Here is a 72,089-nt window from a genome sequence, read left to right on the forward strand (position 1 = left end):
TGGTAGAGGCTATAGGATTTTCCATGTACACTATCATGTCATCTGTGAACAATGCCAGGTTTTTTTCCTCCTTTCCAATTTGAATGCCTTTTATTTCCTTTAATTGCCTAATCACTGAGGCTAAAACTTCCAATACTATATTAAATAGAAGTGGTGAAAGTGGACAACCTTGTCTTGCTCCTGATCTTAGTGGAAAAGCTTTTAGTTTTTGCCCATTGAGTATGATGTTTGCTGTAGGTCTTTCATATATGGCCTTTATTGTATTGAGGAATGCTTCCTCTATTCCCACTTTGCTGAGTACCTTTATCATAAATGGGTGTTGTACCTTATCAAAAGCTTTTCCCGCATCTATTGATATGACCCTGTGGTTTTTGTCCTTGCTTTTGTTTATGTGGTGTATTACATTTACTGATTTGGGGATATTGAACCATCCTTACATCCCTGGGATGAATCCCACTTGGTCGTGGTGTATGATCTTTTTGATGTATTGTTGGATGCGATTTGCCAATATTTTGTTGAGGATTTTAGCGTCTATGTTCATCAGCAATATTGGCCTGAAGTTTTCTTTCTTTGTTGTGTCTCTATCTGGTTTTGGAATTAGGATGAAGCTGGCTTCATAAAAAGAGTTTGGGAGTTTCCCATATTTTGGATTTTTTGGAATAGTCTGTGAAGAATAGGGGTTAGCTCTTCCTTAAATGCTTTGTAGAATTCTCCTGTGAAACCATCTGGTCCAGGGCTTTTGTGTGATGGGAGTTTTTTGATTACTGCTTCAATTTCATCTGCTGTTATTGGTCTGTTCAGTCTGTCTTCTTGTTCTTCATTGAGTTTTGGAAGATTATATTTTTTCTAGAAATTTGTCCATTTCACCTAGGTTTTCAAATTTCTTGGCATGCACTTCTTCCTAGTAATTTCTTACAATTCCTTCTATTTCTGTGGTATCAGTTGTAATTTCTCCTCTTTCATTTCTTATTGTATTTATTTGTGTCCTCTCTCTTCTTTTCTTGATGAGCCTACTTAAAGGCTTGTCTATTGTGTTTATCTTTTCAAAAAACCAATTCTTGGATTCATTGATCCTTAGAATAGTGCTTTTAGTCTCTATGCCATTTAATTCTGCTCCGATCTTGGTTATTTCCTTTGTTCTACTTACTCTGGGCTGTCTTTGTTGTTGTTCCTCGAGTTCTTGTAGGTGTAGGATTAGGTTGTTTGCTTGAAATGTTTCTATTTTCTTTAGGTAAGCCTGTATTGCTATGAACTTCCCTCTCAGGACTGCCATCGCTGCGTCCCATAAGTTCTGGGTTATTGTGAGTTCATTTTCATTTGTTTCCAGAAACTTTTTGATTTCTTCCCTAATTTCAATCTTGAATCATTCGTTGTGTAATAGCATACCATTAAGTCTCCGTGATTTTGGGTGTTTGAGGTTTTTCATGTGGGGTTGATTTCTAATTTCAGTCCCTTGTGGTCAGAGAAAATGCTTGGGATGATTTCCATTTTCTTGAGTTTGTTGAGGCTTGTTTTGTGTCCTATCATGTGGTCTATTTTTGAAAATGTTCCATGTGCATTTGAAAAGAATGTGTATTTAACTTCTTTGGGATGAAGGGCTCTCTATATATCAGTCAAGTCCATTTCACCTAGGGCGTTGTTTAGTGCAGCTATATCTTTGTTGATATTTTGTTTGGAAGATCTGTCCATTTTTGACAGTGTGGTGTTAAAATCTCGTACTATAATTGTATTGCTGTCAATATCTTTCTTGAAGTCTTCTAGGATTTTTCTTATATATTTGGGTGCTCCTATGTTGGGTGCATATGTATTTATGATGTCAATGTCTTCTTGGTGGATTTTTCCCTTGAGTATTATGAAGTAACCTTCTGGGTCTCTCTTTATGGCCCTTTTTTTGAAGTCTATTTTGTCTGATATGAGAATTGCTACCCCAACTTTTTTTTCTCGACCATTTGCTTGGAAAATTTGTTTCCCTCCTTTCACTTTTATTCTGTGATGGTCTTTTGTCTAGAGGTGGGTGTCTTGTAGGCAGCATATGTGTGGGTCATGCTTTCTTATCCGTTCAGCTATTCTATGTCTTTTGATTGGAGCATTTAACCCACTTACATTTAAGGTTATTATTGATAGGTACTTATTCATTGCCGTTTTTGTACCACAGTTCCTCTCTGTCTCTCTCTTTTCCTTTCTTTCCTTAGAGCAGTCCTTTTAGTATTTCTTGTGGAGCTGGTTTGGTGGAGGCATATTCTTTTAGACTTCTTTTGTCTTGGACGCACTTTATTTGGCCTTCTATCTTGATTGAGATCTTTGGTGGGTAAAGTAGCCTTGGTTGTAGGCCTCTGGTTCTCATTAATTGAAATATTTCTTGCCATTCTCTTCTTGCTTGGGGTGTTTCCATTGAGAAGTCAGTATCTAACCTTATTGGGGCTCCCTTGTATGTTACTTCCTTTTTCTCCCTTGCTGCCTTTAAGATTCTCTCTTTGTCTTGGAATTTTGTCCTTTTAATGATGATGTATCTTGAAGTGGGCCTCTTTGGGTTCCTCTTGAATAGGACTGTCTGTGATTCCTGGATTCATGTAACTTTTTCTCTCATCAAATTAGGAAAATTTTCCATCGTTACTCTTTCAAATAGGTTTTCTATCCCTTGTTCTTCTTCTTCTCCTTCTGGTATTCCTATTATTCAGATATTATACGTTTCATATTATCTTGCATTTCTCTTAGTCCCTCTTCATTCTTTTTGAGCCTCTTTTCCCTTTCTTGCTCTTTCTGGGAGATTCTTTCTACAGTGTCCTCCAAGTCGCTGATCCGATCTTCTGCCTTATTGATCCTGCTCTTCATTCCTTCTACTGTGTTCTTCAGTTCCGAAATTGTATTCTTTATTTCCTCTTGGCCTTTGCCGATAGTTTCTATTTCCTTTTTCATGTTGATATAGTTTGCGGAGAGCTCATTGTAGCCACCCTGTAGTTTCTGGTAGCTCATTGTGAGCTCTTTGAATTTCCTGATAACTAGTGCTTTGAATTCAATATCTGATAGCTGACTTGCCTCTCTTTCATCTGACATTATTTCTGAGACTTCCACCTTTTCTTTCATTTGGGCATTGTTTCTTTGTCTTCCCATTGCTTATGAGACTCTTCCTATTAGCCTCAGCTTCTTAAATTGATCTGTTCTCACTCCCTAGTTTTATCGTGTGAACTTCTGTGGTAAAATACCTGTGAAATTCAGTGGTGCAGTCTCCTGCAGGTATCTTGATGTTCTCCTCTTCCATCTACTCCTTTCTTTGTGTGTGCGTGATCAGCTGGAGGGGGGGGTAAAATGGTTTATGACAGCAGGAGAGTACTTCGTGATATTTACAGTCACAGCCAGTAGAGAAGAGATAGAAAATCTTTAGGCTCTATATAGTGTTAACTGTAATCTTCAACCCAATTTGCCACTTTTAAGAAAGGATAGACCAAAGATAAATCTCTTGTTGGGGAGGGAAGCCTTGTGAGTTGTATCTAGAAAGCAGTGAGGTTGTGTGTGGTCAGATTTTGAGGTAAGGTGAGAGTAAAGAATAATAAATAGGTGTAGCGTGTGAGCAAGTAGAGTTAATCACTACAGTAATAGAATTCAGGAACCTGTAAAGTGGGATAAGACCCGAGAGATGTGTTGTGAAGTATTTACAGTGGTATAGAAAGCAACAAACAAACACACAAAAAAGGGCAAGGGAAGTGAGGAAAAAGCAATAAATTTGGGGTGAAAGGAAGAAGGACTAAAATAGGAAAAAAGAAAGGAGAGGAACAGAGTACTGAAAGATACAGCAACAATAAAATTTAAAAAATATACGATTACTGAAAAAAAAAGTTTTAAAAAAAGTAAAAAAAAAAGTTTAAAAAAAGTTAAAAAAAACCCCACAACTCCTCCCTTGTTGGTTTAAACTGTCCAATCCGGTTTTCCTGGTTTTGGCAGGACCGCTCTGTGGGCTGGGTTGTAGGCCCAGGCACACACCTGCCCGCCAGCCAGGCTACCAGACTAGTGTGCGGGCGCCCGCCCACCCGACAGGCTGCTCGTGTCCCACGGGATCTGGTACCCGTCCTTCCCAGTCCTGTGGCTGGGTGAGAAGCAAGTCAAGCTGCCTTCACAGGAGAACACCTTAGTCCACTTTCCAGTAAAAACTTGTCCAGAAAGCGTGCCTCTCAGCCCAGCCCAATGCCCAACCTGACTGGTTAAGACAATGCTCCTCTCAAATTTCCTGGGCTGGCAGGCTGGTGGGCTGGTGACCAGAGAGGTCTCAACTGAACATGGCCCCCTGTCCTTGCCACCCTCCCTGCACACCTAGGCAGACAGGTCTCTGCCACCCAGCCCCACCTAGATGGTGAGGGAGGGAGCTAGCTCCTCCAAGGACCCCGCAGCTTGCCCAATGCTCCACTGGGTGCTGGGCTCCCTATGAGTACTCCGTGGCACTGGCCGCAGATGGCCTCTATACCCCTAATGAGGTGGTAGCTGCAGCTCCGAGTTATTACGGCTTGGCCGAGGGCAGCCGGCCCTGCCGCTGCCGCTTTTGTCTTTACTCTCAAGTGCTGGGCTCCTGATGAGTCCTCTGTGACAGACGCCCCAATGCTGGCCATAGACAGAAGCCTCTGGGCCCTGGAAGCTGCGGCAGCAGCAGCTCGGAGGTCTTTACCCGCCAGCCAATGGCTGCTGGTCCTGCCGCTGCTGCTTTTGACTTTACTCTGGTGTGCCAGGCTCCCGATGAGTCCTCTGTGGCAGATGCCCCTGTCGTTGGGCGCAGGCGGAAGCCTCTGGGCCCTGACTGCTGCGGCAGCCACAGCTCCAGGGCCGTTATGTGCCAGCCGAGGGCTGCCACCGGCCAGGCCACCTCTGTCCTTACTAGCATCCCTGAGACCCCAACGACCTGTAGCTGTCTGGTTTGTCACTATCTCTGGTCTGTTATTTTCATAAATGCTGGGGAATTGTTGGTTGGGGAATTGATTGCGCTGTTCTTCAGTAAATCTGCCAGGATTTTCTCCCAGGTGTATGAGAACTGGAGTCGTTCTGTCCTACTCTGCCGGCATTTTCCTCTCTACTAAATTCCACTCTTACAATGACCAGGAGATGTGGGAAATTAGCAAAAGGCAATGAGAGTATAGAGGCTTGGCCATTCTAAGCAGCAGATAAGGGATCCATACTAGTTTTCACAGGTGAGAAGGAATGGAAATCACTGTGTTACTTAAAGACTAACCCCATGCTCCCAGCAAACATGTCCACATGCATTTTGGCTGATGCCACAAACATGGAAGAATAACATGTAAAGTCCAGTCATGGTTTGTTGTAGTTGGTCCTTGCATTCATAATAAACAGTGGTCTATCTGAGATGAGTTTCTGTCATCTGATAAACACATGAATGAGAATAAGGAAAGGTATAACTTCCCTTAGGTCCACTGTAACCTGAGCTTGGATTTGTGGTGGAGAACATGAGCACTCAGATGATGAGATAGTCATACAGGGTCAGATTGACTTGTTTACTAGATCATTACTACCTTCCTACCAGGGATAAGAGATAGCCTTTTGTTCTCCAGAGATAGCCTCCAGATCCTGTCCAACAAACTGTCAGAATGGAAGCCTGAACATAGAACTGGGAAAATTTCCTTCAGGTTAATTAGGAGGAAAAAATACAATCTAATTTCTAAACCATAGGACCATGTAGTCCTGGCTATTATGCCAGGGGGAGGGGTTCCAAAAAAGAGATTGATAATTTTACCCTTGTCTTAGTCTGCTTGGGCTACTAAAACAACATGCCATAGACTGGATGGCTTAAACAACAGAAATTTATTTCTTATATTCTGGAAGCTGGGAAGTTCAACATCAAAGTGCTAGCATATGCACAGTCTGGTAAGAGCTTATTTCCTGGTTTATAGACAGCTGTCTTCTCGTTATGACTTCATATCATGGAAGTGTCAGGGGAACTCTATGAGGTCTCTTTTCTAAGGGCACTAGTTGCATTCATGAGGGCTCTATTCTTATTACCTAATCACATCCCCAAATCTCCACCTCCAAATGCCATCACACTTGGGGGTAAAGATTTCAACATATGAGTTTCTAGGGGACATAGCTATTCAGTTCATTGCACTCATGAAGAAAACTCTATCAGACCATGAGAGAATTACAAAATTTAAAGATCCTGATTACAGCAGGGAGGGATTGGTGCCCAGCTTTGGCATCTACTGTGCACAAGTAGAATGACCAAGAGGACCTTGCTGAAGTTTTTGCTATTGAAATCAGTATTGAAACTGTTAACAGAGCAGACTGAGGCCCATTCATGTGTTGCCTTGGTGTAATACCCAACAATTAATGCTGGAAGGAGTGGGTCTTTATTTACAACATTCCAACCTTGGGAGAGTTTAGAGCACCTCATCTCAAAGCCCTCCTTTCCCACAAGACCCAGAACTTCCCATTCTGCCCGCCAGGCCACTAATCAAAAACATGCCCCAAAGTTTCCCATGTTCTTATCTGGTCTTTGGCTGAACAAACAGTTCTCCAATCCCTCTGGAAGGTACCAAAGTCACCATCCTCTCACAGCTGCTCTCTTCTTCAGGATCTGGTGTATGTTACCAGCAGTCTTCATTTAATAGTCTAGGAAAGCATGTGCTGCATTACTCTGGATCATGGTGAAACTCAGGAAAAGCACAGGTCTTAAAAGTCGAGGTAAAATTCAGGTATAGGAGGACAGGATCTTGCAAGGAAGTCCTTTGCAGCTCTAGACTCTGCTGGAGCAGGCACGGTCACAGCAGCAGCATCTCCTTTATTAGTCCAGGCTGTATGGCCTACTTCCACACTATAAACTAACTACATAGCTGCTTTTTTACTTCTCCCTTCTCATGGCTCTCTTTCAAACCACATGGAAAAAATCCCTTAGTACAGACAGCATGTCTCCTCCCTCACTACTACTCCCTGCATGGCCAAGAGCAGAGAGAGAGAAAGAGAGCAGGAGTGAGAGAGCCTCATGGCTACTACTTCACCCCTACTTCATGGCTCTTCTACTCTCTTCCAAGCCACATGGCTGAGAGCGAGAATAACTGCTGCACTTGAGTTTTAAATCCTGTCCTGCAACTTCCTCTGTAACCCCATTTCCAACTCCTCCCACAGTGGGTTACATCTACCTGTCTTCTGCTTTTCTCCAGCTGCCATTGTTAGTCTGGGGAGGCATGGCCCCTGACAGAGTGAATGATCTTCCTGGCTTCTCCTGCTGGCACTGTAACTGGTGAACTGCTTCCCAGCTTAATGCATATACTGAAAACTCCCCGATAGCTTAAAGCCATGCCCATCTCCTGTGCAGATGTAACTGGCTCAACTATTTATCATGACTATGAAGCTAACCAAGTTGCCAAAGATATGCAAAATCTCTCAACTGCTGCGCTCTGCTTCTCCCTCCTCCACGCAACAGCTGTGGAGGTTTTGGGGACTTTTTTCCAGACCCCTGCTCTACCCCATTACAATACAACACCTTCAACATTACTTCCCTATCCAGACATTTCCCTCTTCAAGACAACAAAGGACTAGGACTAAGGCTGAGGTCCCTTCTTCCCTAAGGGGGATTAAAGTCCTTGTGCACTGGTCAAGGTATGTCGGGGACTTAGTGGCAACCAAACCTTTGACAAACTAAGGTTGCTAAACCTTTTCAGCTCTTTTGGACACTGGCACACAAGCCACTGTGGTGCTGGGCAGCGCCCATTGATATGGCCAGTATGATATGCTGAACGATGCCCTCCCCAAAGATGTTCACATGCTAACGCCTAGAACCTATGAATATGGACTGAGTTCGTTGTTCTGACTGAGGGATTCTTTTTAAAAAATGAAACAAGAATATTTATTTATTTATTCATTCATTTATTCATTCATTCATTCATTTAAATTGATTGGAGTGACATTGGTTAATAAAATTATATAGGTTTCAGGTATACAATTCTGTAGTGCATTATCTGTATATTGTATTGTGTGTTTACCACCCGAAGTCAAGTCAGACTGAAGGGTTCTGATGTGCAATGTTGAACATCACTGATGCACTCTGCTGAAACTATGTGATGAAAGCTAGTTTGCCTTCATGTGTGGGTTCAATTAAAATATATGTGTAATGTGCTGCCACAAGGCAATTTAGACTGCCTTAGATAGATGAATCCATATGTGAGTAACCAGAGCTGGAGGATTAACCTTAACAAAAATCAGTGGCCAAAAACTCAAGTACTGTTTTTGGTAACTATGTGGGCTGATGCCTAGAAAACAACCCCTGAGCCTGATAAAGAAAAGCTGATGATCTTAAAAAATCCAGCAAACAAAAAGGGGGTACAACATCTGATGGACTTGCTCTGTATTTGAGGTACATCATACCTCACACGAGGACCTGCTCAGCCCATTACATAAGATCATTCAAAAGTAGCCATTTTTCCCTGGCCAGTGTGGCTCGGTGGATTGAGTGCCAGCCTGTGTGTGAACCAAAGCATCACCAGTTCAGTTCCCAGTTAGAGCACGTGCCTGAGTTGTGAGTCAGGTCCCCAGTAGGGGCGTGCAAGAAGCAAACACACATTGATGTTTCTCTCTCTCTTTCCCCCACCATTCCCCTCTCTCTAAAACTAAATAAATAAATAAAATCTTTTTAAAAATGTAGCCATCTTTGAATGTGGCCCTGACAAACAACAGGCCCTAGAAACTGCCTAGCAAGCTATGCAAACTTCCACTTGGGCCATTTGGGTCTAAGGAGCTCTTTCAGCTACAAGTGTCAGTAATTGAGAATTATACAGACCAGAGCTTGTGACAAAAATACCTGGCCACCAGGCAGCAGGTAACTACCTGGTATACCCCATTTGAATGACTATTACTGCCTTGTTATTAGGTGCTGATAGAGTCTGACAGACTAACAAAGCAACAGCAGTGTTGTGACACCCTTATACTTCTACCAGGGGATGGATCAGAAATGAGAACACCAACAAAATGAATATTACTTAACAAGTATTCATTATTAAGTGAATGTGATATGTTCAGGGAAAAAATAATCTAGGCATTAGGGAGTCTCACAGCTGTGTGAAAAACTGACTGATCACTTTCCAGATGACACAGTCTCACATATGTGGTCTGTGCTAACACCTTGGTCTTATTGGGCATTGTAGTACACTTAAGGTTTCTGAGGACACCTGACCTGGTTAACAGATCAGCCAGCTAAGTTCAAGGCCAATTAGGTTTATTGGGCCACTGCTGCTGTGCAGTCACAAAGAAAACTGTGTAGTATAACAGCACATGGAAAAAAGAACTTTGTTCAATAGTGTATTTCCATGGTGTTTTCCCTGGAAAACAATCTTCAAAATGTACCCTGTTACCTGTTCATTGACTCATGTGCAAAAGCCAGTGGGCAGGCAGGGTGGTACTTGGCAGTGGAATGACTAGATGATCAAGTCTCATCCTCTGTAAGGACAAACATTATATGGCAGCAAGTTGCACAAGACCCACAACCCCTGTCTATGTTCCACATGCATATAACTATATAACCATATAACTTCCCCATTTGGCCTATGCAGAGGACAGATGAATCTTAGAGAATGACAGTGGGTGGTTGTAAGCTGAACCAGGAGGTGACTTAAATCGCAGCTCAGTTTTTCTGGAGTGTGGCACCTGTTCATGGGTCACATGTTGTACCTCACTGTTAGGAGCCTGCTGAGACTTGATTATAGCTATAGGTCTAGAAGCAAAGAGGGAGGCTTCAGGACAATCAGAATCTTTCATGGCAACTGCCTTGGGTGAAGCCATTATAGTTTCTTTAGGCCATGTAGTCTAATCTCCTCAGTTTGGGGTGGAATGGTCAGGAACACTGGGAGTGGGAAAGCTGTTACCACTGAAGATGAGGAGTCCACTGCAGTTGTAGATGGGGAGGCTGTTTCACTGGTAAAGCAGACTTATCAGAATTTAAAGGCTTTACATCTCAATTTTATCAAGGTCTCACCACGTTTCCCTTCTGATATATAAAATCCCATTCTTTTCTATTCAATGTCCCCAGTTTAACAGTAAACACCCCAGTAGTCTGAAGTTCTATTTGTATTATGATTTACCTTAATCATTGGATGAGATTTTGTGTTTGTTTTTTAGCAATGTCAGCCCTACAGCTGCAGGAGATAAGGCTCTCCTTTGGAGAATGCCTAGAAGGTTTCAGATAATTTACCTGTTGCTTGAACTGTGAATTCAAATCCATTAGCCTACTTTTTTGCTTCACTACTTTATCCAGTGACATTAGGAACAATCAATCAACCTTATATTCATGAGTTTTCCAAAAATGCTTAAAAATATTACATAAACAGTCACCCAGCTCCTTGCTTCTTATAAGTGGTTGATTAGTAATATACAATACAGATATTTTGCACAACTGTATTGCCAGATCATGCAATGACCTATTGGTGTACTCTTTACGACTAAAAGTGGTCATTAGCATATTTAAATCCAGTAACTATAGAGAGCTAACTCCATAAACTCTGGACCAATTCAGAAAAGTTATTCTTAACACCTATTCCTCTAGAACCACTCTCAGTACCAAAATCTGCATTAGTCAGGATTCTCCAGAGAAACAGAATCAATAGGATATCAAATAATTCATTCATTCATTCATGCATTCATTCATTTATTATGAAATATTGGCTTAAGTGATAATGGAGGCTAAGGAGATCCACAATCTGCCATGTGTAAGCTAAAGTCCCAGGAAATATCTGAAGGCATGAATACCAGAGGGAGCTGATGGTACAAGTCTCAGTCTGGGGGCAAGAGAAGTCTGATGTCCCAGTTCAACCAGAAAGACACAGAGGGGATAAATTCTACCTTCTGCTTTTTTATCTATTCAGGCTCTCAACAGATTGGATGATATACACACGCATTGGGGAAGGCAATATTTTCTATTTAGTCTAAAAATTCAAAGGTTAATATCACTCAGAAATATCCTCACAGATATACCCAGAGATAGCATTTAGCCAGTCGTCTGGGTACCCTGTGATCCAGTCAAGTTGACACATAGAATTAACTATCACATTGATCAAATTTGTGGTACCATAAAGGAACACCTGGATATAGTATCCATCCAGGTATATTATCACACAGAGTACTATAAGTTATCTACAATTCAAGACTGGACCCAAAAATCAAGGCTTAGTAATCCCAGAACACAAAGGCAAGAAGCCTGGTGAATGTACCCAGACTGCCAGCTACACAGCTGAGTGGCAAAGGGAGCTTTGGGAACACAGCCAGTCCTGGCAAATAAACTATGTAGGTCCCTTCCCTTCCCCTTGAGAGTATATCTGAGCATTGACTTCATAGACACCTTTTCAGGGTATAGCATTGCCATCCCCATCCACTTAGCAAATGGGGACCATACTATTTATTGCATCTTAGATAGGTGTTACATATTTTGATTCTCTAAACACGTGATTAGACATTGCTACTGTCTTTATACTGAAAAATGACAAACAGAAGGCAAATTATATAGACATTCTCTGGAGTTTTTAAGCCCCATATCACCCCCTGGTAGTAGTGAATTGAAAGGTAAATGGATTCTCAAAGGAGAAAATAAACAAGATAACTGGACCTGGGTGGTGTGGCTCAGTGAATTGAATGCCAGCTTGCAAACAAAAGGGTCCTCAGTTCGATTCCCAGTCAGAGCACACGCCTGGGTTGCGGGTCACGTCCCAAGTAGGGGGTGCTCAAAACACAACCACATATTGATGTTTCTCTCCCTCTCTTTCTCTTTCCCTTCCCTTCTCTAAAATTAAGTTAATAAAATATTTTTTAAAAAACGATAACTGGAAAAGCAAGGCTCATATCCCAGTAAAATACACCTAAGACAGGCAGTTTGGGCTTTAAATATGGTCATTTCTCAGAAGGATGATGCCTCCCATTTAAATAAAAATGCCTAATCAGGAGGTCAGGGAGGTGAGAGAAGGCCCATACTGGCTGTAAGAAAATCCAGACCACATGTTCACTCTTCTTGCTCTGCTGTTTCCACTCCTACACCTACTCCTGGGAAATCAGGCTACTAGAATTTGCAAGAAGCAAGAAGATGTAGTGGGTGGTAGACTCTTTGTTTGTCTATGCTTGCTGGATTTAGGCAATTTTGGATATTGATAATAGCAATCATAAATATGAGGTGATAATGCCTCAGATGGTCCGGACATGGCCCACATGTCAGAGGATGGGAGATAATCTCAGATGGTACAAGAAATATAAAGAAGAAATTTTCAAAACACAGAGGTATGAGATCAGGGTTTAGGTAAGACATTGGCACAGTTAGAAAAAATGGTGCAGTAATTGTTGCAGGAAGAGCAGGAACATTATTATCTTTCAATAATGTGAAAGATAATAACAACCCTGGCTTGTGGGGAGGGAAGGTCTTTGACCCTGGGTGGTCAAGTGTGGAAGGAGAGACCATTAATTTCTCTATGCTTCTCAGTTCTTGTCCACAACACATCTGGCTAATACAGACTACCACTATCATTCATAACTTAATTGCCAACCAAGAAAGAATCTTAATCTAAGAACTCTCAGAAACCATCCCCCCAATATCTACTGAGTCCAGAAAGAACAGCCTTCACTTGAAATAAAGAACAAGAAAAACATTCAAACATTGATATGACTCCATTTAATCCTATACTGTTATTGTTGGCTCTTTTCTATGATTTTACATATTTTACTGGCAGAGGTCTCTTCTCCAGATGGGTTCAATTACCCCACTAGGAGTTTTTGTCATGATCACTCTTGTTCAACATTGTCTAAGTCAAACAGAGCAGATTTGGTATAAGCCTCTATAAGTACAATTAATTGAAATATCTTATTGGGTGGTATAATGAAGAATCTGGCCCCATTTATATTTATATATATATATATATATATTTATAAAATTTATAATTTTTAAATTTAATTCTTGTTCAAGTACAGCTTTCTGTCTTATATTTCCAACCCTGCCCGCCCCCCTGCCCCGTGCTCCCCACCTCCCTCCCATTTCCGCCCCCCACCCTTAGTTATTGTCCGTGTGTCCTTTATACTTGTTCATGTGAGTACTTCCCCTTTTCCCCTGTGATTCTCTCCCCTCTCCCCTCTGGATCCTGTCAGCCTGTTCCGTATTTGAGTGTCATTGGTCATATTTTGCTTGCTTGTTTGTTTTGTTTACGTTAACAGTGATATCATATGGTATTTGTCTTTCACCGCCTGGCTTATTTCACTCAGCATAATGCTCTCCAGTTCCATCCATGATGTGGCAAAGGGTAGGAGTTTCTTCTTCCTTTCTGCAGCATAGAATTCCATTGTATAAATGTACCATAGCTTTTTGATCCAGTCATTGACTGATGGGCATCTATCTAGGTTGCTTCCAGCTCTTGGCTATCGTGAATTGTACTGCTATGAACATCGGGGTGCATAGGTTCTTTGGGATTGGTGTTTCAGGGTTCTTAGGATATACTCCTAATAGCGGAATTGCTGGGTCAAAAAGCATGTTCATTTTTAGTTTTCTTAGAAAATTCCATACTGTTTTCCATAGTGGTTGTACCAGTCTGCAATCCCACCAACAGTGAACTAGGGTCCCCTTTTCCCCACAACCTCTCCAGCACTTGTTGTTTGTTTCTTTGTTTATGATAGCCATTCTGACTGGTGTAAAGTGGTATCTCATTGTGGTTTTAATTTGCATCTCTCTGATAGGTAGTGATATCGAGCATCTTTTCATGTGTCTCTGGATCCTCTGTATGTCCTCCTTGGAGAAATGTCTGTTCAAGTCCTTTGCCCATNCTCTCTGTTCTATTCCATTGGTTTATGTGCCTGTTTTTGTGCCAGTACCATGCTGTTTTGATTACAGTGGCTTTGTAATACAGTTTGATATCAGGTATTGTGATCCCTCCTACTTTGTTCTTCTTTCTCAACATTGCAGCTGCTATTCGGGGTCTTTTATGGTTCCATATAAATTTTTGGAGTGTTTGTTCTATGTCTGTGAAATATGCCATTGGTACTTGAATAGGTATTGCATTGAATCTGTAAATTGCTTTGGGTAGTATGGACATTTTGATGATGTTAATTCTTCCAATCCATGAACACAGTATAAGTTTCCATTTATTTGTGTCTTCCTTGACTTCTTTCTTCAGTGTTGTGTAGTTTTCTGCATACAGGTCTTTTACCTCCTTGGTTAGGTTTATTCCCAGGGTTTTTTTTTTTGCTATATCGAATGGGATTTTTTTCTTGATTTCTGCTTCTGCTGCTTCATTGTTGGTATACAAAAATGCCTTTGATTTCTGGATATTGACTTTGTATCCCGCTGTTTTGCCAAATTCATTTATTAGTTAGAGCAGTTTTTTTTGGTAGAGGCTATAGGATTTTCCATGTACACTATCATGTCATCTGCAAAGAGTGCCAGTTTTGTTTCCTCCTTTCCAATTTGGATGCCTTTTATTTCTTTTTCTTGTCTGATCACTGTGGCTAGAACTTCCAATACTATATTGAATAGAAGTGGTGAAAGTGGGCAACCTTGTCTTGTTCCTGATCTTAGTGGAAAAGATTTTAGTTTTTGCCCATTAAAAATATAGAACACTTCATGAATTTGCATGTCATCCTTGCGCAGGGGCCACGTTAATCTTCTCTGTATCATTCCAATTTTAGTATATGTGCTGTGGAAGTGAGCACCCATTTTTTATATTTATGTTTACTGGTCACAGCTGTAACACCTCATCCCTTCCTCTTCATCTGCCCACATTTAGGCAAGCTGATAAGAAACCTGAGTGCACCCTCCATTGGAGCTGGTGGCAATTTCAAATCATGTAAACTCCTGTTCATACATAGGGATTCTCACCCAGGCCCCATCCCCTAACCACAATAAAAACCCCAAGCCAATCTTCTTTCTTTGCCTTCTCAGGATATATTCAGACCTGATTGGGAAGCCTGACAGTCCTCCCTCAAAATTCTCATTATGTGAGTAATAAACTTTTGAATACTTTCTTGGTGTGTATGCAGCATCATCTAAACCTAATTTTAGGTGGGAGTTCATCCTGTGTTTCAGGGCAGGTACAATTATTGGCAATATGAGCAGGATAGTCTAGATGATGGCCAACACCACTGATGGTCTTTTTTCTTCTTCCTCAATTTGCTAACTTTCTCTGCTGTCTGTTCGAAAGTATGCAACATGAGCTGTTATTTACTGGTTGGCTTGCTTTTTGAGTTGTTCTTTGTGTTGCATTTGCTGAGTTCCAGCTAGTTTTTATTATAGATTTCACCAAACTAAGTTGGAAGTTTTGATAAGTAATTGGTATTTAGGGACTGAAATATGAGATTGACACCCTTTTTAAAGTAGCTTATCATTTGTCTTGGCTCAGACTCATCTATGTGTCTTAGAATGAACAATGTGTCTCAAGTGTAGAATGAGTTGTGATTGACACTAGGCTCAAGGGAATAACTTTTGCTCTCTGCCTAAATGGTTGTGTTTCAACCAGGCATTTGTTTCCAATTTCCTAGAGCCCTCAGAGAAAAATTATACCATGTGCAATATGCAATATATGGATCTGTCAGGGGTCACTTGTGTGGAAGAAGAGCAGTCACTATTTGAAGATCAGTTGTTTTCCAAAGATTTGAATTGTTGAGGCCCATAACCCTAAAGATGGATGGCTTACTAGGACTTCACAAAATGCTTTTGTTTCTGTTGCTGCATATGCCTATCACCAATAAAGATCCTGATCCTGGGGATAAGATGGAAAAAAAAGTCAACGACACTCCTGTAGCATACCAAGAGATTAATTCAAACCCAGCTTAAGCCCAGGGTCCTTAAACACTAAAAAGCAAATATTGCTATATGGGAGACCCTTAACCCTAATGATAACAACAGAGACTCTGCGGAAAAAGAAATTTCTAAATAAATAGGGTAGGAAGAATGCCACCAAGATATGGAAAAAGAGAAGGAAGGGAGGGGGGAGAGAGAGAGAGAACAAACCTGACATAGGTGAAGAAAAAAAAATGAGACAAAGGTCCAGAAGTTGACCCAATTGGAAATCTAACATTTACTAAATGAATTCACACAAGTAAAAGGTAAAGGGGCACTAACTGGCTATTGTGCTTCTGCAGCATAGATGCAAATTGACTTTAACAACTGTTGAACCACAAAATTGGCAATAGTTCATGGCCTTAATTGATTCTGGGGCTCAAATTGTAGTTATACTTGGGGATCTCACTAAATTTATACATGGTGTCCTGGATAATTTTATGTGTCAATTTGCAGTTTGTTTTTTAAATAAGATTAGCATATAAATCAGTAAACTTTGATTGAGCAGACTTTCCCCCATAATGTGAGTGGGGCTCATCCAACCAACTGAAGGCTTGAATGGAATAAGGAGACTCTCTTGCTATGAACAAGAGGTAATTCTCCAGAAGACTGCTGTTCAACTTCATCTGCACCATCAGCTTCCCTGGGTCTTCAGCCTACTGTCCCATACTGCAAAGTCTGGACTCTATAACCTTGTGATCAGATTCTTTAAAACAAATATCTACATCTATCTATCAATCTAAATAAATAAATAAATGAATGCATGAATAAATAAATAAACATGGTTCTGTTTGTCTGGAGAATCATTACTAATATAGATTTTGAAATTGAGTGGTTCTAGAAGAACACAGTCTCAAACATGAATCTCCTTAATTAGTTCTGAGGTTTCTGAAATTGGCTTTTTAATCTGATTATATTTAAAAGTATTAATGACTATTTCCTGGAGCAAAGAGAGCACTGATAGTCCATGACATAATCTCACAATAGAGCTAAGCAAAATATCAACAGTGGATACTTCTAATAAAACACTAATAAGAAGCAAAGGACTAGATGAACATGCATATGACACTGTCAATTTTTTTTTTATCAAACTAACAAGTATAATAATATTGGTTGGCTGCTCTAGTATTGCTGGACAAAGTAGTGAAGGAAAAGAATGAGTTTAAGAGTTAAAATTCCCAGCTCAAGCATCACATAAATGACCTGAAATCTCCTATTTCTGCTTTAAATGAGACCTTATTTCATGCAGCCACAGGGCTGAGATTACTGAAAACCAAACCCACAACATCATTCTGTAAGTGGCTGTATAACAACACAAGTTGAACTCCCAACCTCATAGGGTATGTAGTGCTAAAATGAAGGCATTAGTGGGGAAAGAATGGAATCCTGAAAGTTGGAATGGGCACGTGTCAGTAGATTCTGATGAAACTGAGAACATCGAGACCCTAAATTCTGATGAGTTTTCTTTGCCAGTAGAAGTAGCTACTATACTTCTGTCTGAGGAGATTAACTCTGCATTGCCTAAGGAAATAGTAATGGCCACTCTGGACGCAGTTATAATACAAGACATTGCTGATTCTCCTCAAGACCTTCCCTCATCACCCGTCTTTGCTTCTAGACCTATAACTAGACTCAAGTCCCAGCAGGCCCCTAAAGATGAGATACAAAGTATGACACAGGAGGAGATGTGCTGCACCCCAAAAGAACTACTTGAATTTTCTAATTTATATAAGCAGAAATCTGGGAAACATATGTGGGAGTGTATACTGAGCATGTGGGATAATGGTGGAAGGAGCCCAAAGTTAGGTCTGGCCAAATTTATTGCTATGGGCTCACTAAGCAAAGATTCTGCATTTAACGTTGCTGTTTAAGGAGTTAGAAAGGACTCTAAAAGTTTGTTTGGTTTGTTGGCTGAGACATGGACCAAAAGGTGTCCCACAGTGAATGAACTAGAAATTCTGAATCTGCCTTGGTTTAATGTAGAGGAAAGCATTCAAAGGCTTAGGGAGCCTGTAACATTAGAGTCTTTTAGTATCTACTCTCCCACATGGGAGGGTCTTGAAGCCACTTTCACCAATACTGTGAGAAATAAATTTGTGAAGGGAGCCCAAGCATCTTGGAAGAAAGAGCTCTATGATTGCTCTTCTCTATAAGCCAGACTTCACAGTAAGAACTGCGGTCACTGAATTAGGAAACCCTAATCCAGTGAGAGTAATTGGATCCAGGGGCCAACATGGTGACAATCATCTACCAAAGGTAAAATGTGTGTGGTTACTGTAATTGACAGAATCAAAAAGCAGTCAGAATAGTTTGACTCATGCAGACCTATGGGATCAGCTAGTTGAGCATTGTGTTCCTGCTAGTGAAATTGATAGGAGATCACTAAATTCTTACTTGATTTGTATAAGCAGAAAAGTTCCAACCAAGTGAACAAAAGTCTAATCTGGATCATAAAAACAGAAGGTCATGCCCCCTCAATCAATTCCTAGTTTACATGTTTAGAATCTTTTGAATGAGGGGGAGACTGAGTGCCCTTGAGAAAGTGCCTTGGTGCACTACTGAAAATTTGTGTTAATCTTTCCTCCACTCTTCCCCACATACCTACAGTCCTTTATTAGAGTAACTGTGCATTGGAGAGAAGAAAATATTCAGAGTTTTCAGGAACTACTGGACATTGGTTCTGAACTGACACTAATTTCAAGATGTCTCTGTGTCTCACCTGCCAGAGTAGGGACTTAGGGATGTTGAGTGATCAATAGAGATAAACAGATCTGATTTTTAGCTCAGATCTGTCTTACAGTGGGGTCAATGGGTCCCCAGACCCATCCTATGGTTTTTTCCCAGTTCTGGAATGAATAACTAAAATAGATATGCTCTGCAGTTAGCAGACTCCTCACATTGTTTCCCTGACCTGTGGAGAAGGCTATTATGGTGATATGGGCCAAGTGGAAGCCACTAGAACTGCCTATACCCAGGAAAATAATAAGGCAAGAACAATACCACATTCCCAGAGGGATTACAGAGATTAGTGCCACCATCAAGGACTTGTAGGATGCAGGGGTGATTCCTACAACATCCCTCTTCAATTTCCCTATTTGACCTGTACAGAAGACACACAGATGACTCTTGGAGAATGGCAGTTGGTTATCATAAACTTAATCAGGTGGTGACTGCAATAGCAGCTGTGTACCAGATGTGGTTTCATTGTCTGAGCAAAGTAACATGTATGCTACTCTTGATCTGGCCTTTTTGTTCATAGATGTGTATAAGCTTCTTCAGAAGCAGGTCACTCTATATACCTTCACTGTCCTACTTCAGGAGTATATTAACTCTTTAGCTCTATTTGTAATTTAGTTATTTTGGATCTTGTTCACCTTTCTTTTCCACAAAGTATTGTACTGGTCCATTATACTGACATTGTATTTACTGAACCTAGTGAGCAAGATGTTGCAACTACTATAGACTTAGTGGTAAGACATTTATGTGCCAAGGGGTGGGAAATAAATCTGACAAAAATTAAAGGGCTCTCTACATCAGTGAAATTTCTAGGGGTCCAGTGGTATAGGGCATGTTGAAATATGTCTTCTAAGGTGAAGGATAACATATTGCATCTGACCCAACCTATTACCAAAGAAGAGGCACCACACTTAATGGGCCTCTTTGGATTTTGGAGGCAGCATATTCCTCATTTGAACATGTTACTCTGACGCATTTTCTGAAGGACCCCCAAAGCTTCCATTTTTTAGTAGAGCCAAGAACAAGGGAAGGCTCTGCAATAGCTTATTCAATAGAAAGAAGGCTGTTGTGCAAGCTATTTTGCTACACTTGGACCATATGGTCTAAGTGGTGCTTTAAGTGTCAGTAACAGATAGGGATGCTGTTTGGAACTTTTGGCAGGACCCTCTAGATGAATCATAGCACAGGCCCTTAGAATTGAGAAATAGCTGTTGGCCTGCTATTGAGCCTTAGTAAAGAGTAAATGTTTAATCATGGGCCACCAAGTCACCATGCAACCTGAGCTACACCACACACAAAGTTCAGCATGAAGGGCAATATTCCATTATGAAGTAAAAATGGTATGTACATGACCAGGCATAAGCCGGCACTGAAGGCACAAGTAAGCTCTATAAAAAGTGGCCCAAATGCCCATGGTCCCTACTCCTGCTATACTGCCTTCTCTCTCCCAGCCTGCACCTATGCCCTAATGGGAAGTTTCTTTAATCAGTTGACTAAAAGAAGACTCAGACCTGCTTTACTGATGCTTCTGCAGGATATACAGGCACAACTGAAAATGTACAGTTGTATCACTATAGCTCCTAAATTATAGTTGTAAAGGAAAATCCTTCCAGTGGGTAGAACTTTGAACAGTGTACTTGGTTGTTCACTTTTCTTGGGAGAAAAAAATAGCTAGATATCTGATTATATACCAATTCATGGGCTATGGCCAATGGTTTGGCTGAATGGTTAAGGGACTTAGAAGAAGCATGATTGGAAAATTGGTGACAAAGAAGTTTTGGGACAGGGTATAGGCAAAAACGTTAGGATATTTATGTCTCAGGTGAATTCTTAACAAAGGGTGACATTAACAAAGGAGAATTTTAATAATCAAGTGGATAGGATGACCCTTTCTGTGGATACCAGTTAGCCTTTTCCCTTAGTCACCCTGTCATCATCCAATGGGCTTATGAACAAAGGTAGCCATGGTGGCAGGGATGGAAGTTATGTATGGGCTCCACAACATGGAGTTCCATTTACCAAGGCTAACCTGGCTATGGTCACTGCTGAGTGTCCCATCTGGCAACAACAAAAACTGATAATGAGTTCCTGGTATGACACCATTCCCCATGGTGATCATTCTGCTACTTCATGGGAGGTTAATTCCACTGGACAGCTTCCATTATGGTTTAATTCTTATTGGTATAGATACTTAACTCTGGATACAGACTTGCTTTCTCTGCATGCAGCATTTCTTCCAAAACCCCCATCCATGGACCTTATCACCATCAGGGTATTCCATATAATATTTCTTCTGATCAAGGAACTCAAGTGTAGCAATGGATCCATGATTGTGAAATTCACTGGTTTATCATGGTCCCCACCATCTTAAAGCAGCTGGCTTGATAGAACTGTGGAATGGCATTTTTGAAGACTCAGTTACAGTGCCAATGAGGTGGCAATAAGTTGCAGGGCTAGTTAAGATTCTCCAGGAGGCTGTGTATTTTCTACATCAGAATTCACTATATGGTGCTGTTTCTCCCATAACCAGGACTCATGGATTTAGAAGTCAAGGGGTGGAAATAACGCCAGCACTGCCATTACTCCTAAAATCCACTAGCAGTATTTTTGCTTCCTGTTCCCACAATCCTTTGTTCTGCTTGCCTACAGGTCTTAGTTCCAAAGGGAGGATTGCTTCTTAGTTCCAAAGGAAGGATTGCTTCTTCCTCCAAGAGACACAAGAATAATTCCATTGAACTGGAGTTAACACTGCAACCTGTCCATTTTGGACTTCTTATTCCTCTGACTCAATAGGCAAAGAAGGGAGTTACTGTACTGGTGGGGGTGATTAATCCTGACTACCAAGGGGAATTTGGACTGGTTACTCCACAGTGGACAGAGGAAAAAGCATATCTGGAATACAGGAGATCCCTTAGGGCATCTCTTAGTATTATAATGCCCTTGATCGAAGTCAATGGAAAACTACAGCCTAATTCAGGCAGGACTACTAATGGTCCAGACCCTTTAGGAATGAAGGTTTAGATCACCCCAACAGTTAAAGAACAACAATCAGCTGAGACACTTATTAAAGGCAAAGAGAATGTGAAATAGGCAGAGAAAGAAGGTATTTATGAATACCAGCTGTGACCATGTGATCAGTAATAGAAATGAGGACTATAGTTATAATGAATGTTTATGTATATATCTATATCTTCATTGTTTTCTTCCATTTGTTAACCCCTTATCATGGAAGGTGAGATGTATTCATTCTGTATCACTGTGTTTAAATGTTGTTAACTTTACATCATAGTATTTAAGTTATGGGGTATCGAGAAGAAGAGAAAACATCATTTAAGGACCTTGCATCCTCTTCTGTGGAATGGGTTAATGTGTTTTTGGTTGTACTCAAGATAGTTGTATCGTATTAGAGGTGGAAGGATAACTTGATTATCATTTTTATTTGGAGATTAAGTATGGGTAAGTAAGATGTGTATGGATGCCAAGTTGACAAGTGGTAGACTTATGATGGTTAATTTTATGTGTCATGTTAGAGGGTGTTTTTGGATGAGATGAACATTTCAGTTACTGAAATTTGTGGAAGAAGATGCCCTTCATGATATGAGTGGGCCACATCCATCAGTTGAAGTCTGAATAGAACAAAAAAACCAACCCTTCCCCACCCCTCCAAAAATAGAAAAGTCTCCAGCAGACCACTTTTGGATTTCATAATGTACCATCAATTCTTCAGGGTCTCTGTTTTGCCAGCCTTCAGTCTGGAACTGCACCATTGGCTGTCTTTCATCTCCAGGCTGCCAGCTACACTGCAGACTTTGGATTCAATAGTCTCTATAATGTGTGAGCCAACTCTAAATCTCCTTCTAAATGTATAAACACCCTATGGATTGTTTCTCTGCAGAAACCTGAATAGTGAAACATGGTTACCCCTATGATCTCAGGGTGGTTATTGAATATGACATAGAGAACATACAGGTATGCCTTACCTTAATCATCATAATTATTGCCTTGAGTAAGTTCCCCATGGTCATAGTATCCATTGTCCTAAAATAACCAACAGTGGGCATGGACTCTATGACCCAGTAAATAATAGATCAAAATTAAATTAAATCTTTGGCAAGTACAATATAAAGTGGCTTGAGGAAATAGGACCTTGTGGACATCCTCCACACCTTTATCTAGTTAATACAGCTTAATATAAATTAAAACAGATGCTTCAAGGGTTGAAAACATTATACAATACCTATTTAGAGAAGGGGTGATTGTTATTTTCATTGCTTCTTCATCTAATAGCCCAATTTGGCCTGTTCTTCAACCTGGAGGGAATGAATGGGACTTCATAATGGGTTACTTTAGCCTTAATGCTACGGTCCCACTCATTAAGATTCCCAAAACTAAAAAAAAAAGATTCCCAAAACTAAAAAAAAAAAGATTCCCAAAACTAATATTATGAAAATTATTGACTCCATCCAATTAGCAATTAGAGGTGCCAATCTTTTTTAAATTTTAATTTTATTTATTTTTAAATATATTTTGTTGATTATACCATTACAGTTGTTCTATTCCCCTCCACCCACACACCCCCTCCCCCACCATCCTCCCCCCTTAGTTTATAACCACGTGTCTCAAGTTCTTTAGATTCTGTATTTCCCCCACTATTCTTGCCCTCCCCCCTATCTATTTTCTACCTACCCTCTATGCTATTTTCTGTGCCTTCTCCCCCTTCTCCTCCTCCTACTCCCCTGTTGCTAACCCTCCATGTGTTCTTCATTTCTATGGTTCCACTCCTGATCTAGCTGTCCTCCTGGTTTGCTTTTGTTTTAGGTGTGGTTGTTAATAACTGTGAGTTTGCTGTCCTTTCACTGTTCATATTTTTCATCTTCTTTTTCTTATATAAGTCCCTTTAGCATTTCATATAGTAAGGGCTTGGTGATGATGAACTCCTTGAACTTGACCTTATCTGAGAAGCACTTTATCTGTCCTTCCATTCTAAATGAAAGCTTTGCTGGATAAAGCAATCTTGGCTGTAGGCCTTTGGATTTCATGACTTGGAATACTTTTTTCCAGCCCCTTCTTGCCTGTAAGGTCTCTTTTGAGAAATCCGCTGACAGTCTGATGGGTACTCCTTTGTAGGTGACTGTCCCCTTATCTCTTGCTGCTTCTAGGATTCTCTCCTTCATTTTAATCTTGGCTAATGTAATTATGATGTGCCTTGGTGTGTTCCTTCTTGGGTCCAACTTCTTTGGCACTCTCTGAGCTTCCTGGATTTCCTGGAAGTTTATTTCCTTTGCCAGACTGGGGAAGTTCTCCTTTATTATTTGTTCAAATAAGTTTTCCACTTGTGGCTGTTTCTTTCTCCCTTCTGGTACCCTTATAATTCGGATGTTGGAACATTTAAAGATGTCCTGGAGGTTCCTAAGCCTCTCCTCATTTTTTTAAATTCTCATTTCTTCATTCCTTTCTGGTCGGATGTTTCGTTCTTCCTTCTGGTCCATTCCATTGATTTGAGTCCCAGTTTCCTTTCCATCGCTATTGGTTTCCTGGACATCTCCCTTCATTTCAATTAGTTTAGCTTTCATATGTTCCTCTAAATTTGTGACTATAATCAACCAGTTCTGTGAGCATCCTGATAAATAGTGTCTTGAATTGTGCTTCTGAGAGGCTGGCAATTTCTCCGTCGCTGAGAGTTATTGGCTCTGGGAATTTGAGTTCTTCCCGCGCCACCTTTTGGGCTGTTCGTGCCTGTTCCGTAGCAGGATCGGAACCCTAGGTGTTCACTAGAACAGGGCAACTAAGTCGCTGGGTTGTGACGTTGTATGTGGGGGCGGGGTCAAAGAGGAACAATGGTGTCCTGTCTGCCGCCTGCTGCTGTGGCCGCCACAGGTGCTGCAGCTGCCACCGTCACCGGGCCCATGCATTTTGTCCCACTGCACGCGAGTGTGCCACCGCCGTCAACCCTCGACCCCTGGGGCCTGCGTGGTCCATCTCACTTCTCACTGTGCGTGAATGTGCGACCATGGTCAGTCTGCCCCGCACCCCAACTGGTTCCGGACTGCCTGCCCGCCTCGGTTGGGGGATGTGTCCTGCCCGACCCTGCTCACTGCTGGCTCCGCCCCTCTTATCGTCCCCATTGAACGGTTAGATGTAGTCAGACTTCCGTATAATTCAATTTTCTGTCCTTTGGCTGTGTCTTTGTTCTCCAAACCTTAGTTGTATTCAAAGTTGGTTGTGGGAGAAGGCACAGTGTTTCCACCTATGCCTCCATCTTGGCGGAAGTCCTAGAGGTGCCAGTCTTTGACATTGTCAGGAAACTGCTACTGACCCTTTGAGCACCTACATTAAGACAAGCCCAACACCTTTTAGGCCCTTTTGGGTTCTGGAGGCAACATATTCCTCAGTTACAAATTACTTTAGCCCATTTATATTGTTACTTGTAAATAAGCCTGCCTTTAATGGATCCCCCCAACAAAAGGCTCTAGGATTTTTTTCAAATTGTAATACTATTACTGTCTCCCAGAAATTCCTTCACTGTAGAGGCTTAGCAACCTCTTCTCATTTCTATTGGAGTCTTAGGGCCACCCATGGTGGCCATAAGTTGTCAATGGCCTCTGATGCAAGAAACTGCTTTACTAGGCCCCATGCTATACAGGTATATCATGAAGATATTGTGGGTTTGGTTCCAGACCACTGAAATAAAGTGAGTATTGCAATAAAGCAGGTTGTAATTTTTTTGCTGGTGAAGAGTCTTGTTTTCAATTTGTAAAAAGCACATCTGTAAAGTGCAATCAAGTGAAGCACAATAAAATGATGTATACCTATATGGCATTAGTGTGGCATTTGCTGGCTATACACTGGGGTCTCCTGGAAATAGAGGCTCTCTCAGGCCCTGAAGTCGTTATCCTCCATATTAAGCTAATTATGCTTTGGGCCTTGGAAAGAGGCACCCTATAAACTCATCACAGTCATCAAAAACTTTTTGCTGTACTATAGAGCAAAACCTTGGTCCTCTCTCATATTACATTTGTAGGTGTGGATGGCCTTCCCTGTTTTCAGCCCCTTACCAGATGCTATGGGGCTGATATAGGTACCCTAGGGACACTCTTGGGGTCAACTGAGTGGAGAGCAGTGGTAGTTTGTATACACAAGGAATACACTGCCATAATCATAATTATTGCTTCTTTTCACCCCTTGTTATGTGAGCAATAAACCATTATATCTTGGATAAAGTGCTGAACCCAAGGTACAATTGTCCACTGGATGCCCTGGCTAATAATTGGACCCCTCTGCAAATTTTAGACCCTAGATCATTGCCAGTGGCCTGGTTATTTTGTTTGCCCAATGGCAGCAACATAAATTCCTTACCCAAGATTGTGCCTTTTCAGGTAAAGACTCTGGGAGTCTCTTGCCTCACAGATAACAGAAATGATCACATATGCCTCTACATATACTCAAGCTATGATACAGGCCTCATCAAGATAGTTCTTATCCCCTTCAGAGTTCCAGACATTGTTAATTTTGACTAAGGCATTCATTTCACTTCTCAGAACACACAATGCTGGACAAGTCATTTGATGGAATTTTCACTTTCCTTACAGACTTCAGGCTACAGACCTCTCAGAGTACCTTAATGGCTTATTAAACCTGTTCAAATTCAATTAAAGAAATATTGTACATTTTAGCCATCAACACCAGGGATGAATTGTAATAGTCTGTCTCCGGCTTTCTTTCTGATGTTTGACTGCTGACAGTTTTTAAGCCTCACCTCTAACTCTTCCCCTTTGGCTCTACATCTGGGCAAGCTAATAAAAACCCTGAGTGATCTCTCCTTTGGTGCCAGAGGGAGTTTCAAACCATGCAAGCCTCTGACTGTGCATTGCAACCCCACCCTTAATCACAATAAAAATCCAAGCCAGTTTCTTTTTCTTGCTCTCTCAGGATTTTTAAAACAGCTTTGGAAGCCTGTCCTGCTCCCCCCATAAAGCCCTGTTATGTGAGTAATAAATCTTTGAATATCCTCTTGGTGTGTAAGTGGCATCAGTCTTAACATCTGAACCAAATTTTGAATGGGGTCTATTGTGTATCTTTAGAGTGGCCACAACCAGTAGCCTGTGTTTACAGAAATAATTTCTAGCTGGGTATGTAACAGGAAAGTGGAGTTGTAGGAAAATGGCTCCTCCATGATGGCCTGGGGCCCTTGCAGGTATCCATATAAGCTGGAACTGAAGTTAAGCTGTCTTGGTTAGTGCCTTGTGATCTTCCAGGACATAAGAAGATGGCAGGCTATAAGGAGCTTCTACAAAGGCCATCTCCCCCACACCTCTATATCACCCCTGAGAGGTTGTCATGAGACAGTTTCTCATCACCTACCAGTTTCTGATGGGGCTTTCTGTCCTGTGTCCCCTAGAACAGAGATGTAGCATATAAAGTCACTCAACTGTAGTCTAGATTTAGCTCCTCAGTAATGGAGTATCCCAAAACTTGCATTTCAGTCATATGGACCCTTTTGTTTCTATGTTGTTTTTTAGGGTGTGTGGGAAAAGGACCTGGGGAGCTGGTACCTTTGGCTCATTCTTCTTTGTACTGTGTATATAAGTAATAAACTGTTTAAATCTAAAAGTAGCTCATTGTATCTTCATGAGTTGAATCAGTCAGGTCTTGTCCTTGCCTTGTTTTCTATGTGTGAATTTATTACCATATAATCCTGATTGCTATCTCTTTTATCCATAAAATAAAATAATATAGTTAGCATACTTGTATTTATTCAACAGTTCTTAAACTGAATAAATACCATATCTTTCAGTCATTTGTATTTGGGAAACCTTCAGTGAATTTTCAATTGCAGTTGTGGTACTAGTTCAGCACCTGAGAAAATACCTTATAGTACTTTATGAAGCTGAGAAGTAAGGAATAATTGGTACTGGAAGATTCTAAAAAAATGAGAACACGAAGTATACACAAATATTCTTCCCAATAGAGAGAAATCTGAGTACAGACCACAGTCTTACAGTGTCTCACTTTTCAGTACTCGAATACCTGGTAAAATAATGGCAATGTATTTTTGACAAGTAGGAGTTATGACAATTATTTATATGTGAGTACCTATGGGGTACCATGTTCCAAGCTCCATGCTAACCTGGGTCCCCATACCATGGGACTTCAGAGTCCTAATGGTAGAGACATTCAAGCTAGTAAGTATAATGTAATCTTCATAAGACTACAAAATAAAGCACTGGGGCACCTGGGGACACAAGAGTATACCATACCCTAGAAGAATGAGAAGGGCTTCTCAGAAGCAGTGTTGTTTACAAAGGTAGGGGCTATGATTATCCCCATTTTACAGAAAAGAAAATTGAAGATTAGAGAAGTAACTTGACAGAGGTCACAGTTATTAGATGGTCAACCCAGTTTTGAGCCATGGCTTGTTTGACTCCAAAGCACTATTTAACTTACAGCCACCACCTACAGTTCTATTCACCTGGCTGTTTGCTTCCAAAATTTAAAAAAAATCTGCTAAACTTAATATAAATTCAGGTTAAAAAACAACTTTTAGGAAAAAGATTAATATTTTTTCTGGATTTTTTCTGTTCCTTGTAATACAGCAACCTTGGAAGTGAAATCTCTGTCCACCTGTGGGGAGTAAAGGGCTTTGAGGCTAACCTTTCATCTTCCCTTTTCCAGGAAACGGTTGTTTCTGGGGAACTGCTTGCTCTTGGGATTGGGACACACTTTGAAAGCAGGAGTGGAGTGGGCAGCTTCAATTTCACAGCCTTTCATACTTATGAAGATGTTCATTTTCCCTGGAAGGGTCTTCCAATGTTATTCTTTGGGCTTGCTCCTTCTTGACCCATGAAAAATGTCAGGGAAGCCCCCATGTCTATTGATTTCAGCACAGCTTCACTGACTCTGACCTAGTAGGTTTTGGCCTTTACAAAATTCTAAGTACAGTCCAAAATTGGAGGAATATCTGCAGTATGAAACACAAAATGGTTCAGTGTAGTCAGGAATGTCGACTACTTACTTTCCTGTTTCACCTACCTTCGAATATAACTTCAAAGTTAAATGAATGTGCAACTAACAAGTCTGCAGCCACTATTCCCCTAAAAAAAACTATTAAAATGGCATTTTGTAGATTTTTATAAAATTCCATATCTTGTTCCCTGGAGACTCCAGTTCTTTAATTTTTCACATTGATATGAACTATAAGTGCCAAAAATCCTGCTTAACAGAACATGAGAATCTATTCCCACTTTCTAATAGATATAAGAATTTAACTCTTCCTATTTCAACGAGCCAAATTAAGAGTAAAGAAAACCTCCTCATTTGTCTGTAGCAAGGGAAATACTAGCCATTCCAGGGTACGCTGCCCCTCTCTTTTTATACATTTGACATTGGCCCAGAAGTGGCACCCCAGAGCCAACATTTTCTTAAAAATCTAAAAATGTTCCTCTTGTTTTTTCTCTATACCTTATATATTAGCTTTAATAAGAGGGCTGATAACTTTTTTTAATTAACTTTTTATTATGGAAAATGTCAAACATACAAAAGTAGAGAGAAACATATAATGAACCATCATTTAACCATAACCCAGTTTCAACAATTATCAAGACTAATTTGTTTCATCAATATCTGCAATGCGTTTAACATCCAGACTTATTATTGTGAAGCAAATTCCATACATCATTTTAACTGTAAATGTTTGAGAATGTATCTCTAAAAGATGATAAATGTTTTTAATGTAACTGTAATACCATGATCCCAAATAATATCAAATATCAAGCCAATTTTCAAGTTATCTGGATTGTCTTATAAATGTATTTTATAGTTTGGTCAAATCAGTGTCTAAAAAAAATCCATGTTACAACTGGTTCATATGTCTCTTTTAATCTATAGGTTCATTCTCCCATTTCTTTCTTTCATCCAGTCCATTCATTTACTGAAGAAACTGGGTCAACTGTCCCGTAGAGTTTTCTGCAGTCTGGATTCTGCTGATATCATCTTTCTGGTGTATGTTTCTCTGTTCCCTATATTTTCTATAGATTATGAATTACGTCTAGAGGCATGGTCAGATTTAAGAGCAAAATTTTGGCAAAAATATTTCATAGGTGGTATAGTGTACTACCAAAAGGAGGCACATAATGTCTCAGCTGACATAGACATATGAGTAAGAATTTTTGCTAATATTTCACAGATGCCTTGAAACACTTGATACTTGATATGCAAAAGCCACATGTATGTTAGATGTTAGATAAAAGGCATTTATTGTACTAACACTGGATTAGAAAGTCAATGGTTTACCACTCAGTGTCACTACAAAATATTAGTTATTCAGATGAATCTTCAGTGATATCTACCATATTTCAAGTGATGCCTTAAATGCAAGATATATAAAAAGACTAAGGAAACAAGGTCCTTGTACTCAAGGTCATATAAGTTGGTGGGAAATATAGACACATAATCATAAAAGCACAAAAAAGGCCATAAGTGCCAAATTAGAAGTCTGTAGATACAGCAGTAGTGCAACAACTTGGAGAACTGTCATTGTAATAAACAGGGAAGAAGTGTCCAAAAGCATAGGATGAGCTGTGTTCTTGACAGTATGAAAGAGCTCAACCGTGCTTCACAATTCCATTCATCATTGGGTTCATATACTTGATTCTTTCAAAGTAAATCTGAAAAAAAAAGGCTCATTAATAGTTTTATTGTTTCATCAATTTCTCTAGTCAGCAAATAGGGTCTACTATGGTTTATTAGTCATTTTTTACTGGAAAAACTTAAGAGGATTATCCAATGCAGTCTGCTGTGAGGACAGATGAGAGCCTGAGAGAGTAACCGATTGGCCCAGCTAACAACTGAAGCTAAGAAATCAAGATTACACTAGTAGACATTTCTAATCTCTGGATCAGTGACAAATGTCTCCAGATTTTAGCACTGCTTTAGCCTATGAGGATATGGGCAGGAATCAGGCTAGGTCCTAGTCCTCAAAAACTTCACAGTCTAACAGACTAATAGTCATTCAGAAAGATGGTCACAATACTAGAATGATGCTGAAAATATTTCGTTTTACTTGGTGCTTCCACAAAAGGAACCCTGGAAAAGAAAACTCTGGCCAGATGTTAGTATGGTAGTCTCTAAAGCCACACTTTCATCTCCCTTTTCCCACTAAACAACTATTGATGAAGGAATTGATCCTTCTTACAATTGGATTCCACTGTACAGGAAGTGAGGGGAGCAGTTTGAGCTTCAGAGCCCTTTAAACCATCTGTCCCACAAGGTCCTTCTAACGTTGCTGTTATTATACCTCATGAGCTGCCTCCTCCTGCTCTTACACACACACACACACACACACACACACACACACACACCAATATTCATTAGGTGTTTCTAAATATAAAATTGTTGAAATGTTTACAATTCTATTAAATGAAAATTTACTCCAACATCTTCTTAAAACTTATTTTAAAGATAAGAAGAGGCACTTGTACAGTTGGGAAAAATACCCTTATAAAAACATGCTGAAAACAAATTTCTAACTCATGTCTCAAAGTGTTAATTACCTTTGATCAATGCACTGTTTTCTGGAGAGGGTATAGCTGGAATATTCACCTATACATTTTTAGTACAATCACCACATAAGTAATGCATGGGTGCTATGTAATGACTCTTGAGCAGAAAATCCCAACTGTATATTAAACTCTTGGAGGGTGGAGTTCCATTCCATATGATGCCATTCCATTTGTCAGCCTCTGTGTCAACTGTTTTAGTCCGATTTTTTAATATCTATTTCAAAATAAAAGACTTGTCTTTTCCATTTAATATTTTTAGACTGAACTCGAGAAGCATATATACTAAGAACTGCTCATGAGTTTGAAAACATAACTTACAGTATAATAATTGTAAAGTATTCTGTTGCAATTTTGAAATGAAAGCCTTGGAAGCTTTACAAATTGTGTATTTGAAGATATGTGGGCAATCCAAATATTTCTGAATAAAATACAACAAATACTCACAGGCTAACAACACTTAAGAATTGATTGACATTAACTTTCACATTTGTCAGATACATAGCATAGAAGTCAAAGCACAAGATTGTGCACTACTATCTATAAGATTGCCATGCACAAATTAAGCCTCCAAAATATTTTGTGGCAGCATTTTAGATGAAGTTTTATGCAGGGAATAGTCACAAAGCAATAATTCATTTTCTGTGCAGTTAGTGTATATGTACTTTGAAAAATCTTAGGTTACTGAGAATATCTACTTGTCCACTTGGATTGTTGGAATAGAAAAGGTCAAGTCTTAGAAAGTTCGTTTTTTAAAAATAAGATTTTTTGTACAAAGAAACAGATAATTTTGAAAAACATTTCAAAAGTCTTCATAATTTGGAATATGAAATTTATAATTGACTTTCCAAAGGTATCCATTTTTTCCACTACTCACTCCTTTGAAAACATTTATTGTTAACTACAATATATGCTTTATTTAGATATTTATATATGGCAAAAATCCTATTTTAAAAACAAATTTAAAAAATTCAATTCTACCAGGGAGTTACAGGTCATGAAACAAAAAAGTTAGGAAAGAACTGATACCAGTTTTGCAAAGGGGTGGGGGTTGGGCCACCAGAGACAAAACAAAAAAGCTGAATTCCATGTTCTAAATTCTAGCCTTTTGGAAATAATTCAGGCTTCTTCCCACCCATCAAAGAGTCTGAGGTCTAATGGCCACACAGCCATGCAAAGAGGTAAGCACAGTAAATTGTGAGAACCGTGACACACAAAGAAGAGAGTATCTTAACCCAGGTGGTCAGGAAACGCTTCTCAGAGAAGTTTATGAAGTATGTTATTTTTATTATCTCCAATTTTATATTAAAAAAACCTGAGCATCAGATAAGTTAGATAACTTGGCTGAAGAAAGACAGTGAGGTAGAACTGGAACTAGTTTTCACCACAGTTTGTCTGACTTCAAAGCCCCAATATAGTTTCTATCACACCAAACTCTATCTCATGAAAAAGTCATTTTACTTTACTTTTCCACTTCTCATAGTGCTGTTCACCCGTGAACATTTAAAATCTGTAACTACAGTACTAACGGTTTATCGGGAGATGTGCCCGGGGAATAAAGATAGTTGCAGAAGAGACTTAAGTATTTTAGATGGGAGTCCTGATGACAAGCAAGGATCAAGGTAAATTAAATGAAAGATTGTCGTGCAAGAAAAAACCTTTAAGAGAGAATATTCACGTGTCCTAAAACTTTGAAAGTCTGTAACAGCTGGACATCAAGAAGGGTACCTCACTCAATTGGGACGTCGTCATCACTGTAGAGACCTCATTCTTGTGGTTCCTGGTTGTCAGGAAGTTTATCTGGAACGCCGCTAAATTCAAATACATGAAATAACTTTCTTTCAAAAACTAGTTTTTGTTGAGAAAACCATGGTTGTTCTAAGGGTATTGAGAAAGGGGCAACGAGTGTTGGAATTTGAGCATGCTACATCATACTCTATGAATAGTTTCCCTGATAAGATTTATGGGTGTGCTTGTCTAACAACACCTTCCTGAGAAATGTCTACTCCATAAAGTAATACCGTGTGAAACGACATTTGGGCTACATGGGGAACGGTCGTTTCAAGCAAGCACTCGAAACTTACCAGTGTGAACCATTTTTTTGCAAATCAAATTATGTACAAGTGAATAAAGAAATTTCTGAAAAGGGCAAATGAGACCACATCTCTAAAGACAGAAATATTGTCGAGCAAAGCAGGAGCCCAACATGTCAAATTCCTTAAATCATTTTTTGAAATCCAAAACTGATCATTTACATCAATCCGCACCGCAAGAATGGCTTGCTGACGGGGGCCAATGCTGTGATTGAGGAAACAACTTGAGAAAGAAAATTAGTGACAGATGTCAGACAACCGAGGTGATCGGATTTTAAATGCCTTCGCTACAAAACCACAAGACTGGTACCAAAACTGCGAATGCGCACACGCACAAGCACACACAAGCAAAACACACACCCCAAGGGCTGGGAGAGCAGTGAAGGCACCGTTCAAGAAAACCCATGTGGTTTAGGCATTCTGAACTATGTTAAACAGCGCTACCAAGAAGCGATTCTGAAAGCATCTGAAAAACGTGCAAATTGTCTGAAAACAGTGCCTGGCAACTGAGACAGTTCGCAAGCGTGATTCAGAGGTCTGCCAAGGAAACAAAAGGAGCCCCCTCCCCCGGGAAGCCCGCACAGGACACTGGAGGCGCGCGGACACTAGGTGTTCTAGGACAGGCGGGAAGCAGAGGGGTCTGTGCAGGAGCGGTACATACTAGGGGTCGCTCCCGGGCACGGACGGGGCCACGGAGTTTCCATTGGTGGGGGAACCGCCCTGCTTTAGTTTCTCCAGGTATTCGGCATGCACAGGCTTGTGGCACTGGAGGACCTTGATGGCATCGTCGACTTTGAACCACTCTCGCTTCCTCCCAATGCTCACCGAATCTTCCCAATCCTCCAGAATCTCAGTGACAGTCAGGACGTACACGTACGTCCTGTGCTTGCGATCTTGGTTCTGCTCGAAGACGCCCAGGAGCCGGCCTAACTTCCCCTTGACTCCCGCCTCCTCATACACCTCACGGACCGCCGCGCCGCTCGGCTCTTCCTCGGGCTCCATGCCCCCGCCCGGCACGATCCAGCGGTCCGGGTAGCGGCTGCTACTCACTAGCAGCACCTCGTCCTCGCGCTCGCTTCGGAAGCACAGGCAAGCCGCCCGCTTCTTGAAGCCCTCCGGGTCGTAGGTGCGCGTCTGGTTCGGTTTGCACTTCATCCTCCAGGCCGCCTGCTCCCGCGCTCGCTGCTGCTCGCCGCTGCTCGCCGCTGCTCGCGTCGCCGCCTCCGCTGGACGAGGTGCAGCGGAGAGAAAGGGCCGCTGCGAGGGGCGGGGAGAGAGAGACGCCTCAGCCCGCGAGCCCCGAGCTTAAGACAAGATGAGGCGGGGGCGAGGTCGGGGCGGGGGCGGGAACGTCAAAGACGTCAGTCAGTGCGCCCCTCCGCCTCCGGGGTCCGGAGCGCAGAAGTCTGCGTGGAAGGGGCGCGGTGCCCGCTGCCCCTGCCGCTGCCGCTGCCGCTGCCGCCGCCGCTCGCGCCGCCACCGCCCCAGACAGCCACTCTGCACGCAGCTCCTGCGCGAGTCGCCCCCTCCTCAGACGCCCCGGAGGTGTAGTGGGAGGTGAGGTGCCTTCGCGTACGCGTGCGCGTCCCTTTCCACGTGCGCGTTCCCGCCGGAGGGCGAGGGGCGGGGGCGGGGGTCTCCCGACTCCCGCAAGCGCGGCGCCTTGGGCGCACTGCGCAGGCGCCCCGCACATCTCGGGCTGGGAATCTCCTTCACGCGAAGTTAAATTCACCGCATTGTGACTTGAGCCAGCACTGTCTCCACGTGTGCCTTGGCGCTAGACGTGGCTGTGGCGTCACGGCACGTTTCCCCTCACTGCCTACCAGGTTCGCGAAACACACAGGCACGCATTCTCCACACAGTAGGGTCAAGTGCATCTTCATCAGGGCCCATAATTGATGGTTCCGGCTTATTTATTCCAAGGCCGCGCTTGTCAAAATGATCCTGGGTGTTATTGAGTCAAAGTCTTACCTAATCTTCGCTGAGTCATATCGGGAAATTTTATTTCTTCAACAGATTCTTCAACTTGCCAGGCATCTTGGTACGGCCCATAACTTAACACTTTTCTTCAACTCCTATTGACATCTTACCTCCCCTTCCTTCTCAATTGCTTCATCGGTAAGCCCCTCGCCTGCTTGCATTCCACTCATATTCACCCAAGAGCTGGAGAACTACCCAAAGTAGTGTTTGACAAACTCCCAAGCATCTCCATCCTCCAACACACTGCACGCAATCCACCCTTCTCTCTCTCTCACTGGTAGGTACTGTTCGGGGTTTTGGAAAACATGCCTATGGAAATCCCATCCTATTCTACATTTTGATTTTTAGAAGCCTCCTGGCGGGGTCCTGCAGCAAGCCCACTTGGTGCTTTCGCACCTCTCTGGTCATCCTGTCCCTGAGGCCAAGCAGTCCCGCCCCACCCCCAGCCAAAACTTCCACAACCTAAAGCTTTCCCTCTCTTTTTAAAGTTCTGTATCGTGTTTCTGCTCTCACAGTAGTAGTAGCCTTATGGAGAAGATCTTTGATGTCCCTAAACTTTGGCCGTATTGCAACTTAGGTGTCTTTGTCCCTCTCTTACCAACAGACACTCCACTGGCATCAGGCAAGCAGGATCCCCAAAACTCCCTCCTCCAATGAAATGATTCCTTCAAGTGGAAATCCACTGAGGTGTAAGTGGAGAGGAGTTATGAAACATATAGCCCAATTTTTAAATAACAAGTTGGTTCAGCCTCCCAGGGTCTGTTCCACCTTGTCTGTATCCAGAATAGCTCATAAAAATGATCCAATTCTCAGCAGCAACAGGCATCTGCAATATCTAGAGCACAGTAGGATAAAAGTGTATGTGTGGTATATGAAGAAAATGATTAAATGGAGACATAGAGAGAATGACTTTAGCCAATAAAGACAGTACTGCTACTGACCTTATTTTCGTGATGGACAGGTGATCAAGAGCATACGAAGGAAGGAAACACCCCATGATTAAAAACCAATGAGGAGAATAGATCTTAGCAGGCTGCATTTCTCAGTGTGCCCATACTAACAAATACACAAGTGCTGCTAAACCACTAGAAAAAAGTCCATTACAATCAGGGTCTAGGCAAATATTCCTATTATCACCAATATCATTCAATATTGTTTTAGGTGTTCTTTCCAGTGTAATGAGATTGTAAAGAGGAAATAGTCTATCGTTTTGGTAAAGAAAACAAAATTGGCATTACTTGCAGATGGTATGGATATGTTCTTGGGGAACAGGTAAGAAATGGTGTAAACATAAAGTTCCCTTACATCGTGAAATGACATAGTAATATCTAAAATACCAAGAGCTTTCATGTGTGCCAACAATAGTCATGTGTAAAAGGGGAAATGGCGATCACAGTAGCCCTATCGACCACCCCAAAAGAAATTGTACCAAGGGAGCCTGCAAATATGGTTAGGACACTGCAGTAGAGAATGATAAATGTGTACTCAGCATTGAACGATGATTGATTAAAGCAGAAGGAACTCCAGTTAAGGTGGGAGAGTGGGCTACTGTCTGGGCAGAGGAGTGTCCCACCCAAGCCCCAGGCACATCACAAGTCTACTTCACAGTCACATGGTACTATCTCCCTGTCTCACCAGAGGGGCCATTGTCTAGTGTGTTCCATCACTTCTACCTCAGATTATGCCTATGCAATATGCCTCTGCTGGAGCCACGTTTATTGGAGGAGAGAGGAATAGGAACATTCTGACATGGAAAGGGGTATGGGCTGGGTTCATACTAGCAAACACATACATAGCATGTTAGTGGATGAAGGGATCCACGACTTGCGGGTTTAGTACAATGTCAAGGAAAATTTGAAATGAGTGTTTTACCCTCAGAATTTCACCCAATAATTTTCTCATTCACCTACTAGGGTAATAGGGCAAGATAGTTAAAATCTTTTATTTTTTATTTTTTAAAGGTTTTATTTATTCATCTTTAGAGAGGAAGGGAAGGAGAGAAGGAGAGAATTATCAACGTACGGTTGCCTCTCGTGAGTCCCCTGCTGGGAACTGGCCCGCAACCCAGGCATATGCCCTGGCTGGGAATCGAACCGCAATCGTGTGGTTCGCAGGCCGGAGCTCAATCCACTGAGCTACAGCAGCCGGGAAGGTACAAATTTGAAAAAGGATTTTATGTATTTATTTTTAGAGAGAGGGGAAGGGAGGGAGAAAGAGAAGGAGAGAAACATCAATATGTGGTTGCCTCACATATGCCCCCCATGAGGGATCTGGCCCACAACCCAGGCCTGTGCCCTGTGAATTAAAGCAGCGACCCTTTGCTTTGCATTCCAGCACTCAGTCCACTGGGCCACACCAGCCAGGGCAATGATGACTATTTCTAAAGAAGGGTCAAAATCCTTTTTGAGAGACTAGCGAAAGTTACTGGGGCGAAAGCCACCCGTTTTGTCCACAGTTAAGTATTGGTCCAGTGATGAGCAAGGTCATTTGATGAAACATTGTAATAGTAGCCTGCTACAGTAGAAACTTCAGTTTGCACACGCCTGCTGGTATTTCCTCCCACATTGTCCTTGGCCTTGGAGATGGAACTTCCTTTGTCCAGAGGGAGGATAGCAAGCATGGAGCAAGCAGAGAATTGAAACGTGTTTGTGCCCTGCAGTTTGACCTCTCTTGCTGCTCTTCAAGCAAGATGAGAACAATACGAAGAAGCCTGGCCTAGGTGGATGATGAGAGACCCATGGCTCATGCGTGCCCTTCTCCCCAGCTGACAGTGAACCAAGTGCCAGAAATGTGGGTGAGACCACCTTAGATCATGAGCCACCCCCAGAAGAGCCCCTTAGCTGACAGGGCATTGATCACAGAAGCCTAAGTAAGCCTTCTGAGAACAGCAGAAGGACCACTCAGCTGAGCCCAGCTGAAATTGTTGAGCTGCAAAATTGTGAGGGCCAGAATTGGTTGTTCTTTAAAGTCACGAAGTTAGGGTGGTTTGTTATGCATCAAAAGCAAGATGGCACACCCATTAATTACCACCCATCAATATCCCACTAGAAATAAGGAGAGAAAATACTTTCCACAGTAGAAATCTCACTGCTCAAAGAGGTTGACATTGGGTTTTCGCTGGAGTGAGAAGGAGGGGGATGAGGTTAAGATAGGCAGTATTTGCTGTGTACGGTCTATGTGCCAGGCCATGTGTTGAGCCCTGTATCCCTTTTCACTGACAGACAATTGAATCCATTTCGTAGAAGAGAAGGCTTAGAGTAGAGTTCACATTGGAATTCTAGTCTTTGCATCTCTCTAGCTTGTGCATTCACAATATCACCATGTCTTGCCAAAAAGGATTTTTTTCATCAAGAGCTACGTTGTGTGTGTGTGTGTGTGTGTGTGTGTGTGTGTGTGTGTGATTTGTTGATGACATTTGGAGTTGACTATTTAGGTAAGCTGTTGATTTGTTCAGAGACTCTGAGTTCAAAGAAACTTATGTTTTCGTCTGGATGCTCTTGCCCAATAGAGTGAAAAGAGCACCTGAGTGCCTATCTCACTCCCATTCATTAAGTGTGTCACCTTAACGTGTTACTTAAGTCCAAGTTTAATGCCCCCTGCAAGTGTAAAATGGCATTAAGTGGTACAGAAAAGAAGATACTGTGTTTTGTCCCCACTCCCAGCATTGATGTTGATTTATTGATGGTCTGCTTTATTTTCCACATTTAATATATATTTACCAAGAAACATGAGAAGTGAGTAAATGAGTATCAAGATCCCCCTTAAGCAGATTAGGAAAACAGACTGAGATGGGTTTAAGTATGTAAGGTAGTAAGCGATGGAGCTGAGATTCACACCTTGGTCTGCCTGACTCCAAAGGTCCTCCTCTTCCCTTCATCATGACAAATGTCATGTGTGTTGAGAGTGCCTGAGATGCAGAGCGCAGGTCATTGTGTTGATACAGACTTCCTCCTCTCCCATTTTTTTTCTACCTAGATTATCGAGGCACCCAAGGGAACGTAGCTTCTACGTCGGGTGTAATGGGACAGATGTGCAGTGAGGGGTGTGAACACGACGATGGGGAAATGTCAAGTCCAGCCGAGTGTTTCCACTCTCTCAAAGAGGCAGCAGTTGTTGATTCCTGCGGCTTCTTTGGTTGCTACCTCAGGCTCCCTGACTGCAGGGCCCTCCTTTTCACTGATACTGTTCCCTCTGCAGGCTTCTAATTCAGCTCCTTCCCAGGGCTCCCCTGTTCCTGCATCGGAGTCAAGTGCTGCATCCACACACAGCCCTTTTAGGCCCTGTGAGATCTGGGCCCTGTTTTCTCTTAGGCTTTTTTAAAAATTATTTATCTATTTTTAGAGAGAGAGGAAAGGAGAGAGAAGGAGAGGGAGAGAAATATCACCGTGTGGTTGCCTCTCGCACACCCCCCAACTGGAGACCTGGCCCACAACCCAGGCGTGTGGCTTGGCTGGGAATTGAACTGGCAACCCTGTGGTTTGCAGGCTGGCACTCAATCCACTGAGCCACACCAGCCAGGGCTCCTCTTAGACTTTATCGCTAGGATTCTCGGCTTCAGTTGCTCATCCCCAAACCATGTGGACTCGCAGATTTTAGATTATGTCAACCAGGCTCCCTCCTTAGGACCTTTGGTCCACCTAATCCATTTGCCTGGAGCGCTCCTCACCCACACCTGCCTGACTGACTTCCTCCCTTCCACCAGGGCCTTGCTCAGTTCTCACCTCCTGAAAGAGGCCTGCCAAGGCCGTCCTATTTTATATCACTAAGTGCAGGCATCTTTTCCGCCCCGACTCATGTTCCTTGTCCCCTTTACCTTGGCGTAAATTGTCTCTATTTGTTACACCACTTACCGACTGACTGATTATGTTATTTACTTCTTCATTATGTGCATTGCTTATCTCTCTCCTCTCCCACAGTTCCTGTTGACTACACACTCCCTGATCTTAGGGATCTTTGTCCCTTGTTCTCTGGTACATCTCAAGAAGGCCAACACTTTGCTGAGCACACATTATGTTATCCAGACAATATCCATTGATGTGATGAAAGGTGTCTGTCTCCCCCACTGCATTGTGACACCCTCGAGGGCAAGGGCCTTGTTTCAATGGTGTCTGCCAACCCACATCCAGGACACTTTCTGATACGACTGGAAAGGTGCCACTGCATATTTGTGGAATGAGTGAATGAATGAATGAATGAACAAATCTTTGTGAAAGGGACACTAATATGGACAACATTTCTGTTTCCAAACAGTAATTATTGCAGCAGGTGCCGTCCGTGTCAGCACCATGCATATGTCGGCTGCCATGCAAAGTGTGCTGCTCAGCTGGGAGACACATGAGAGCCAGAAGTCAGACTCACTTCCTGGATCCCTCACAGTTCTTCCTACAGAACATGCCTGAGGCTGGTAGTTCCAGATCTCAGTCATCCGTCACCCAAAGGATTTTTGCTTTCTCTGTGCAGGATAGATACTGCATTTACATAGAAAAAAATGACTGTATTTGGTTTAAGTAAAACTGTCATTGAGAGCAAAGCACATTGACGTAATTATACACAATGGAAATCCAAACAATGTAATGAAATAATGGAAATAAAAGTTGAGATTCATGTGAAGTGATAGAACACACCTACACTAGCACTTGATGAATCTTCTTTCATTTAATCCAAATAGAAACCCTCAAAGGAGATTTTTCCATTTCCACTTTTTATAAGGAAGACTGTTCAGCTCCAGCACGTTAGGTCAGTTGCCCAGGCTCTGACAGCTAGTAGGTAGCTACATGGGGTGGAAACTCGGGGCTCCTGGATGATAGCACTCCACAGGGACTGCAGTGTAGCCAGACGCCCACGTAACCTGCCCCCAGCAGTCCCGTCTTATTCCCCTCCTTTGGTTCACTGACACAGCTGTCCGACATTTTCATCCCATCTCCTAACATTTCAGAAGCTCTTCAACCCAGAGATCTCTCCCCGGCTCTGTTGGACAAAGGTTGGTGTGTTCACCACTGATCTCTGCGGTGGCAGATGAAAGGTGACTATTAGAGTCCTTGTGAAGGACTGAAATAATTGTTATTTACAATGCCTTTGTGACTCTTGGTGATTGTGGATCCCAAGGAGGGGGGTGTCCTTTGTTGCAGAGCTAATTTCCTTGTGTGAGAACACTGTCCTTGGCAGGATGCCCTTCCCTTCCACAAAGATCTCAAGCCAGCCTAGGAGGGAAGAGAGTTTACTGATCAGGACACTGTGCACCCACAAGCTGAGGCACCATGAGACCTGTTCCCTCAGAGGCAGAAAAGGTTTCTCAGGGTTACCACGCTCTTTGACACATCTCACAGGGTCCTCAGAGGAAGACGAGAAGGCAGATACAAGAGACGTTTGGTATCAAAAATGGGTCCAGAAAATGGCTACATCCCCTCCTTCACAATCAGATTTCAATCAAATCAGCCTGCTCTGGAAAGATGCACCATGGTAGCGTGGCTATGAAATGGGTTTTGAGCTGGGCATCATTGTTTGAAATTCGAGATTTGCATGAAATATCTTTTCCTTTTATTTCCCCCCATCTTGTCCCAAGTTGTTTATGTCATTGAACGTCAGCGGTTTTGGTAGCAGTTTTCTGAAAATACCTATTATATCTCCGAGGAGAAGACACCAATGAGAGTCTTCATTTCCAAACTTCACTTTAACTTTGATCAAATAGTTTTTACTACCAGCTTACATCTCAGAGGAAGTATCCTTGACTGTTGCTTCGGGTGAACTTTCTGATGGTGCAGTTCCCAATGTACATATACAGGAATCCTGTTTGTTTGGTTTTGTTTGTTTCTTAAACTACAATATCAGAAGAGATGATTAAAAAATCTGGGAGGGTCGACCATGTTTCAGGGTCTTTACATAACTCACTGATAGTTTTCATAAAATTCCTATGACATAAATACCAATATTCCACAAGGGAGGAAATTGAGACTCATGAGGATATATCACCTGTCCTGACCACACAGCTAAGAAGTTGCAGAGTTGGGATTCAGAGCTATTGTCACAATGAATTGCCTGTATTAATCCACATACCCCACAGAAAGGAAAAAGTGTGTTTTTGAAAGTCACCAGTGTAAATTTTTAAATTCCATTTATTACTACATCATCATTCCTTTTTAGAGTTTTACTGATAACAAACAATGCTTTTCCTTTACATAAACATTGAGTTCATAGTCATGTTAGAGTTGGGGGTGGCAGATACGGAAGGGCATCTACATGACTCAGTTCTGGGAGTTGTTGCTTTGAGCCGTGTTGTATGCTGAAAATTATGCTACGTAGAGGCAAATGCTATGGACAAATGAACCAGATGTCTAGTCCTCCAACATCTAGCTCTAGAAGGGTTTGCATGGCACGTGCTGCTGAAAAGCCACACGGAGAGTACCTACATAGAATGCACCTACTGCACTACTTCCAGAGTGGAGCTGGGTATTTTGCTGCAAAGGACCCAATATGCAATAGGTGAATGCAGCAAACCTTCAGCGATACCTACCATGTTCCCGTGTACTTCATACAAGATGTGCAAACAGCAAAGAAAACATAGTTCCAATCTTTAAGTATCTCATAGGAACACAGACAAAAGAAAGGAATGTAATCTATGAATTAGAAGTCTCCAAAGGGTACCTTTGTCATGCAAGACAGGGGAAAGTGGCCCTGGCCCGAGTGGCTCAGTCGGTTGGAGCGTGGTCCTGTGAACCAAAAGGTTGTGAGTTTGATTCCCAGTCAGGGCACGTGTCCGAGTTCCCGGTTTGGTGCCAGTCGGGGCTCGTATAAGAGTCAACCTATGGATGTTTCTCCCTCACATCGGTGTTTCTCTCCCCCTCCCTCTCCCTCCCTCCCCTCCTCTAAAATCAAGAAGCATGTCCCCTTGTGAGGATGAAAGGAAGAGAAAGAGAGATGAAAAGTGGAAGAGGAGACAAAGAATTGAACAGAGGGAGAATAGACGCAGTAGGAACACAAGTCAGATCAGGGGAACTGAGTTCTTGTGACTATGAACATGCATGGCTGTCCCTGAACATGTCATTGTTTGGGGGCTTGCAGACTTGATTTCATATTCTGAACATTTCTGATTTTCATTAAAACCGTTCATGCAATTGCCAGTCTTACGTTCATTATTTTCTCTCGTTAATTTTTAAATGATATTTTGCGCCACCACTCTGTATTTGCAAGTAGTAGGGGATGATCCAAAGTTCTGCCCTATGAGAACGTTTCAGACAGCTGAGAGATGATTACAAATGCCTACACCAATCATGAAGCCAGGAAGTGAGCATTCCACGGATGCCAGAAGCTACGGAATATAGCAGGGGTTTCAAACTCATTTTCACCAGGGGCCACATCAGCCTCACAGTTGCCTTCGAAGGGCCAAATGTAATTTTCGGACTGTATACGTGTAACTACCCCTTAACAGATAAGCGAGAGCTTGCCACCGGGTAGAAACAAGGTGCCTGGCTGGATAAAAGAAGGTAGAGGGCTGATTCGGCCCGCGGGCCTTTTGTTTGCCACCTGTGGAATATAGGGAGCTGGATATAAGTCAGAAATGCTCTATGTTCCAGGCACTGTGGTAGGCTCTGGGGTTAGAGGGATCATTCAAGCTGATCCCAGTGTGTAAGTGAAGAAACTTAGGCAGGTCGATCTTAACCCCAGTGCTCTGTAAAGATTTGTCAGATTTGTTTATCAGGGGCTTGGTTTACACACACACGCACACACTCAAACACACATAATTAATAAATGAGAATTTTGGAACTCAGCTAGGGCCATAGCATGTTGGAGCCAGACTGTCTGACTCTAAAGCCTGAAAGAATGTCTATGACATCAGACCCTTTTGCATAATGATTTATTTCCACTTAATTCAGAGGCACTACTTGCAATTCCCCTGTCTGTGCTTTTCTGCTGTTGCCCCAAAGGTAACCTTGGAACTGAATGTTCTCTGTTATCTAAAGGTCAGGGACAAAATGGGCAACTCCAGCATCCAAGCTGTTCACGTTCACACTGAGTATGGCACCTGGCTTACCAGAAATTGGCCATTTTGTTGCTGTCACACTTGAAGCTTTGTTCTTGCCCCCATATCGCAAATAATTGTCACTGTGCAAAATCTAGAGTTCTCTGCACTGTGCCTTTCTTCGTACTTATTTTAATTTTCACCTCAGAGCTATATGTGGTTATGGCTGCGGGGCCAGAATTCACCCTCTCCAGTAGGTTGTTGACTAGTACAGAAAATTACCTTAACCACAACAGATTTGGTACACAAATAACGTAAATATTAGTCTTCCATTGCCGCACAACAAATTGTCACACATCTGTTGGCTTAAATTGACACAAATTTATTCTTTCATATTTATTATTCTGCGGGTCAGGGGTGTGGCATGGATCAACTGAGTTCTCTGCTTAGCGTCTCACAGGCTGAAATCCGGGCATCAGCTGGGCTAAGGTCTTACCTGGAGGCTCTGAGGGGAAGGTGCCTCCCAGCTCATTGTCGTGGTTATCAAATTCAACTGCTGCGGTGGCAGGACTGACCCCACGTCCTTGGGCATGTCGTCAGGGACTGCTCTCAGATTCTAGAGGCTGCCGGTATTTCTCATCATGTGGTTCCCTCCATCATGAAGCAAGCAATGTTGTGTTGAGTTCTTGTGCTTCAAGCCTCTTGCTTCTGCTGCTGCTGCCACTAGCCAGAGAGAACTGTCTGCTGTTAAATGGCTCCTGTGATTGATTGGGCTCTGTTGGATCATCCGTGATAATTGCCCTATTTTAAGGCCCACAGTTTAGTAACCTTAATTACAACTACAAAACTGGTTCAGCCCTGTAACCCAACACACATATTCCCATGATAACGCTTCTTATTCACAGTCCTGGGATTGTGGTGGGAGATTGCCAGAGACCAATTTTAGAATCCCGCCTACCACAACCTTTAACAAGGGTCAGTTAATTATTTATGAAAACCCTCTTTAGTGACCCTGATTGTCTGTATTCCTGTGAACATACTGCCCCCTCTTTATGGTGTGACATCATGTCATCATGTCGTGTTACTTCAACAAGATGCTGTGCCTTCCCAGGCATATTAGTCAAGGTTCTCCAGAGGAATGGAACCAATAAAATATATACCTACATAAAGTGTGTGTATACACACACATATATACAGTACACACACACACATATACACATACACCTTTCTATATAGATGGATCTAAAGGCAGAGAAAGAGGGGGAGAGATGTTTTACGGGAATTGGATCACATGATTATGGAGGTTGAAAAGTCCCAGTTTCTATAGTTGGCAAGGTGCAGACCCAGGAGAATCGATGGTGGACTTCCAGTTCAACAGCTGCTGGGATCAAGTGTGAAGAAGATGAGTTTTTTTCAGCTGAAGTCCAAAGGGTCCAAAAGGCCAATGTCTTGCCTCATACAGTCAGGCAGTAGAGGTTCTCTCCTGCTTGCTTGGGAGAAGGTCTAGTTTTATGCTCTATTCAGGTTTTCAAGGGGTTATGTAAGAGAGGGCAATCTGCTTTACTCAGTCTACCCATTCAAATATTGATCTCATCCAAAACATCCTCACAGACATACAACGACGTTTGACCTGATATCTGGGCACCCTGGAGCCCAGTCAAGTTAACACAAAACTTATGCATCACAACCCTGGCTGGTGTGGCCCAGTGGATTGAGTGTCAGCCTGTGATCCAAAAGGTCACCAGTTCCATTCCCAGTCAGGACACGCTCCTGGTTGCAGGCCAGGTCCCCAGGAGGGGGCGTGTGAAAGGGGACCACACATTGATATTTCTCTCTCTGTCTTTCTCCCTCCATTCCCCCTCGAAAAATAAATAAAATCTTTGAAAAAGTATGCAACACAGTGAGCATCTTGACACAGTCCATAAATTGACATTTAAAAAATTATTTTATTGTTGTCCAAGTGCAGTAGTCTGCATTTCCCCCCACCCCTTCTCCTGACCCCAGCCAAACCCACCTCCCTCCCTTGCTTCCACCCTTGGTTTTGTCCATGTGTCCTTTTTAGCAGTTCCTGAACATAAATTGACATTTATTTTAAAATTAAAATTTAGTTTTGTAAAATTATCTACCCCCCTGTTTTCTTCCCTCTAATGTGGAGGCCTGAATAACTTCACTGTTGTAGTTGCGTGTGAACTAATACCTTTAAGGTTACATGTGGGAAAGGTCAAGACACATGAGCAAACAGTTCTCCCTGCAAAGGGGAATTTTGCACCATGCGGCATGCAGATTTGAGAATACCTACTATTTATGAAATATTTACCACATTTAGCAAGTCCTTTGTAAGGTATGTAAATATCTTACCTCATTTAGTCAGCAAAACATTGTGAGATATGTGCCAAGCACACCCCATTTTCATATGAATAAACTCAAGTACAGAAAGTAAGTAATTTGTCCCAGACAACAGCTTGTGAGTGAGAAGCCCACTGGACTGGAGTCTATGACGTTAGAACCATTGTGCGGAACTTTTCATGTGACCATGTAATTGATCATCCAAACCAGAATGAAAGCAAGTAATACTCAAAGTTATATCTCCATAGGCATAAAACAAAAAAGCCTTAGATATACCAAAGGCATTGGTCACTGTTTGGTGAAACTTGTTTTGGTTGCAAGTAGGAGAAGATCCTTACCTAGACTGGCTAAATCAAAAAAGAAATTCATATCTCACAGTGTTTGTAATGTCATCACCACGTTTCCTTCAACTCGATGGGCCCTGTCAGCGTACAAACTGGTGTTATTTTTTCCTGTCTTAAACACAAAACGAAAACTACTTTAAAACGGGTTTGTTTTTCATTCATTCTCTCTACCACCTTTAGAGCCATTTATCCTCCCCTTGCAAGCAAAGAAACCCCCTGTAGAGAGTTGTTTACACTCACTGTCTTCAATTCCTCTCCTCCCATTCTGTCTGATTCACACTCCAATCAAGGTCACACACCTTGTATTAAGCGGAAGCTGTCCTGGTCAAGGTAACAATGACATCAATATTTTAAATCAAATGGCTATCTCACAGTCCTCTCCTTATTTGACTCATTCATAATTTTGGGCAGAGTTGCTCACTCCCTCCACCTGGAACTACTTTCTTCCCTAGTGTATTATTCAGGGTTCTCTGGAGAAACAAAACAGAAGATTTGTAGCTCAGCTCAATCCATCAGGCAGGAAGTCAAATTCTTTGACTCCCCCAAAACTTAACTTTTAATAGCTTACTATTGACCAGAAGTATTACCAATAAATAAACAGTTGATTAACACATATTTCATGTATTTTATGTATTATATGTATTATATACTGTATTTTGACAATAAAGCTAGAGAAAAATGTTATTAATAAAAATCATGTTATAAAATTACATTTCCAGTACTGTTCTGTATTTATTAATATTGTAAGTTGGTGTCATCTGTTTGCATGTCATATCAATATTGTCTTATAGTACACAAGACTGTAGATTAAACATAAAAAATTAAAAGATAGTGTGAAAAATTAATTCATATTTATTTACAGGTATAATGACTTATGGATTGATTAAAAACCACAATATGATTGCTTTATAGTGTCTTTGTATAGTTTATATGATTGCTTCATAGTAGCCTAGCCTATACACTAATAAATAAATTGTTGTAAAATTTAATGGTTATTTTGGTCATATTCATAATACAGTATAGTAAACATTGTTAACATTTTTCAAAAAATACCTATTATGATAAGCTGATGTGCAATTTCTTCTATTACAAGTGAGAGAGGTATACCATACAGAAATGGAATTTGTTAAAAGCAAAGTTATAAAACAGTAAGAAAACTAAAATATTATTAATTTTATATTTAATATTTCTAACCTCATGCCTATGTCAGGTTAGGCTATCAACTTCAATGTAAGTCTTACACATGATGTTATACACAATGAATACTTAGGTGATGATGATGGCACAAAAATGTCTCATACAGCTCTTGCCATGTAATTCATAGATTTTTACATGAAGACCCTCACACACATACATGGCAATTAAGTTTATTCATTGTTCACATTTCTTTTGGCTGTGAATCACACCACATATGGTCTGTAAGTCTGTACATACTTTCTGATAAAATTCAACTTTTTATACTAGATTCGTATATATTTTATAGTAATAAATGAAAAAATAGACTCATATCTATATATAGTGTATTTTATGCATTTATGACATACATAACTTTTAATTAATTTTTAAAATATTTCCAGGGTATGCATTTTGACTCTGAGGTTTTTCAAATTGTCATCTATCTCCAAAATTTTTTCAGTATATTTATTGAAAAATTTCCCATGTAAGTGAAACCATGCAGTTCAAACCCATGCTGTTCAAAGATCAAATGTAGTCTTTTTTAAAATTAATCACAGTATCCATCTTTTCCTTCCTTTCTAGTATAGTGGAATAGGTGTCCTTTCTTCCATCTAAGAAAAATCCCCCACTTATGCTATGTGTGCCCACTTCTCTAACCTTTCAAGTATCCTGAGAGAAGCTATCCACCCTAGTAGTCTTTCTTTCTGTTCCTGGTAAAACAAGGAGTAATCATTCAAAAAGAAGATAGTGGTTTTGTTTATGAGTACTTCTATGAGAAATTATCATAATGCAGGGGTTCCTTCTTTATGTGCTTGAACTTCCAGGTGTTCCCACGTTTATTTAGAAGTATTAAAATGATTTTCTTGCCAAATGTGGATGTTTTGTTACTAAATAGTTTCCTTTTATGCAACAATAATCAAAACAGATCTGCTTTTTGACCCAGAAATCCCACTTCTGGGATTATATCTGAAGGAACCCAAAACAATAATTCAGAAGAACATAAGCACCCTTATGTTCACTACAGCATTACTTACAATCACCAAGATATGGAAGCAGCCCAAGTGTGCATCAGTAGATGAATAGATAAAACAACTATGGGCCCTGGCTGGTGTAGGTCAGTGGATTGAGCATGGGCTGCAAACCAAAGGGTTGCCAGTTCGATTCCCAGTCAGAGCACATGCCTGTGTTGCGGGCCAGGTCCCCAGTGGGGGCCACATGACAGGCAACCACACATTGATGTTTCTCTCTCTCTTTCTCCCTTCCCCTCTCTCTAAAAATAAATAAATAAAACATTTTTAAAAACACTATGAGACATTTTCATGATGGAATACTACTCAGCCATGAAAAAGAAGAACGTTTTACTTTTTGCCACAGTATGTATGGACCTGGATAACACTATGCTAAGTGAAATAAGCCAGTCAGAGAAAGACAAATACCATATGATTTCACTCAATGTGCAATCTAATGTGCAAACTGACCTAACAAGCAAAACAGAGACAGACTCATAGAGAACAGGATGACAGCTAAGGAGTAGGGGAGGTTAGGGGTTGGAAGGACTGAGCAAAAAGGAAAAAGGACTCATGGATATGGACAACAGTGTGGTGATTGCCGAGGTGAGGGGAGTATAAGGGGACTGAATGGTAATGAAAAACTACAATAAAAAGCACTAAATAAAAAATAATCAAGAGTAGTATTGATAAAGATGATTGCTCACTAGGTCCTAATTACACAATATTATTATTGGTTCCATTTTACAGTTGAAGAAAATGAGGTTCAGCAAGATTGTGCTTCAAAGTTAAGGGTAAGCACAGATTTGAATCCATACATGCATTTCCAGATTTTGTGTTTTCTTCATTACAATTTCAAGTAACATATTGAAGGTTCTGAGAAAAACTATCAGAGTTGAAGCCATTTTAGGGGATGGAGGTAACATATAGAAATAAAAGCTTTCTCATATTTCTATTCCTGATATGCAGGTTTCATTTGCTGCTTCTCATGTACAGCTTTTTATACTAATAAAAGCTTGAAATTTCACTGGATGAATGTTGATGGAGGTTCATTATAATGATTTGTAATGGACCAAGGCCTAACTGTGGTTCAAACAAAAGACACTGGAAATTAAGTCTGATAGCATCATTGATATATGTAATCCAAAATGTTACATGTTAAATTTTTCCTACTTTGGTCTGCCAGATTATTGAGTTGGAAAAGATACTTTTTGTTTGTTTGACTGATTTAATATTGTTATTTCAGTAGTATTTTTTGGTTGTAAAAGTGGGAATTCATGAATATATTAAGATAATGGCAGACAAAATGTTATTCTAGGCCACAAGAACCTTAACTTACCGGTTTAACACAATTCCGATTGAAATGTCAATGGAAGTTTTTTTGCAGAAATTAGCATAACAATGTTAATATGAAACTATTACAATAATGTTGAAAACATGTCATTTAAGAAGACTAACACCATTTTCAGGAGCATGACATTTCAATGTCTGGATTTACAATAATGTTGCTTAAGTAATACTTGCTAACTGGTTTGAACTTTAACCCCCATCTTTAAGCTTCAGCAAAAAAAAAAAAAGGAGAGAAACAAAACCACAAAGCTTGCTTTTATAATAGAAATTTAATCTATGGTCAGAAATGTTAATTCTTAACATTGCCTAGTGTTGAAAGAAAGAGATGGCTTTAAGTCGTCTAATATTGGATGAGGACAATCTATGTGTCAATCAAACACTTCATCTTTTTTTTAAAAAACAATTTATGAAGGCTAAAGAGTCATTTAATAATAGTTAGAAGAAAGTCCTATTTTATCATACTTGAAGAAAATGCTGACTCTAAGGTTTGAAATTCTTTTATTTATTTCTTTTTTATTTATTTTTGAGAGAGGGGAAGGGAGGGAGAAAGAGAGTGAGAGAAACATTCATGCAAGAGAAAAACATCAGTTAGTTGCCTTTGCTCCAACCCAGGACTGAACCACAAACCAAGCATGTGCCCTGGGGAATCAAACGGGCGACCCTTCAGTTTGCAGGAAGTCACTCAACCAGCTGAGCCACAACAGCTGGGACTGAACACTTCATCTTCTTTAATTCTCATAACATCTTCCTATTGTAGGGGAGGAAAAATAATTTTCCTTCTACCCTTCTAAGTTCTTCTGACTTGTCTAATTAACCTAATTAACATGAGAGAGATTAACGGGAAAAAATAACCAAATTTATTGCATATGTACATATGGAGATTCCCTAAGAATATGGAATCTCTGGACAAATCAGGCAGTTGAGGCTGCTTTGCCATTTTGGACTAAGGAAAGGGAGACAGGGGTCTGTGATTTTAAAGGGAAAATGGGTAATTCATAGATAGACAAGATAGAGTAGACCTGTAGCAAACAAACTCTTACTGGGCCACACAGAAAATACGAGACACATAAGGGAGTTCAACAAACAGACTGGTAGATTTTTTTCCCTGTTTACCACACTTAGTTCATATTATGATGCTATGGTGATAGCTCCCTTTCTTTATGCAGGCTTTTCTATTTGAATTCCTTTAGGAAGGGGTAGGTAAAGGCTCTTCTTGAGGAAGCTTTCTTTTTCTTAAAAGTAGCCAGCTTAAAATAATCACTATTCCAAAATGGCATATTTTGGGGTGGCAAAACTCTGTTCCCCTCTCTGTTGAGACCAGTAATATAAAAGGAAACCAAAGTTTAGAGTGGAGTTGAGATTTGAATTCAGGTTTTTTGATCTCTAGCCTATGCTGTCATACCACCTTCAAGACTTGTCTAAAGAGTTGTTTTACTGAGTGCTGTTTTTTGTTATGTCATTTTCAATGGCTGATAGTTTACAACTTAGAAAAGTTCGTCACCTACTTAAAAGCACTAAGTTCCCTGGTTCGTGTTTCCTGTGTTTTTTCTTTATTCTTCTCCAAAATATAATGAATAATCCAGAGCTTTATCCTAATCCAGGTCTGCATTCCAATTACATTCCCACCAGTTAACAGCTGTGTTAACCCTGGACAAACTGTTTCAACAGTTGGAGGAGCCTCAACTCCCTCAGTATGCATAAAACATGAAGTGACTCATTAAAGAGGATAGTTTATTTTGCCATGACTCCATGCAGCAATTTTGATAATATCTGCACCTTCACAGCATTTTGGATAAGGATGATATTGTTGTATTACCTCTATTGTACATTAAATGTTGGGTGTGTTTATCACCCAGCCTGGTGTAGAATATAAAGAAATAAATTTGGCCCCCATGTAGCCACATTCAAATAAAAGCCTCCAATAAAATTAACCAAGTTAAAAATCACAATACAGGAACATTTGAGTTTTGTGTGTGGCATATTAGTAGTTTCCGCAGAACTATTGGAAATAAGCTTTGAAAAGAACATTCAAATAGAAGCACATCATCTTGCAGAAGAAACGAGTAATGTATTTGATCAACTAGAGTACACTGCCATCAAGTACATGTCATGTGTTGCGCTAGGTGTGGAGGGTACAGAGGCGAATCATAGAAATCTTATCCTGAAGGTGTTCAAAATCTAGTGGGGAAGAAGCAAACAGAAAAATAGATCATCATTTTTCTTGATGATCTATTCTGTGCCGCGCAAATGCATTTTATTTATTTATTTATTTATATTTATATACATTATTTATACATTAATACAGGTATTTATTTTTTTCTCAAGGTGATTTTGGGCAGATAACAATGATGCTGAGAGGGTAAATAATTAAATAATGAGTGCTAGAGCTGGGACTTACACGTCAGTATGTTGAAACGGAAGCTGACCCTCTTTCCATTTATTATAGCAAAATGTTAATTATTTCATATGTAATGGCATGTATAATTCCAACGGAGATACTCATTTCACTCCCCATACATAGAAAATCCAGGCCCATAGCAAAGCTTAGCATTCACATAAAGGGCCAGGTCAAACCTCAGATAAGGTGTGCTGAAATAAACAGGCCATTCGTGCATCTCCTGACTTTAATGTGTGTTAGGAAGGAGCAGAGGTTTTAGAAAATGAGAGCCACAATATTAGGCCCGTCTTTGGAAAGCAGATGTTTTACACAATATGAAGGGCTGTGAAGCTGCCGTTGTCCCTACATTTCTGCCATCTCGGTGGGGTCCAATGCTAAGGTAGTTCCTCACAAACAGTTGTGAACTGGGAAAAGTATATGAAAAGCCTTCCTCAGAGCCCCACTCACAGCTTGGTCGAGCTTTCAGCTTCAGGGTTCTCCTGGAGGGAGGTACCAGAAAAGGTTTCTTTTAGAGACTTCAACAGATTTTAAGTAGAACCGAAAGAGCCACGGGACATGTTTTGGTGGCTAGAAATGAAAATATATTATTGTATGCTGGAGTCAAGAAACCCAGAATTGAAAACTGACTCTCCCACTGGCTAGCTGTGTGAAATTGATTCTAGAATAGCTCCTGACACATTGTTTCCACTCAACAAATATTCATTGATTCAATGAATGTGTTTGTTTCCCCGCACTGGACTCTGAGACTCTTGAGGGCAAGGACCATATTTTGTTGGTCTCTGTAAATCCAGCATCCAGTTCACTGTCTAAATCTTGTTGATCACCACTAAAGTTTGAATTAATTATTCTTTAGTGAGTAACACTGATATGAAAATCATTCATCCAATGTAGACATAGTACCAAAGATATTGCTATAGGCAACATATTTTGCTTTTGTGTAACAGGCGACAAGCACCCTTTTAATTAGCTATGCATTTTTGAGGGTAAAGAAATATGACTTACTATCTTTGGCATTCCACGTAGTAACTACTACTTGTAGTACTTGTAATGATTTACTGAAGCATTTCCTTGATCTCAATCATTCGAGTGTCACTCCAATGATTGTGCACAATTTGTAATTTATATACTTACCATGTCTTCATTTTTGCAATATAAAAATGTCTTTTAAAATAAAACATAGTTCTAAGATTAAAAACTAAGAACACAAAATAATGTGATGATATCTTTTTAACTGAAATTAAGATTCAATACAAATGATAGCAAGCTAGTGATGTGCTTTATGTTAACTACTTTATATATCTTCTCCCTTATAAACCTCAAAGTAGCTGTTTTAAAAAGAACAACCCAGGGTCATAGAGCTAGTATAGGGAGAACCAAACTCCAGAGTTTTTTGGACCGTAAAGCCTACATGCAGAGCACTATAGGCAGTGCCCAAATTTACTATTCCCAAGTGCTACCCCCTGACTCCTTTCCCCTTTTTTTTTCACTGATCCAGCCCTCCCTGCTGTTCAGACCATCTCCTCCTCACACTTTCAGCAGCTCCTCTTCCCACAGGCCACTTCCCAGATGCTCTGGCCCACTGCCTATACATTCAACACTGCAGCCTGCAAGAACAGAACAATATGGATATTTTTTAACCTTCTGAAAGCATGAAACGATCGTTATTCACTCCTTCAGGAGGACTGTTAAGGAGTGATCGTCTGAGGAGTGGCCTTTGTGATATAGTTTCTGGGAGTGAGAGTAGAGATAGGAGCCTGGGAGAGAGACAAATGGGAATTGTCCTCCTTGTGCAAAGAAGTGAAGGAAGAGATGGAATGACGAGGATCTAAAGCAGGGGTGTCAAGCTCATTTTCACCAGGGGCCACAATAACCTTGCAGTTGCCTTCGAAGAGCCAAAATAACTTTAGGACTGCGTACATGTAACTACTCCTTAACTGTCAAGGAGTAGAAATTACATTTGGCCCTTTGAAGGCAACGATGGGGCTAATGCACAACCCCCACCCCCCGCCCTTGAAAATGAGTTTGACACCTCTGCTCTAAAGGCTGCTGGAAACGGAGGGTAATCTGCTGACCTGGAGGCAGTGTAGGAGATAAGGCAGGGCAGAGGACATGGCTCGTGGTGGGCACCAGTAAATGTCCTTAGGTTTTAACTAGAGAGAGATGTGATAAATTATGGGCAACTGTGTCATGAGGCAATTGCTTTCCAAGTTGAAGTTGTGACCAGGAAATCTCCTCTGTTTTCAGAAGCCCAGTAACCAAATGAAGAAAACATGAAGCAGCAATGATTTGAACTAAGATAGGATTCAAGGAATCATGGATGCAGAGTTGGTAACTGAAACCAATGCATAGAATATGCAGTAAGAGGAAGAGGAAGGCAACTATATTGTTTATTGGCACCCTCCCTCCACTGTGTCAGGTTATTTACATTTATTATTTCATGAAATCTACAGAACCAGCCCACGAGGCAGATGTTACCCCTACATGACAAATGAGGAAATAGGTTCTGAATGACTGTGAAGAAATTAGCAGCCCACCAAAGTGGTATAAAGATGATTTTAAACTGAAAACACCTGTAGAGACAGCAACTATAGAAAGAAACATAATCTAAATTTAAGCAGAACCTACCAAAAACACAGCTGCCATTGACTTGCCCACCCCTGTCCCCTACAGGGAGTTTCTTAATTGAAAGAAGGCTGATACTTGGCATAGTAAAGAACTAATTCAGCTTCCATACCCCCTACACACACACACACAGGGAAATAAATGTTGAGCACGGAAGGAGATAGAATGTTCATTGTCATTAGCATCCAAAAGCCCAGCAGGATTTTCCATAACTTTCTCACTGGAGCCCTAACCTCCCTCTGTTTTGTTAAGCTGGTTTATAATCCTTTCTCTCTGGCTATTTATGGAGTTACTCATTATTGAGAGCTCCCACTTATGCACATGTTTTCTCCTGTTAATCTGTTTATTAGCCATTAATTCACAGGCCTTGACCATTTGAGCGTAAGCTGACAGAAGAAAACTTTTGTTCCCAACCACTGAATGTCTTGCTCAGGTTCATCCTGTTGACAATGGCAGGCCACAGGATTTTACCTCTGGTCATTTGTGTCCCAAAGAAAAAGTCTAAGGAGACTCCTGGATTACGGAGAAAGAGTATGTATTTGATGAAGACCTCTCTACCCCCTTGTCAGAAAGCAGTGTGGTTCCCTGGAACAGACCCAAGAGCAACCACAGGGCTGACCCAGGACATTGCCAGGTTCCTTATATTCACAGAATAGTGGTCGAGGCCACAGCTCTCAGTTCCAGTGAAGCTGCAACAAACTACATGAGTTGGTAGACCACAGGAAAAAAACCTGTGTCCCTACAATCGTTCTTCAATGAAACTCGGAGCAGGATGACCGTTAAGGTGAATAAATGGTCACTTTTCAGAATTATCTTTTGTTAAAGAACATTCTGGGAAACTAAAGATCCTGGACAAAGCTGACTTGGGTCAGGATCATGAGTCAGAGCAGCCAGGACAGTCTTTGGATTCAGTGAGGTCACACTGTGCAGTTGAGGACAAGTCACAACATCCCCGAGTCTCAGTTCTGTAAAACGTGGATGGTCTTATGTACTACCAGAATATTGTGGAGAATGGAGATAACATTAGCCAAGAGTTTGCCACAATAGGTTAAGTCTATATGAGCAGTTCTGGTTTCTGGAACTAAAAAAAATCCAATACACTTTGTAGATAATGGTGTGTGTATTTGCACATTATTAAATATATACAACACACACACAAGCACGTGCATATGTGCATAAGTAAAAACAGTTTTTTCTTTGTCTTAGTACCAGACTCTAGTTCTTGAAATCCACAGGGAGCAAAGTCAAAAGGTCTTATTAGAGAAACTTGTTCCTTGGGTGCCACTATAGGATTTCAGAGAAATACAACACCATCATTGCCTACCACCAACTTAATCAAAGATTCTGCTATACTACTTTGAATTCATAATGCTTTCACTATCATGTTTGAGTAGGTCTTCCATTAAGGCTGAACCTTATATATAATCTATAGTATATATGAATATAGGAAACTACAAATTGTTTTATTCCTAATTTTTTGTTGTACTTCGTTGTTCCTAATGAAAGAGATAAATCAATATTTTAGAAACAGAAAATAACAGAAACTTATTTTTTAAAAAGAATTAAAAGCCACTATGGGAAATTGTGTGGAGCCTCCTAAAAATAAATTTAAAGTAAAACTACCATATGCTTCAGCAATCCCACTGCTGGGTATTTATCTAGCAGAATTGGTATCAGAATCTCAAAAAGACATAAGCATCTTGATGTACATTGCAGGATTATTCACAATAGCTAACATGTGAAAAAAACCTGAGAGCCCATGACAGATAAATGGATAAAGAAAATATAGTATACACACACAGTGGAATACTATTCAGCCTCACAAGAATAGGAAATTCTGCAATATACAACAGCATGGTTGAACCATGAGGACATTATGCTAACTGAAATAAGCCAGTCATAAAAGACAAAGACTGCATGATTTCACTTATGTGAGGTCTCTAAAATGGTCAAACTCATTGAATCAAAGACTGGAAACATGGTTGCCAGGCACTGGGGGATGGAAAAAATGGAGAATCACTAATCAGCAGGCATAAAGTTTCAGTTCCGTAAGATAAATAAACTGGAGAGATCTGCTGTGCAACATTGTACTTACAGTCGACAACAATGTACACTTAAAATTTTGTTCAGAGGATAGATCTCATGTTGTATCCTTATGACAATAAAATCAAATTTTAAAAATACTTAAAATTACATCATCAGAACTTTCATGGAAGAGATTGTGGTGAGCTAAATAAAGTTCATAATGGCACCACTCACTCTGGACAAAGTCGGGAGACAAAGCAAAGATGTACTTAAAGCTTTTCTCAGTGAAGTTTATATTTACAGTAAATGCTTTCTGACAAGGAGGTAAAATCAAGACAAAATTGCCTTCTTCTAGATGATGGATCAATTCACTTTTCACCTACAGAGAATTATATTCACTGTAAGAAATAAACACAGAGAATTGGAGAAATAATTTTTTAAAATCTAAAGAAACATCTCTCTTTCTACCTCCCAATATGAGCAATGCTACCAATTTAATGTAGTTCCTCCTGGTTTTTCTTGCTCTTTTGTTGTGAGGGAAAGCACATATACAGAAAATGTACAAAATAATGAATTAATGCAGAGCAAATACAAATTTTCAACCCAGGTTAAGAAATATAAAGGTCTCCAACTAGTGACAATACTTTTCGTTTTCAATTTTTATAGTTATAATAAGCACTGCAATAAATTCCCTCATTACAAAGATTTTAATAAAACTACTTTGGCTAGCAAAAGGTCTAATGGGATTTAGTGTATGTATCAGTGTATATGCATACATGTGTCAGTATGTGTGTATACATCCTAGTTGTTCTATTTGTACCTATCTAAGTACATCAGAGATGCTTAATACACACTTATAAATTTATTCATTTTTACAATAAATCTTATTTATTCATCCTAAAATGAATATACAAGGCATAGAAAATAAGAGAATTTTTTTTAATTATCAAATTTCTGCTATTGTAAGCAACCTGCAGTATGTAACGCTACAATTAAAATTTAGACCAGAATTACATTTCTGGGGTTATGGCAAATTGTGTTACTGAGACCAACTCTCCATTGAAAATAACTTATAATGGTATGGTAAATGACACTGTGATCGAAACTCTTGGGAATATTTTGTCTGAAGTTATTAATTGTTCCTATAAGAAAATGACTGGTTTTTTCTAATTCAACAGTCATCAATCAGACAGTCCTACAGTTATTCTAATATTTTATGAAAAAACCCTCTTCCTTGGATTTCCTGGATAAACTCAGGAAGGAGGTTAGCAAATGGCATATCATTAATATGTATTTTAAAGAAAGTGGTTCTGAGATTCCAAGAAGGCTGCAGAGTAGGTGGAAGCTACAGTCACTTGCTCCTGGCCCCAAAGCAGATTTACAGCTTAAGTATAGAGGAATCATCCTGAATAACCAACCAAAGTTTAGATTAATTGAAGTATTATAACCAATGATTTATAGAAACCACATAGAGACTGGTAAGAAGGGTGGAGACACAGAAATTGGTGGCCCCTGAACCCACATGCAGCAGTGGAGAAGCCAGAGGATATCTCAGCTGCAAAGCTCCCTCCTCTATGCAGAGATACCCATCCCAGAGCAGCAGACACAGAAAGAGGAGCCTGCACAACGTCTGGTTGTGTAAACTGGTGGGGATTCAGTCTGCTTGGGAGACAAGGAAGTCTGCTGGAGACCCAGATGTCATCTTCCCAAAGACAAGCATATCTATTGTTAAAGCACGAGATGGGGGAGTGCACTTCCCGGTCCCTTGACTGCTAGCAAGGCCACTCTGCCATGTTTGGGTCCTGTGGAAGAGTTTGCTAGCTGCACTCAGCAGTAACATTTGGGGCACTCTTTTTCGGGGGAGGTGCTTGGTAGAAACTCAAACAGTGACTGAATTATGTGGCTTTGGAAAGGGAACTGGTTCTCCACCTCAAGCATACAGCCAGCACTGCCCCCACTTCCAACCTGTTGAATCACTTGGCTAACCTTGTCCTGCTGAGTTCACTCACACAGAGGGATCAGGGTGCCAAACTGAGCTGATAATTTCACAGTGTGTCTTTGGGGAAGCTTTTGTTCAGAAATCAGACAGGCAGGTGCTGGGTTGTGTGGCTATATTGCAGGAAGGGAGGAACTCCTATCTTCCCTAAGAGCTCAGCATGTGCTACCTTGGGAAGGGGAAGAAGTGCCTACCCCTCTCCTACAGGCTTGCAGGCACCACCCCAATGGGAAACCATTTGGATCTGCCATTCCAGATTCTGGATACCACACCCTGCTGTGCTCAATTCTGCACGGGAAAGGGAGAGCTGCTTGGAGGCAGGACGTTTGCATCATGTTTCCCTTGGAGACTATTATCTAGGTCTGGGACAAAGTGCTTGACTCCCTCCTGTGGGCTTGGCCAGCATCAGACCCAACAGGAGACTTTTGATATGCCTTTCTGGGCCTAGTGGCTCTTCCCAGGTGAGCTTGCTCCTGCAGAGGGGACAGCTGGCTGCAAGCAACCTGAACATGTGGCACACCCCTCCTGGGGGAGCTAGAGTTGAAGACTGTGGCAGAGACCGAGTATTTTGGCTTTGGAGTAGGGGCCACTTTTGCCTCATTGAGTGCCTGACCATGTAACCCCAGGTAGAGAACCCATTATCCCTGTTCTCTTGACCCCAGTCACCCTGTTCTACCAAGCTCACAACCTGTGGAAGTGTCTGTGGGTTGCAGCCAGCCTGGGTCCACTTTACAGTCTTTCTCCAGAAGGATCTGGAGGATTACCATACAAGTTCAGGGGGAGGCAGAGTAGCTGACAGGTCGAGATAAACCTCAAAGAGCCTTAGACCTATTACAGATCTGCACCCCCCAACCTGGAGGAAGTTGATATGTATACACAGATTGGCTCCTCCCATGCACACCCAGACCCAGTAGAGGCAGCTGCAAACAGTAAACAGCATGGTAAATCCAGACAGGTAGCCCAAGGCTGGTTACATACAATGTCTGACATTGACCTTTACCTGAACCCCACCCAGGTGGACCCAGAACCAACAGAACCAGTGGTGGGCTTCAGACCACACCAGGGCTTGACCAAACTAGCCCCACAAGCAGCACACTCAAAGGGGGATTCTAGAAGTCACCAGACTCTGCTGGGTATGACTCTGCCTCAGGGGCACCCCCTGCACAAGACTCATATGTGCTGATTGAGGTTTATGCTTACCATCAGCCAGCCTGAAGGGTTAATGCTACCCATGACAGGACCAGCAGCATTCAACACTCACCTACAACAGGAGGGTGGACATAACCCACAAGAAACATTCCTGAAGCACAGAGCAGAAGTGATATGGAAGATTGTGCCACTGAGACCAACAAGATACCTACATCATAAACCCATCATAACAAGTTTGAAAATCATAGCAGATGTACTTAATACACAGAGACAAAATGGGAAGACCATGAAATATGCCCCAAATACAAAAAAAAGAGAATCACCAGCAAAAGAGTTAAATGAAATGGAAGCAACCAAAATACCAGATATCGAGTTTTAAAACATGGCAGTAAGGATGAAAAAAGACCTTTGGGCTGTTTCCAGCACTTAGCTATTGTAAGTAACGCTACTATAAACATAGGGGTGCATGTATTCTTTCTGAGTAGTGTTTCAGGATTCTTAGGGTATAGTCCGGCAGTGGAATTGCTGGGTCAAAAGGAAGTTCCACTTTTAGTTTTCTGAGGAGATTCCGTACTGTTTTCCACAGTGGCTGCACCAGTCTGCATTCCCACCAGCACTGCACTAGGGCTTCTTTTTCTCTACATCTTTGCCAGCACTTGTTGTTTGTTGATTTATTGATGACAGCCATTCTGGCAGGTGTGAGGTGATATCTCATTGTGATTTTAATTTGCATCAATCTGATGATTGAAATTTAGAAATATAGAACACAATGTTGTTGGTTTCAGAAAAGAGCATTTTTAGTTTTTATCAAGGATACTATGCTCTGTGAGGTGTCTGTGCTTTTTCAGTAAAAATTGTATTGGATTTGGATGACTATCTTAGGAGTGAAGGCTTCTATATCTCAGCAATACTAACATAACTGAATTGCTATTGCCATCCAAACTCAGTATTTACCTTTATGCTGTGAAATGAAAAATGGTCCATTGCAGTCAAGTTCCTAACTGCATGACAAGAAAACAAATGGAACTTAGCAGCATAATGAGATATTTTTCCATGTTCAAAAAATTAAAAATACGTATTTACCTTTCCCAATACTAAAAGCAAAGTTTTAAAAAATCCCCTTATGTGAGTCTAAAGCAAGTGGCTCCTCCCCATTCCTGTGTTTTCTTTACTCCTTGGGGGCATCCTGACTTCCTTCCCAATATCAAAGCCTTTGAGCTAAATTTTTAAAACAACTTCAAACATTGTATCACCTTCCCTGCCCCTGTTCTCCACAACAGCTCTTTGTGAACAATGCTATTGGTCACTACGTTTTAATAAATTGCAACTTAAAATCTTATTTTTTTTCTCTTTTATAACGGCTAAACAGAGTCATGAAAACTTGCTATTTAAACAAAAACAATTTCTTGTATCCAAAGGCAACATGCAAATGGAAATTAGGGATTAAGCATAAAATAAACTTTTAAAGAATGGTATAGATCTGTTTCCCAGTATCCATTCTCTTCACTGAATTTGGAATCCAACGTTGTGCTACCTTTTTACTAAATATTATGCTGATACGTGGAAATTTTATTGACAAAATGTGTAGTGCCAGAACAGACTCAGGCAGGAAACACAGATATGATTTTTAAATTTTGACAGTGTCTATTCATTTATTCCAGGAAACATGGATGGACACACACATGCACATGCACACACATGTTACATACAAAGAAAGAATCTCATGTAAATTCAACACTAGGAATGTTTGTTTCTGTTCTAGAGGTCTCTGTACTAAGCAAACAGGGATGTGAAGAGCCTCTGAATACTGATGTTAAACCAATTACCTCTGACCTGATTTACACCAATATATTGAATTGATACTCACCCTTATTGAACACCTGGGTTATCCCAACACTGTTTTTAAGTACTTCATATGCATGGAATGAATGAATCCTCACAGCAGCCTTATAATGTAGGTACTATTATTTTTAAGTTACCACGTATGAGGAAATGAAGAACCATAGTCAATTTACACAGTCTGCAAATGGTGGTGTTGAGATTTGAATCCAAGCATTGATCTGGTCCTAGTATGCATGATCTAAGCCCACTGCGGTACACTATTTCCTTCTCATTTGTGAAAATATGGGGGGAAAGACATTTTTATACAGAAATACAAACATGGTAGTAACACACTTTCCCCTGTTAAGCCGTTCTTTCCCCCTCCCCTCTGTTACCCCAGTGCATCAAATCCATGCAATGTGATATTGCACACTTCTAAATTCAAGTGCTCCTTTGACACTCTTTGGCCACAATCTCAAAATAAATGGACACCCTGAGAGAGACATGGGGTTAAAATCATAGAGACAAAGGGCCCCCTTGGCTTGCCAGAGTGGCTGCAGCCCTTGGAGGCTCCCTGGAGTGTGGAGGTGAATAACTGTAGCAAGTTCTTCCTGACAATGAAATGCCTTGGTTGTCAAGCTACTGTGCAGGGGCTTATTGAGAAAAATAGGTCCTAAGTTCATTCTTAAGGCAAGTGTGGGGATAAAGGGGGAATACAGAGTAGAGGGTGGGTGACAGGGTGTAAAGGAAAGGTAGGTTTCTTTGTGTGATGGCTATGCTGACCAAATTATTTCTTCTCTCCCTCAAATATGTCATGACTTCCTGGCATCCCCAAAACACTGAGGCTCTTGGCACTGGACAGTGTCTGCACAGCAGAGGGCTGCCACTCCTAAGGTGGTGACTGGTGATGACAGGTTATTTATGAGGCTAAAATACAGGAGGTTACGGGGCACTGGACATGAAGTTACAGGGGAGAGAAAGGTTTTTAAGACCTGTTTTTAAAAATTCTTTGGGTGGTAAGCAGGGTGGAGGAGGTTGGAAGGGTTAAAGGGTAGGCTTCTCTGTGTAGCAGAGGTTATTTCTACTATAAGCATACTCATGTGGAGAAAATGACTGTTAATTTGAAATTTTATGAATTTAAAAAAACTGTTTATAATCTTCTCTTGGCAAGGAATTTAGTAACTCCAAGTGATTTAAGTATATTGATCAATAGGTTCCCCATCCAATTTTTACATGGTAGCACAGTGTACACACTGTTCTGTACCTTGCTGTTTTTAATGAGGACTGTAACCATAGGCAACTAGAAAAAAATAACCTGAAATGTTTTTTGAAGTGGGCGGTGATTAAATGATTTATGTTATACCCATGGAATTGAATGTCATGGAAACATTAAAAATCATGAGGCAGGCATAAAATGTTTGACATAAAAATGTATTAATCTTCTAAGGCCAAATGAAAAAAACTGCTTTTAAAATAGAGAAGTGTGTGTGTGTGCATGCACATGCATAGACAGAATTTTATTTTATTTCATTTTTTAAACATATTGTATTGATTATGCTATTACAGTTGTTCCATTCCCCTCTTTTATTCCTCTCCACCCTGTACACCCCCTCCCAACCACATTCCCCCCTTTAGTTCATGTCCATGGGTCATACATATAAGTTCTTTGGCTTCTACATTTCCTATACTATTCTTAACCTCCCCCTGTCTATTCTGTACCTACCAGTTATGCTTCTTATTCTCTGTACCTTTTCCCCTTCTCTTCCTCCCACTTCTCACTAGTTCTAGTTGTTTGTTTGTTTAGGTTTTTTTTTTAGGCTCGATTGTTGATAGCTGTGAATTTATTGTCATTTTACTGTTCACAGTTTTGATCTTCTTTTTCTTAGATAAGTCCCTTTAACATTTCATGTAATAAGGGCTTAGTGGTGATGAACTCCTTGAACTTGACCTTATCTGAGAAGCACTTTATCTGCCCTTCCATTCTAAATGAAATCTTGGATGTAGGTCTTTGGATTTCATGACTTGGAATACTTCTTTCCACCCTCTTCTTGCCTGTAAGGTCTCTTTTGAGAAATCAGCTGATAGTGTGAGAACTCCTTCATAGGTAACTCTTATTTTCTCTTGCTGCTTCTAAGATTCTCTCCTTATCTTTCACCTTGGCTAATGTAATTATGATGTGCCTTGGTATGTGCTTCCTTGCGTCCAAGTTCTTTGGGACTCTCTGAGCTTCCTGGACTTCCTGGAAGTCTATTTCCTTTGCCAGATTGGGGAAGTTCTTCATTATTTTCTCAAATAAGTTTTCCATTTCTTGCTCTTCCTCTTCCCCTTCTGGCACCCCTATGTTTCAGATGTTGGAACATTTAAAGATGCCCTGGAAGTTTCTAAGCCTCTCCTCATTTTTTTTGAATTCTTGTTTCTTTGGTCTGTTGTGGTTGACTCTTGGTTTCTTCCTTCTGCTCCAAACCCTTCCTCATTGATTTTAGTCCCAGTTTCCTTCCCATCACTGTTGGTGCCCTGTACATTTTCCTTTATTTCACTTTTCATAGCCTTAATTTTTTCCTCTAATTTGTGACCATATTCAACCAATTCTGTGAGCTCCTGATCACCAGTGTTTTGAACTCTACATCTGATGAGTTGGCTATCTCTTTGTTGCTTAGTTATATTTTTTCTGGAGTTTTCATCTGTTCTTTCATTTGGACCATTTTTTTTTTTGTCTCAGCACTTCTGTTACACAGCAAGGGACAGAGCCTTAGGTTTTCACCAGGGCAAGGCAGCCTCACATCACTGCGTTGTCATGCTGCATGTGGGAGAGAATCTGAGAGAGAACAGTGCCACTTGCTGGGCTCTCTGCGGGCTTTCATTCACTTTCCTCACTACCCACAAGCAAATTGAGCCCTTCTGGTGCTGATTCCTGGATGGGTGGATTTGTGTATGTTCTAGGACCCTGTGGGTCTCTCCAACAAACTCTCCTGTGAGGCTGGAGTTTCTCTCACTGCCTCAACCCCCACAGATTTTTTCAGTCAGAGGTTTTGAGGCTTTATTTCCCCACACTGGAACCCTGGGTTGCATGGTCTGTCCCCAGTTGTTCCTCCTGGTTTATCTGCATGTGAATGTGGGACCTCCCTGTCTGCTGCCTCACCCGGTCCACCAGCTGCCACCTTGCTGCAAGTCTTCTCCCTCTGGCTGCCCATCTCTGCCCCTCCTACCAGTCTGGATGAATGTTTTTCTTTACCTCCTTGGTTGTTGGACTTCCACACAGTTCAATTTTCTGTCAGTTCTTGTTGGTTTTTGTTTTTAAATTTGTTGTTTTGCTTCTTTTGGTTGTGCAAAGAGGCAATGTGTCTACCTCCATCTTAGTCAGAAGTCCATAGACAGAATTTTAGAGAGATATAAAAACAGAAAAATGGTTGACTGTGGCTATCACTGAATGACTGATGGCATTGCAGATACTATGTTTTCCCATTTATATGTACATTTTATGTTTTGGATTTGCTATCATGTGAATTAATTATATTTGATTACTTTAGTTCTGATTCTATAATACTTTGAGGAATTAAAGATCAAGAAATGAAAAGTATATGTTAAAGAGCCCATCCCACACCCCTAGTTCCCATTCCCAGATTAGGGTCCTTGAGATGCAAAAAAATTGAAAGTATAAGAGGGTTTCATGATACGGTATGTATATGAGGAGGAAGGGATGCCATAGAAGCAAACAAGCTCAGTGTTATTCCCCTCGGTGTACTAATTTCAGAGGTAGAGGGGAAAGCTCTTCCTGTGTGAACCAAACTTTCTCTGACTTTCAGGGCCTTGGTTATGCTGTTCCCACTACCCCACTACCTCGGGGTGGAAAACTTGCCACCCCGATCTTTCTGTCTACCTGTTACTGGTTTGTTTTGTTTTGTTTTTTTTTTCAGGACTTAACTTATAAAACTCTTTTAGTAGGAAGCAACTGTAAACTATGAGGGATTTCCATCATGTATGGTGTCAAAGTATCATCAGTGTTTTCTGTCACAGAGAGCTCTTATACACCTTGATATGGTGTCTTTTCTATTATCTGTCTCTTTTAACAGAAATCACAAACTCTGTCTGCTCATTTTAGCATTGCAGTCTCTGTCTAACCTGGTGTCTAAAAGGCAGGCTTAGGGAAAATCCATCCCATTTGGATCTCAAAAACAAAAACAATATATTTTTCCCTATCATTTATTTCCTCATTATCTAACACAGATTAGAACTGTGTGAAGAAAGGACACAAATAAAAGAATTGAATTTCAGTGGGTGGAAGATGATGAAGGCTCATTCATTACTAGTAATATCCCAAATGGATCAATATCCTAATCAGTTCAGAAAATTGTAATTGCGAACAGAATTTGGGGCAGGATGTTTGAGGAGTTGTGTGTATGTGTGTGTGTGTGTGTGTGTGTGTTGGGGGTTTGTTTTGGTTTGTTTGTTTGCTTGTTTGTTTTTGGTCTTTCAAATAAACATTCTGGAGAGTACAACCTTCTTTTCATTTTCCCGCTGCTGGATAAAGTTGTGCCCAAACTCGATGCCTGGAACTCTTATAGCAGAGAATAGCATACTCACTGAAACATATCTTCATATCAATGGCTCATTTTTTTGAACCTTGTGAAGAGAAACATCAGCTCTCTGCCTACTCCAGACATGATAAAAACAAGCCAGCCAAAATGCTGGCTTCCCAGAAAACCTATCCAGGCTGTACAACTTCCTCCAATATCCACTGGAGGTCGCTACTCCACTACTGATATCATTTGCTATTGTCCAGTGGAAGTAAATGTGAATCATTTAAAGCCTATAATTTATTATAGGTCTTCATAGCACAAAGCACCTAAATGTAAAAGAGGTCCAGGGTTTAGTTTTGTGTATAGAAAGGATAAGCTAGAAATGGCAGTGATCTGGACCCAGCCTTATATTTCCCCACCCATGTCCTGAGGACCCTAGGAATGCTACCATTCTTCCTTCAACACTGATGTGTGGCCACAACAGACACAGTGTGATTGCTTTTCCTGAAATGGCATGTATTCTTCAGCAACTCTATGTAAACATGCCAAAATTTAGGACTGAGGGATTACCCCAGACTGTGAAATACAAAATAGCCAATTATAGATAAGATTGTTGACTATTTGTTCACCTGGTCCAACACCTTCACGTGCAACTTTCCAATCCAGTCATGTCTAACTTCAAATGCTTTGTCTTTCCTGTAAGTAAGAGCTTCCAAAAGTGTGAAACACAGAAAACTACTGATACCCAGAATAATTTCAGTGCTCCTTAGACATTAAAAACTTAAAAGTAATATATATGTTGTATTTGGCCATAAACATATAGCATGTCACGGGCACATCAAAACTTTTGTGGGATGATGGGGAAGAGGGTTGACATTATACCCTCCATGGAAAATCATTCTCTGTCTCTGCTTTTCTGTCTCTCTCTCTCTCTTTCTCTCTCTGTGTCTCAATTCTCTATCACTTAGAGACTTCTTGTTTCCCCAAGAATAGAGGTTGTCCTTTTGTCCTTCCCCTCTGTCATCTCTTTTTACAGGGGCCAACTATCAGGTTCTAATTTGCATTATTCTACCAGAAAATATGTGTGCAATAAAGGACCCTCCTCAAGACACAGTTTTTGGATGACAGACAGCAGGACATTGTACACAGCAATGATTTTTCCCTCTTTGAAAGCATTCAAAAAATTGTTCTGTTTCCAAAAGACAGAAAATATAACTACATTTCAGGAAGAAAAAAGCCATACTTAATCTTGTAGGGAGTCCGGGCATTTTGTCACAGGATCTGGGAAGAGGTCTCAGGGAGAAACTGGCTAATAGTGTTGAGAAGAGACGGTATGTAAACTCTGTGAAGTTGGGTCAGAAAAAAAAGAGAGAATTGGTGGTAAGAAGGTAAGCCAAAGACTTCCTATGCTGCCTGTGCAGAGAGCTCTGTGAGCTTTGGCATCAGGTGACTGCATTTCTATCCTGAGTCTGTGCAGAGCAGCTGTGTCACCCTGCACGTGTCTCCTACTTCTTAGGTCTCAATTTACTGTACTTGGAGGACTATAAGATGCACCGGACCATAAGATGCATCTAGGTTTTAGAGGAGGGAAATAGAAAAAATAATTTGAAGCAAAATATGTGGTAAAATATTTCATAACCTGTGACTCTGCTCTACCGCCGTCACCCCCCTACCCCTCCTCCGCAGAGCAAGCCAGGTAAGCTACATTCAGAATATAAGATGCACCCCCTTTTCCTCCCAAATTTGGTGAGAAAGTGTGTCTTCTAGTCCAAAAAATACAGTACTCATCTTGAAAAATGGAAATGGTATTATGCACTCTGAGTTGTTTTACAAGGATTAGATGAGCAAATACAGTTGAAATGATTAGTAGTGTGGAAATCTATTCATTTCATTCTTTTTAGTCATTTTAAAATGAATATATAAAAAACTTTTGAACATCTTATATTTATTGTTTTAGTTATTTTTACACTGCCCTTATTTTCCACTTCCATCTTAACACTCAGTTTTATTAAAAATGTTGGAGAAAAAAACAGACCAATGGTATCAAAAATCTTCAAAGTGTTAAATGAGTACTGAGAAATATTAACCCAAGTGATGTCCTGTGATGTGGACTGCCTTAGCTCCAATTAGTGATGACACTGAAAAATAAGACATAATTTCCCTTTCCTTCATTACTTCATAGTGCAATAGAAAACTTTACTTGGCATCTAATACAAAACAGCCATATCACAGTACCTACTATACTAACTCCACATTGGAAGAGAGATTTCAAAAAACACTTGACGATGTGTATTGTGTTTCAGTCTGGATTTCCTGGAGTCTAATGGCTGATGTATTCACAGACATCATAAAAATGAACTATAGGTGATGAATTAGAAATCTTTACCTGGCGGAGCAGGAAGAAAACTATCAACAAGAAAAGGATTTGTATGTTTATTGGCCATCTTTATGTCTTCTTTGGAAAAGTGCTTATTAAGGTCCTCTGCCTGTTTTTTAAAAATCAGATTGTTTGGTTTTTTGTTGTTGAGTTGTATGAGTTATTTATATTTTTTATATTAGTCCCATAAAATTTTTTATATTAGTCCCTTAATGAAAGTGTTGTTTGCACATACCTTCTCCCTTTTTCTGTCGGTTGCCTTTTTGTGTTGCTGATGGTTTCCTTTGCTGTGTACAATTCGATAGACTCCCATCCATTTATTTTTGCTTTTGTTTTCCTTGCCTTTGGGGTCAAGTTCACAAAGGTCCAGGTTCCTTTCTGACACCGGGTCCATATGTTTAGTGCCTGTGTTTTCTTCAATAGTTTTATTGTTTCAGGTACTACACTCAAGCCTTTAATCCATTTTTTGGGGGGGGGTTGTGTATGTAAGTTGTCAGACATCAGTCTAGTTTCATTCTTTGGCATGTGGCTTTCCACTTCCCCTATCACCACTTATTGAAGAGGCCTTCCTATCTCCATTATATATTTTTGACTCCTTTGTAGAAAATTAGTAGCTAGTATCTGTGTGTATTTATTTCTGTGTTCTTAATTTTGTCCATTTGTCTGTTATTCTACCAACATCATAATATTTTGATTGGTGTACCTTTGTAGTATAGTTTGAACTGAGGACTATGAAACCTCCAGTTTTGTTCTTTTTTCCCCTCAGGATTGCCCTGTCTATTTTGAGTCTTTTGTGGTTCTGTACAAAGTTTAGGATTTTTTTGGTTCTATTTCTGTGGAAAATGTCATTGAGATTTTGATAGGGAAAAGGTATTCGGCATCACTAGTTATTAGAAACATGCAAATCAAAAGCATAATAAGGTACCAACTCATACCTGTTAGTTGAGTTATTACCAAAAATACAAGAAATAATAAGTGGAGAGGATGTGGAGTAAAGGGAAACTCATGCAATGTTAGTGGGAATATAAATTACTGCAGCCACTATGGATTACAATTTGGAGGTTCTTAAAAAACATAAGAATAGAATTACCATATTATCCACCAATTCTTCTTCTCATATATATATCAGCATAAGTAACACTTGTTTAAATGTGGTTCATAGGGCAATAATATGGGTGTAATAGTATATAGTATTAATTTGAATATTTCATCAAAAATGTCGTGTGGTATGCTTAAATATGATATTGTTATGTTACAGAAGTACATGCTTATGATTTTATAACAAAAGATTTTGTAATAAAAAGGGATGTTATTTGTGCCAGACTCTCTACACCCCTATGATCATTGCATTATTACTCACAGCGGCCAAGACAGAGACAATCTGTGCTCATCGATGGATGATTAGACAAAAAAGATGTAGTTCAACTTCTGGCAGAATGGACGGTCCCACATTCACATGTGGTGGATAAAAATCAGGAGAGATACCTTGGGAGTGAGTGATCCCAGCCCTAAACTAGATTGCACAGCCCAGGGTGCCAACACCAGGAAGATAAATCCCTGCTACTTCTGGCTGTAAAACCCATAGGGGTGTTGGGGCAGCACAAGAAATAGCTGGATTTTTGCCACTTAAAGGGCCTGCTAGACTTAGAACCCACACACTCTGGGTATGCAAACCCACCCACTCTGGGTTTCACCAGCAGGGCAGCAGCTAGAAGGGCACCGGTTGCATACAGGAAGTGAGTGAAGTGATTGGAAACAAGGAAAGTGCTGGGCAAACCTCCAGAATCTAGGCAGTGGTATTATCCCCTCTCAGAGCCCTCCCTGCCACACAGAGCCATAAAGCAGTGAAGTGAGTTGCTCCACTCTGGGAAATACCTAAGGCTCTGCCCCATAAAATTTAACAGGTATGTTAAGTCAGGGAGTCAAAGCAGCTCTACCTAATACACAAAAGCAAACACAGGGAGGCTGCCAAATTGAGGAGACAAAGAAATATGGCCCAAATGGAAGAACAGAACAGAACCCCAGAAAAAGAACTTAGTGAAATGAAAATAGCCAACCTATCAAATGCAGAGTTCAAAACACTGGTAATCAGGATGCTCAGTGAACTCACTGAATATGGCAAAAACATAAAGGAAGAAATGAAGGCTACACTAAGTGAAATAAAGAAAAATCCACAGGGAACCAAGAGTAAAGGGAAGGAAGCTGAGATTCAAACCAATTATTTGGAACATAAGGAACAAATACACATTCAACCAGCATAGAATGAAGAAACAAAAATCCCCACAAAAAATACAAGGATAGGCTTTGGAACCTCTGGGACAACTTTAAACATACCAACAGCTGGATCATAGAGGTGCCAGAAGGAGAAGAAGAGCAAGAAATTGAAAACTTATTAGAAATATAATAAAAGAAAGTTTCCTTAATTTGACAAAAGAAATAGACATACAAGTCCAGGAAGCAGAAAGAGTCCCAAACAATTTAGACTGAAAGAGGAAGACGCATCATACGCATCATAATTTAAATGCCAAAGGTTAAAGATAGTGTCTTAAAAGCAGCAACAGAACAGCAGAGAGTTACCTATGAAGGAGTTCTCACACTATCAGCTGATTCCTCAAAAGAAACCTTGCAGGCAAGAAGGGGCTGGAAAGAAGTATTCCAAGCCATGAAAGGCAAGGACCTACAGCCAAGATACTCTATCCAGCAAAGCTATCATTTAGAATGGAAGGGCAGATAAAGTGCTTCCCAGATAAGGTCAAGTTAAAGGAGTTCATCATCACCAAGCCCCTATTATATGAAATGCTAAAGGGAGTTATCTAAGAAAAAATATCAAAACCATGAACATTAAGAAGGCAACAAATTCA

The 72,089-nt window shown here is 40.8% G+C and overlaps 1 protein-coding gene and 1 non-coding gene across 3 annotated transcripts; both read right to left on the reverse strand.

Annotated features, from left to right (window-relative positions):
- Positions 1-14,548: 14,548 nt before the first annotated feature.
- On the reverse strand, positions 14,549-14,655 carry LOC118981049 (U6 spliceosomal RNA). The gene has a single exon (XR_005065260.1). It is a non-coding gene; the product is annotated as a U6 spliceosomal RNA (small nuclear RNA).
- Positions 14,656-29,033: 14,378 nt separating this feature from the next.
- Positions 29,034-34,594, reverse strand: LOC118981048 (diphosphoinositol polyphosphate phosphohydrolase 3-beta). Of its 2 annotated transcripts, XM_037037772.1 has the most exons (2): positions 33,826-34,594; positions 29,034-30,180 (listed from the first exon to the last, which is right to left on the reverse strand). In XM_037037772.1, coding segments are annotated over exons 1-2 (495 nt in total). In that variant the 5' UTR covers positions 34,320-34,594; the 3' UTR covers positions 29,034-30,179. The 2 variants fall into 2 exon arrangements, with proteins under 2 accessions (XP_036893667.1, XP_036893668.1); XM_037037773.1 differs by lacking the exon at positions 29,034-30,180 and having other exon boundaries at positions 33,825-34,594.
- Positions 34,595-72,089: the final 37,495 nt, after the last annotated feature.

This window comes from Sturnira hondurensis, unplaced genomic scaffold (assembly GCF_014824575.4).
Source record: "Sturnira hondurensis isolate 20B ecotype Veracruz unplaced genomic scaffold, ASM1482457v3 Scaffold0023441, whole genome shotgun sequence".
Classification (NCBI taxonomy): domain Eukaryota; kingdom Metazoa; phylum Chordata; class Mammalia; order Chiroptera; family Phyllostomidae; genus Sturnira; species Sturnira hondurensis.

Bases quoted from the DNA above. Each gene is read 5' to 3' on its own strand.
- LOC118981048 (XM_037037772.1), bottom strand. From the start codon at position 34,319: ATGAAGTGCAAACCGAACCAGACGCGCACCTACGACCCGGAGGGCTTC.